The sequence below is a fragment of the Perca flavescens genome, chromosome 15 (genome assembly GCF_004354835.1).
Source record: "Perca flavescens isolate YP-PL-M2 chromosome 15, PFLA_1.0, whole genome shotgun sequence".
Lineage (NCBI taxonomy): Eukaryota > Metazoa > Chordata > Actinopteri > Perciformes > Percidae > Perca > Perca flavescens.
In genome coordinates, this window is record NC_041345.1 from 21378169 (window position 1) to 21450257 (window position 72089).

Here is a 72089-nt window from a genome sequence, read left to right on the forward strand (position 1 = left end):
AATACAAATTTTCATCAAACATTTAGAGCACAGAAGAAGCCACCTAAAGAAACTCATTTACACAACAACTAATGAGAGGACATCAAAGTACCGCCGATAATGTTTGAGTGACAGCTGATCTCTGTGCAGTGAAGCTCAGCAGGCTAATGTGACAGCGGCCAGTGCTGCCTCGCCACCCGGCCTGTCCTCCTTCACAGACCCCGGCTCGCCGTGAGCTAGATGGATCTCCGTCACGGCTGGCAAAAGTGTTAGCTAAGCTTTGTAAGACCTTAGGGTAGATGTAATATAAGTGGCGTGAGGAAATTCAAAGTGTAAATATATTATAGTTATGACGAAAGTGTAGCTAGCTAGCTAGCTAGCTAGCCGCGATCTTTATCCATAGGATTGAAGGGACACTAGCAGCTAACGAAACCCCTCACATTCACAAAAATGCATTAAATTGAAATCAGACATAAGTGTTAGCTTTGTAAGACCTTAGGGTAGCTGTAATATAAGTGTCGTGATGAAATTCAAACTGTAAATATACTATAGTTATGCCGGCAGCCGGCCAGCTCCGCAGAGCCCCGAGCCCCGGTAGTCCAGTAACCCAGAAATGGTGACTTTCTCCTGGGTATGGAGTGCAGCGGGGCTGCCGCTGTCTCGTCAGACTGTGTGGACCTCCTAAAGTCCGACACATCTTACCAAATTTGCAATTTGCCATCAATGTTCGTAAAACAGAACCATATTTGAGCTTTATATAGTTGATTTCTCGCATAAAAAAGTCTTAGAAATGAATTTAGTAACGAAATATGAGACCTGCTGTCTCGTCTCCAATGTATGTGTACGTGGTTCACTCAACCAATCAGCGCGCAGCTCATCTAAATATTCATGAGCATACCATATTTGGAAGAAAAGCTCTCGTTCCAAATAAGGCCAAAACACAGGGATGCACAATAAAATAGCAACCAGGCCATTTTCAGCCCAATCAATGTTTACATACCCCTTGTAACTGTGTTGGAGAACAGGAAGAGGAGGGAGGGGTTAGGCTATGATTCATTCCAGGAGGAGGAGCAGTTTGACATCTTTAAAACTTGTTTACAGTACAACTTATTTCTCATTTACAGTATTTCCGAATTGCTAAAACACTAAAATCCATTTGCAAAACCAAAGTTGCAAGTGTACAAACCACTTTATTGATTGAATCACACAGATTGCAGAACTTTAAACACTTCTCATGTGGTTAGACACAACTAGCAAATCGGAATCACTCTTTGTGCAAAACTGTAAACATATTGTCATTCACAAAACACATGTAGCATTGGGGTGCACTTCAACTCAAAATGGCACGACACAGCCCCCAAAAGTGAAACACAAGCAACACACTGTTGTCATCGGTAACACACAAGCACTCAAAATTGAACACAACTGTTTCAAATCAGTAATGTGTTGCACCTAATCAGTAATCAGGATATAAAGCGATGTCAAATCCAAATGGTGACTCTGTCCACAATTGACCGTGTCCTGAAATGCAACCTGATAAGCCTACAGAGTACCATTTGAAAGAAATTCTGAAAGGGTTAAAGAGCTACGATATCAATATGTACAAGTAAGTAATCATATCCAGAGATTATACAGCACTATTGAATTACTGTACATCTTTACTGTGTTGAATGTAATGTAACACATGTATACAGAGGCATGAAGCCTGGAATGCTATGTCATTTACGTTACTTAAAAAATAAATTTGTGTTCATTTCTATAGAGAATGTTTCAACTGGATTCCATGGAGAGGCCTCATGAGTGCATCTTCTTGGATGAAGCTGGCTTCAATCTCACCAAGAGGAGAAGGAGAGGCCGCAACATTATTGGTCAATGTGCCATTGTACAGGAAAATCTCATTCGGTCAATGGATGCAGCATGTGACAACATTGGAGTGGAAGCGATTCAAAGATGGATTCAGCATGGGGGATTCTTTCCCCATTGTTTAGCAAGGGACAGGATTGCCTGTGATGTTGATGAGGTCCTGTGGCCTGACCATGCCCAGAGGCATGATGCTGAGGCAGAATGATTCCAACACATCGATCTGCTGCATATTTTGTTTGTGACTACATTTATATGTGTGCAAGATTGTGCAAGTACTTCATAATAAATATAATTTTTCACCTGCTCTGCCCTGAGTGCAGTGTTTTGCATTTATCTCTGTAGTGTGTAATGACTGCTGTGTAGTGTTTATGCATTAGCTGGATGGGTGTGTGTTATCTGAAAACAGTGTTTGGTTTTGGGTAAAGATAACATAGTTCTGAAGCAATTGTTTGATATAGCAAGACAAGTCAAAGGTTTTGACAGTGTAGCTTAAAGGTTCCATGGCATGAAAATTTCACTTTATGAGGTTTTTTTAACATTAATATGAGTTCCCCCAGCCTGTGTATGGTCCCCCAGTGGCTAGAAATGGTGATAGGTGTAAACCGAGCCCTGGGTATCCTGCTCTGCCTTTGAGAAAATGAAAGCTCAGATGAGCCGTTTTGGAATCTGCTTGTTATGAGGTCATAACAAGCAAGGTTACCTCCCCTTTCTCTGCTTTGCCCACCCAGAGAATTTGGCCAACCCATTAGAGAGACATCATGGCTTTCAAACGAGAAAAGTGGCAGTTGGTCAAGGCCACACACCCACCCTCCACCTTGCCCCTCCCACTCTCCTCCTCAATAGCTTCAGACACAGAAATGGCACATACCGGTACTAAGGAAAGCTCATTGTGGGACTGGCTCTAGTGGCTGTAGTTCTGTACCAAAGCTGAATTTCGGGAAAGAGACTTCAGATACAGTATTAGGGGACCACTAAGGTCTATATAAAAGCATCCAAAGAGCACCATGTCATGGGACCTTTAAGTTTGGTGATTTGTGTTTAAGGTTTTGAGAAAGCGAGAGAAACATTCAAAAAATGTGTTTTAGCAATTCAGAAATACTGTAAAAGCTCTGCTCACTTGAGCTTTTAGGAAGAACTCTTCTAAGAAGGAAAAAAGTTAATGCAACTCCATTATTGTAGCAAAATAGAATAAAACAATATTATTTGAACTATATGTCTAAAACTATGTGTCACAATGTCTGTCTCGGTTGTTTTTATTTTATTCAATCTGCCCTTTGGCCTCTGTCTCCAGCCACGTTGACACCTCCCCAGGCCCACTGCATTCTCCCTCCATCCAGATGCCCCCCCTGCCTGTAAACTTACCTTAATTTTATCAACAAATCCCTGAACTCTTTCTGTCAGCCTGGATTATCTGCATTTGGTTGACACTACAGTATAATTGTTTTGCAAGAAAATCTTGAAATAAAATAAAATATGCAATCTAATTAGTCCAGCCCAAAATGTTCTGCAGCAAAAAGGTCAATATTTCCTTTTGAAATATTTAAACACACATAAAAAGTATTTTGTCTTCTGAGCTCTTTGTTATGTTCTACATCTGACAGTTGATGGTGAAATACATCTTTCACAAATGTTTTAACCTCTTATCATAAACATTAAACATAAACATGTAGTACATTATTAATATGATAAGTCGGTGAGCACCTTTTTTTTCTATATATTTCTTTTTGCACATTTTTTCTGCAATTTTCTTTTTCAGTTTACTGTTTTTGGGAGCATATTTTTGTTCAGTCTAATGTAAATATATCTGCTCTGCATATCGTGAGCTTAGAATTATAAGGTTCTATCTCCGTTTAGGGTAGTTCTGAGATATTGAGCATCAAAGTTTTTACATTCCAGCTATTTTGTGAGATGGAACCTTTTTATTTTATTAATAACTAACTAAGAAAATATTTTTTTACAAAAATAACACCACACAGGCATTAATAAACACCTAAGGGATCAGATTATGTCAAAAACTCAATTTCGGCCAAAAGTGGAGATAGAACCTAAGCTCATGATATGTTGCACTGACTTGTGTGGTGAAAAAAAAAAGAAATGTTTTAACAGCATGTGTGTGTGTATTTCTGTGCATGTGAACAATCTGAAGAATTTCTACAATTTGAACTATTTTAGTATTATGGCAAAGCACACTAAAGATGTCATTTGGTGCAAAAGCTTACTTTTGATAATGATATATGTAGTTTTGGTTGTAGTGGTTCATTTTGCAGGATATATGAGGTATTTTGCAGTTTGGGTGTGTGGTTTTGTGAATTGTGTTAAGTATTTTGATAAAACCAGCCTAGTTTGCAAAATTGTGTTTTAGCAATTGGAAAAAACTGTAATGTAATGCAGTGCTGTGCTGCAGCTATGTGACAGTTCAACCTTACTGTCACTAGATGGAGCTCTTGATGCACAAATGCACCTCAGCTAGAGGACCGAAGCCTCAGTGTTTGTCTTTTATAGGATTGTACACAGCTTTATAAGGTTGTTTATACATGAAACAGTATAATATATTAAACAATACTGTGTATCAACATATACACTATATAAAAGCAAAATCATATCGTTTTTTCCCTTTATCTTACATTGTGTGATCCATGTGCCTGCAATTTATATAATTTATGCAGATTAAACACTAAAGAAAATAAAATAAAACCAAATAACTGTAGGAATCCTCCATGCAACATATTCCCATACTTCTGCCAAGGTTTTAAGTTCTTTTAGATTATGATAATATAACATATTACAGTAAGAAATATCTACTCTGCAAAAACCAAAGTGCTTGAAAATCCTATTTGCAAAATTTTTTTTAACTGCAGTGGTCTATGAGAAAATGAGAATCATCCAAAATGTCTACATCACATTATTAAGAGATTAAAAACAATAAAATGAAACGTGTTGCTTGACAAATGACCCACATTTCCACTTTACTAAAATCTGTTAAGCCTTTGAACTAACAACTAGGACCAAAATACACTACCTCCTTGGCCAACTTTCCAACTTTAATTTAGGATTTTTAGTTTTCAAAGGTTGTTCTAAAAGTATTAGGAACACAATGCATTTGTTATAATATATCTAAAACATGTGAAGCCGGTTGGAGCTGTTTAAGGCATGAACATTTTTTTTTCTTTCATTTTTGTGCAGAAATATTGTAGCTTCATGTTTCTGCTGCAAACAAACACACACTTCACACTTCTACCCAACTATACAGCACCTGCAGTCTTATTCTTATTATACCAGCCTACAAATAATGATGGCTTAATGTGTCGTTGGTAATGAAGAACAAGTAACCACAAATAAAAGATTCTCACTGACATTTGCTTTTATATATCCCCATATCCCATCTCCTTTTTTTTCTTATTAGTGAAATTCCAGTATAGAATTTGCTAAATAATCATGTAGAGTAGGACACAGGGAGATATTCAGTGATAGAAGAAGTATTCAGCTATACCACAACACTACTCTGATACAAGGCAAAGTCCTGAATTCAAAATGTTACTTCAGTAAAAGTATTACATTTAAAATATAATTAAAGAATGACTCACATCAGAACTCGAATATATGTTATATTATTGGACTTTTATTATTGTTGCATTAATGTAAGCAGCTGGTAATATACTGTATATAAAGGTGGAGCTCCATTTAATAGCCATGGTCCTCGTGTGTGTGTGATTTGTCCCGCCTCCCTCGCTGAATCACGCTCGTAACGCCGCGGTGACGTCACCTGCAGTAGCTCGTGTCCCCAGCAGCAGGTCTCCTGTCTCTTCATTCAGTCCGGGCCACGCTCCCTGACTGACGGGTAGTTAACGGACCTCACGGTTATTATTATTATTATTATTATGGAACGGGGTTATGTTTCCCGTCACAAACGGACAAACGGTGTGTGGAAATGTCTCAACTTCTTATTCTTCTGCTGAATGATCGTTTCAGTTTGGATTTCATCTTCTAGAAAACTATTTTTTTGGGGGAAGTTTGAACCAACTGGCGCTCTTTTGATTTTTCTTCTAACGTGTGTAGGAATGTAAGCTAACTTTCCCAACTTTTATCTAATGGATACAGAGATATTATTGGAGTATTTACATACGGTTTTTTTGTGTGATTTTTGAGGATTTTTCTTTAGAGGTGGAAGTGGACTAGCTCGGACAAGTTTTCATCACCTAACATTAGCTAGCGGCGAAGAATGTTTTTTTCTGGTCATCTCAACTGTTCCAGTAGCTCCACTAGTTTTGTTGTGTTAACGTGAATTAAAAAAAAAAAAAAAAAAAAAAAAAAAAAAATGATTTCGGAGGAGAGAAGCAGCCACGTAAATAAACAAGCCCTAAACTTCCCCGTGGGTTTACTGATCCGCTCTCCAAAGAAGCGACTGGCTAAACTGGGGAGGAAACCCAGCAATGGATCTGTCCAGTAAGTCTTACCTCGAACACCCCTTCTTTAGCATGTAGAAGCACAATAAAAACATGAACACATGGCCTAAAGTGTAAACTAAGGTTCATTATTCGTCAGCAATTAGCTAGGTATTTAACTTCTCCCATGACGACATTATTAAAATTCCTCCTGTAAGTCAACCCTAAGCATTGGAATGTAACTTAAGTAACGTTACATTTACTCAAGTACAGCACTTAAGTACAATTTTTTGTTACTTTACTTGAGTATTTCCATTTTATGCTATTTTCTACATTTTTGAGGTAAATATTAACTCCATTTTTTTACTCCACTACATTTATCTGGCACCTTTAGTTACTTCACTACAAAATATAAATCAACGAATACATTATGATATATTATTTTAGGTTAGGCTGCCCATAAAGTAATTAAAATGAGCTCCACCTTGACCAGCTGCAACATCAAAGTGATGAACACATGAATGCATCAATAATTATGATCCAATAATATAACACAATTCTGAATTATGAGGTCTTCTACTTAAGTATGTTTTGATGCTAATACCGTTGTATTTTTACTTACAGTAATTAAGGGTTTGAATGCAGGACTTTTATAGTATTAGTATTTTTTTTACATTTTATAGTACATAGTATTTCTACAATGCAGTATTGCTACGTTTATGAGTAACAACATCTGAATACTTCTTCTACTTTGCCAATAAGTAGATGATGATGGTGGTGTGGGGATGATATTGTCATCCATTATCAGTTTATACACCATCATCCACTAATGGGTGACTTACAAAAATGTATTATTTTTTGACCACTTTTAATGTAATTTGAAATTGAAAGTCGCTGGCATGATATGCACCATGAATGCATATAATTAGAATATATAAGAGGAGTATTTAAGCCCATGTTTTGTCTTTATTGTGAGATGCATTACAATGTTTTGTAGAAGAAGATCACACTCGAGGTTACCTTTCTATTTACCCATACATCAGTGTGTACAGCACACACTATGAAAGAGTTTGATTTGTCTGGATATTTAAAAAAGCCACTTATGCAGAATGGCTGATTATTCCATTATGCATATTTAAGGCTTGCCACTTAACAGTGTTTGTTATCTTCTCTGTTCCCTCTCAGGTCCAATAACTCAGACATCACCGTCCGCTCCACAGAGAGTGTCGGTGTCCGGCAGCCGGCCAAAAGCAAAATCCGCCGCCACAACAACAGGCTTTCAACTGTCTTTAACCACAGCCCAAACAGTGGACGCCGCAGCCAGGCGCTGGGCAGCGGGTGCCTGGCTGCTGACCCCCAGGCTGCAGACGACCCGGCAGAGCTGTCCAGTCAAATGTCTGTCCCTGGCATCCTGAAGATTTTTGGCAGCGACATCTGTCAGGGGACCAACTATAAGAGCGTGCTGGCCACCACACAGTCCAATGCAAAGGAGCTGGTGAAGGAGGCCTTGGAGAGGTGAGGGGTTTCATTAAAGTGCTCACATTATGCTCATTTTCAGGTTCATAATTGTATTTAGAGGTTATATCAGAATAGGTTTACATGGTTTAATTTTCCAAAAACCATATCATACCATACCATAACCATATCTTTGTTGAACTGCACATTGCTGCAGCAACTCTTTTCACCCTGTGTGTTGAGCTCTCTGTTTTAGCTACAGAGTGAGGCATCACACTTCTATTCCATCTTTGTTGGGAGTCGCACATGCGCAGTACCTAGGTAAGGACTACTAGCCAGTCAGAAACAGAGTATGAGGGCGTGCCACGCTAGCAGCTAGGCGAGCATTATAACGTGTGTTACAAAGTGACGCACGTTCATCACAGAAGTAAAGGCTGGACTACAATAGAGCTGTTTGGAGCAGTTTGTGAACAGTGTTTTCTGTTGGAGATGGTAAGTCCCTTTGGGCTGGACTTTGAGCTTTTGACTTTTTCACTGTAAACCTATAATATGCACAAAAAAGATATATAACACAATAAAGGTAAGGGAAAAAGCCAAAAAGCATACTAGCTAGCAGCTAGGCGAGCATTATAACGTGTTTTACAAAGTGATGCACGTTTGAGATGTTAGCCACACAATATCTTACAGCCTCAGATGTTTCGCTTCAGGGTCAATATATCTTTTCCCTTCAATATTTGCACTATATTTAATATTTGAAATTTGCACATATCTTACCTTTGTTATATATTTCATTTTTATGTATGTCAAGCACAGCACAGCAGGGGCAACAGAGCATTTCACTGCACAATAAAGAGATATGTTGAGTATATTACAAATACTTGAAACTTGAAAACTTGAGCTTGGAGATTTAAGTCTGGAAAAACTCTATCAGATACTGACTGGATCAATCAGAGAATCACCAGCTGTGAAACATGTAATATGACTCACAACCTCATAAATCTCAATCAATCCAAGCACACAACTTAACTTGTTAACATGGGAAATGTTAAAGCCACAATTTCATTCCAACTTTTCAATTTTATGAACTTGATTAATCAGTCAATCATAAATGATTAATCAGTTAATCAAAAACAAAGCTTAGAGTCTAGAGCCATTCTGAAGCTGTACTTTGAGCTAAATGCTAATGGAAACATGCTCAAATGCTGGTGTTAAGCAGGTACAATGTTTGCCATGTTCAGCATCTTAGTTTAGCCTGTTAGCATGGTAACATTGGCACCAATCACCAAAGTTTTTACAATTCATCCTAAGGGGAACATGAATGTGTACAAACTTTCATATCAATCACTGTAATAGTTGTTGAGATATTTCAGTCTAGACCAAAGTGGTGGACTGAACACTAACCACTAGCATGGTTAGAAAAAATACAGTACGGCCTCCGGGTTGTCAATAGTTAAATTTGGCTGAAAAGGATTTGGTTAATTTAGTTCAAGAGAGTTTAGCATCCACCCCCCCCCTGTGGCCATCTTGTCTAAATGTCTACCTTTGTTGTTCAGGTACTGCCTGGAGAAAGAAGACGCCAACGACTACGTTCTCTGCGATGTGATCGGTAAGACGGGTGCAGACAACCAGTGGAAGAGGGAGTGTTTCCGGGTGGTGGGAGACAACGAGAAGCCCCTCATGCTGCAGTCACTTTGGAAACCCAAAGAAGGCTTCTCCAGGCGTTTTGAAATCCAGCTGAGAGCGAGCGTTGAAGAGCAAAGCTTAAAGGACAGAGACACAGTCACAGCAGGTACACACATCGGCTAATGCCTTCATACCTTCAGCTTATGTCCCTCGTCTTCTCCAGAGATCAAAGATTGTGCCTTCTCTCCTTAAAAAGCACACATCTCACCATTTTCAGTACAACTCAGCGACCCTTACATCCTTATGCCTGGGTAATCAATCACTCAGTCTCTGTTGTGGTGGCATGGGGAGCCTTTATTCTTGTCTCTTATTGCAGGCTAACAGCCTTCATTGTCCAGCTTATCACCAGCTAGAGCACGGGAGATGGCAGGCAGAGAGGTCAGAAGGAAACAAAAGCTGCAGTGAGGGATAGAGGAGGTCAGCGCAGCCCCACTCTTATCTGTGTTGTATTGCAAGTGCCCATTAGGGCCCCGTGAAACATCGAGGATCCGGGCAGCTCTTCCCGCTGGGCCTGTAGCTGCCAGAAAGTGGCCACTCACTGCTGTGTTATTCCTTCTATCATGGGCTCACTTCCTGCTCACTGGGGACTGTAAAGCCCTGTTGACTTTGGCATTTTGTTGTGGTTCTCTCTGCGTTAGACCAAGATACTGGCTTTCTAATCAGTATTATTCTTGGTACGACTGATGTTTTGGCAATTCCTCCTGATTGCAGCTTTGTAAAAATAAGATAAAACCTTAAAATGTTATTTCTGTAGCATGTTTTTCTTTATTAAACGATCAGTAAGTTAGAGTTAACTCTGCATTTAAACTTGGTGTAGAGTGATATACCTGCTGATAACACCCAGTATAAGCACAGTTGATACAGGACTCACTGGCAGATGACTGTTAGTGTTTCATGTTTCTGTTGCAAGTTGTTTTTTGTCTGTTGGTTTGTTGGTTTGTTTGTCTGTCAGCAGTATTACAGAAAACTACTGGCCCGATTTCCATGGAATCTGGTGGAAGGATGTAGCATGGGCCAAGAAGGAACCCATTAAAGTTGGGGGGAGATTCCAATCACGCTGCAGATACACAAATTATTTTTCACTTTTGTTAAAGTGCTCAAATTATGCTCATCTTCAGGTTCATAATTGTATTTAGAGGTTATATCAGAATAGGTTTACATGGTTTCATTTTCCAAAAACACCATATTCTTGTCATACTGCACATTGCTGCAGCTCCTCTTTTCACCACGTGTGTTGAGCTCTCTGTTTTAGCTACAGAGTGAGACATCACACTTCTATTCCATCTTTGCTGGGAGTCGCACATGCCCAGTACCTAAGTAAGGACTACTAGCCAGTCAGAAGCAGAGTATGAGGGCGTGCCACGCTAGCAGCTAGGCGAGCATTATAACGTGTGTTACAAAGTGACGCACGTTCATCACAGAAGTAAAGGCTGGACTACAATAGAGCTGTTTGGAGCAGTTTGTGAACAGTGTTTTCTGTTGGAGATGGTGACTCCCTTTGGGCTGGACTTTGGGCTTTTCACTTTTTCACTGTAAACCTATAATATGCACAAAAAAGATATATAACACAATAAAGGTAAGGGAAAAAGCCAAAAAGCATACTATGAGCACTTTAACATTGCGCGATAGGGCCTTTCTGCTGCATTCATGTGGTGTTGGAATAATAAAAATATAGGTTCCCGACTGGGAGAATTCACACTGCATTAACCTTGTGAGAAAGTGCGTGCCTTGGAGGTGGTCTGCAATCTCCGGGTCCTCTTCTAGTGTGAAATGTTTTGAATTAAAGGAAGAAATGTAGAAGATGAAGGCATTTTGTAGTGTATAAACACCTAATGTATCCCAGTGGTTTTTAAATAGGCGGTATGGCTAAACTAAAACACAAAAATGAATTTTATTAGTCTGGATTTAGATTTTAGAGTTTTAAAGGAACAGTTCAACAATTTGGGAAGCTGTTAATTTAAAAAGAAATGTTGCTGAGTGTGAGATGAAAAGATTGATACCACTGAACACTGGCTCTGTCTAATGTTAACAAAATCCACCTGCCAGCACCTCTAAAGCTCAATGATTAACTTGCTATCTTGTGTATTTAATCCATACCAAAACAGAAGTCTAAAAACAACAATTAACTGTTTTACTGGGAATGTGCAGGACTTTTTCTTGGCTCTGAGCAGTTGCTAGCCATTCAGTGGACACACCAGAATGTGACTATGCCTGGTCAGGAAATAGTCTGTCAGATAACACCCATAGAACGGCAAAATGTCAAAGATATGTGTTATAAGTGAGCTCTAGGGGTGCTGGTAGGTGATATTTGTTACGATATGGATATACCGTGATATTTTTCTCTATGCTATGCTAAGCTAAGCTAACTGACTTCATATTTACTGTACAAATATATAAGCAGTATCAATCATATTGTCTAACTCTCATAATAAAGCCAATATTTCCCAAAATGTCGAATTATTCCTTTAAATGAATTGCATTGGTCTGTGTTTTGGTGAATGAGTTTTAGGGTTGTAATGGTCTTAATTCTGTACGAAAGGGTTTACCACCATCAGAAGAATGAAATTCAAGAGCAAATATTTAGGGCTTATTTTCATAGCCGATTAATCTGTTGATTTTTTTCCCTGATTAATCGATTAGTTGTTTGGTCTCTAAAATGTCAGAAAATGGTGAAAAATGTGGATCAGTGTTTCCCAAAAGCCCAAGATGACGTCCTCAAATGTCTTGTTTTGCCCACAACTCAAAGATATTCAGTTTACTGTCACAGAGGACAGAAGAAACTAGAAAATATTCACATTTAACAAGCTGGAATCAAAGGATTTTTACTTTTGTCTTAAAAAATTACTCAAACCGACTAATCGATTATCTAAATAGTTGGATTAATTAAAAAATTGACAACTAATCGATTAATCGGTTAATCTTTGCAGCTCTACAAATATTGACAACTTGTAGTTTATGTCATAACAATGTGCCTGAAATATCAATATTGGTCAATATCAGTCAAACCCTGGTTCTCTCACTGACCGGGGGAAACTGCCCTTTACCTCTACAGTGTGAGCGTTTTAGACACTGAGCCCGGTCTCTCACACTGGCGCTGAACAATGTGGAAAACACCCACTTCCACAGCTGATAAGAGCTGCCGGGTGTAATGCCGGGGCTTGGTGGACATTCCTCTGTGCTTAATGGCTCCAAATGAGCTGAATAGTGTTTGTGTTACGTCAGGCCGACAGAGCGGCTGTTAGTATCAGATAGAGGTGGTCACATCTCACTTTCGCCGCACATTTCCTTTCTTTCCTTCTGGTTATGTTTTATTTGATTTGGTGCCAGTGCAGTGAAGCGTAATGTTGGAGTCCGTTTGATTGAGCGATTGAGTGATTTTAGGGGAGATTTTGGTCATTGTTAATTGTTTTGGTTAGGCATTTAGCTAAATAGGTTTCACTTTAAATCACCATTGTGTCTAATTGTTGCTCTTTTCTGTTCTTCTGCCTCTGTTTTTGGAAATTGATGTTAGATATTAAGGTTAATATGAATCTGTGTGTCTGTATCTTCCAAACTCCATGTCTGATCTTTTTAGTAACATTGAAATACAAGATACTAATTATGATTAATTAGAAATGTGTTTTGTTATCCATTTTTTCCAACATTTAAGTTATTTCTCGATCAATTATCACAATCTTTATCATAAGTAAAATTAACTCTAGCCGCAAAACTTAAAGTAAAGGGAAAAACAAACATAATCTGGCCAGTAGTTATAATGGAAATCCACAGAAATCTTTTTAAATATATAAGTTGACTACATAACCCTATAAATGGTCTTTCTAATCCTGCTCTTTCCAGACATCAGTTGTGCATTGTATTATCATGAACCTGCGACAGTTTGTTTTTCCAGATTCTAAATTGTATCATGTACAGTTTAGGTTAAACACGCTGTCTTCTTGTCGATCCAGGCATCAATGCTCAGGCTCGTAAGCTTCAGAAGAGCCGCTCCCGAGTGACCTCGCTGTTTGTGGACGGCAGCGGGGAGGATGTGGATGGACTCAGCATCTGGAGGAGTCTGAGTGAGATGGATCTGTCTGCAATGGGGAAGGAGGCCAACCGGGCCCAACAGAGCGCGCTCAGAGAGGATCCAGAGGCCGAGGCTGACAAGGAGGTCCTGCGACTGGGCATGGAGAAGGAGGAGACGGAGAGCAGCGACGACAACACCACCCAGTACTCCATCCACCCACCCTTTGACTTCCCGTACTTCCTGCTTCTGCAGGGCTACAGCCACAGACAGGTGAGTGAGGGAGGGAGTGGTGCAGATTATCTATTAGCTAATGTCATAATGAAACACTTTAAACCTTCAAGTCAAGTCAATTTGATTACTGTAGTATAGGGCTGGGCAATATATCGATATTAAATCGATATCGTGATATGTGACTAGATATCGTTTTAGATTTTGGATATCGTTGTATGGTAAGTGTTGTCTTTTCCTGGTTTTAAAGGTTACATTACAGTAAAGTGATGCAATTCTAAACTTACCAGACTGTTCTAGCTGTTCTATTATTTGCCTTTAACCACTTAGTCATTATATCCACATTATTGATGATTATTTATCAAAAATGGATAAAAATATTTTTTTGAAAGCACCAATTGTCAACCCTAAAACATTGTTGCAATATCGACATCAAGGTATTTGGTCAATAATATCTGATTTTTCTCCATATCGCCCAGCCCTACTGTAATAACAAAGTTTGATTGCATAAAACAGACAGCCCGTTTAATAAACGGTTTCTCTGATCTATCTACTGTACGTATAGATTCAATTGTTGTGGTGTAGAAGGTCATTGAAGGCCTCACAAGATCCTTGAGAGTCTCTTGGCAGTGTGTTGGCAGACTGAGGCCAACACAAGCTTATGAGAGACAACATGGTGTTAACAGGTACAGGCTTGGATTGAACGTCTTACGCTAAGAACCTCAAGGAGAAAATCCCAGAGTCAGAGAGTCAGGTGGCTATGAGAGGCCCGAGAGGAAGGAAACTCTTTGGATTTGGCTCTTGGACTACGGAGATGTGTTGTAGGCTCAGAGGGGGAAACAGAAGTGACCTCCACACAGGACAAGCTTTCTGTCACCACGTCCCAGTGAAAGGACAAAGTGTTCACCATTCAGTTAAAAGGAAACCTGCTGAGGACGTTTAAAAACCAGAAGATGACCCTGATTAAAGACACACTGTGGAGGAGGATAATCTACACAGAAGCTATTCTTAGTGTATATAAACAAACTCAGAGCGAGGCTGTAAACTATATGTGCTGTAATCCACCTACCAGTATACCTGATTTAGGTTTCAAACTATCAATTAAAAAAAAAGAAAAATCAGCTCCAGTGTTGATGTGTGATGGAGTTTGAATCACGGCTCGTTTTCTTCACAGTAAACCTGAGAGTCAGGCTGTGGTCATTTAGCCCGGCCCTATCCCCAGAAACATAACGCTCTTTCTTACGATGCTGTTTCCCCCCCGCTGGGGGAGATCTGCTGACTGTGCAGGAAGAGCTGCAGCAGGACTAACCTTACTCTGCAACAATAGGTCAACCCAAAGCAAAGGAACTTGGTCTGCGGTATATCAGTGGCCTAGATAACAGAAACCGAGAGCCTTTATGTAGCCATTTAGAGCTTTTAAAGTTGGTCATTAAAACTGTCTTCACAACTAACTGAACACAATTAGAGAATACAATACTGAAAACTACACATTCAAATTTCCACAGCTCTAGCAGATACATTGTTTTATTTGACCAACAGTCCAAAACTCAAAGATCATCAGTTTACTATCATACATGACAAAGAAAAGCATGACATCCTCACATATCAGAAGCTAGAACCAGCAAATGTCTGACATTTTTGCTTAAAAAACAACAAAAACAATAAATATTTGCCTCTTAATTTTCTGTCGACCGACTTATCGGTGAATTAATGAATCGTTGCCGCTCTAAACAAAATAACACACGTTTTAGTACTTGTATGCAGAATATTTGACTGTTTTTTCATGTCATGCTAGCTAGCTAACACCAGCAGTAAGAGCACTTTAAAGTCATTATTTTATAAAAAAAATAAATCATGTTTGAATAACTAATAGATAAAATAAGAGAATACAATTCTTGAAGTGTGACAGCTACTGTATAACAAGCATTAGACACACTGACAGTATGTACACTCCGTGGTCACTTTATTAGGTACACCAGTACAATCTGTTGCAATTCAATACAACAGCTCAGCAATAAATTGTACCTTTATGAAGTTTAAGGCATAATGTTCAGTTTTTGTTGACATTGTCAGAAATATGTAAATTTGATTATATGTTTATTATTGAGATCGTAGTTGAAGGTGTTGTTGTACTGGAGAGGTGTTTCTCATTTTTTGTCCTCCCTATTTACATACACAGTTATAACAAAATACTCAACATTATAGGCATTAAAACATTAGATTGTGAAGATGAACCTAATAAAATGGACACCAAGTGTATAAACTAGACTTTTGCTTAAGCAGCAATTAATATCGGTTTTCAAACTATGAAACTTCTCAAACCTTTTGTATGTAGGAGATAACACACGACTCAGACTGTAAGCAGCACAGAAGATACCGTATCATCTCACGACTAACCGTCTTTTTGTGGTGGCCACGAGGTCATGGACATCACCGACGTCTCACTCATAAGCCCTTCTTTTCCTGTCTCCCCTTCCCGCTGCCAGTGCAAGCTGATCACGCTGCTGTTTACACGCACACTGCTGGCTCATTTCCAAAATGTCAAACAAGAAAATCAATTCCGTCCTACAAGTCGATTGGCACTGGGACACAGGTTTCCAATCAAGAATATGAGAATAAACAAAGAGCTGATGCGTGGACCCAAAACAAATCAGCAACTATGTTGATAATCGATCAGTCGTTTGTCAACTTCAAGCAACATTTGATGGTTTTTTCTCCTTCAATGTGAGAATCTGTTGCTTTTTTCTTGTCTTATATTAGACTAAAATACATGTTGCAGGCTTTTGGAAGGTTGGACAAAACAAGCTATTTGACGATGTTACTTTGACATTTAGTTAAATATATTTTCCAATATTTTATAGACCAAATCGTTCATTCTTAAGCCATTTTTTAAGCACAAGTGCCAAAGATGACCTGCAGTAGTTCCAACTTTTCCGCTGTAAGGATTTGCTGTGTTACTTTGTCTCATGTGATCGTAAACTGAATATCTTTGGGTTTTTGGACTGTTGATCGGACAAAAAAATAGGATATGTGACGTGCACCAATTTCTCACGTTATAAAACCAGACAATTAATGGATTATAAATGGCAGATTAATTGATAGTAAAAAGCGTTGTTATATGTCGCACTAAATAAAAACATTTTTTGCAGGATTTTGTCATCTACCTGATGAGTGGGACCACCACCATCTTTGGCTGCTGCAGGGAGCACTGTAACGGAGAAGACGAGGAGAGGTTAAAGGTGGACATCCTTCTCTTTGCTCCGGATGTGTTGCCTCAACACTGCTGTGTCAGACGCCTGGACTCCTCCACAGGGGAGCACAGAAAGACCTTGACAATGCTGAAGCCCCTTCACGGTGCTCCTGTGACCAGAAATGGTTTCCTTCTTAAAGAGGAGGTGGAACTGAACCCAGGGGACTTGGTGGGCTTGGGAAAACACTACCTGTTCATGTTTAAGGATCCTACCAGCGCATCAGGATCCCTCCAGACCCCTCCGTGGATGACCACACTCTGCCCGAACTCGGATACAAAGACATCATCCTCTTGTATATCATGTGGCTCCTCTGTTACCATCAAAAAGCTCAAGAGGAAGCCTTTACCACCTCTTTGGAGGGACCTGGAGGGCACAGAGGCCTTGGTAATATATGAGCTGGAGCAGGAGGAGAGGGTCCTGCAGGAGGTTTTGGATATGTTGGACCCCAGTGGAAGTGAACCAAAGCTGACGCCTGCTTTCCTGCTGAGCCTCTGCATTCAGCACTCAGCCGCCACGTTCGAGCTGACACACTTCAGACAGCTGCTGCTCCGGATAGCCAGCCGGATCCAGCTCGTTATGTGGGTAAGGATGAAACTCCCACTTCAGATAATTTACCTTTTGTGCCAGAGAATCTCGAATGTGTAAAAAAAAAGTGTCTATTCAGAACTTTATTCCCCTGAGTGTGAAGAAGAATGTAAAGTAATCAAATGTGCCATCAGGGTCATATTTTATGTACATAAGATGGTTGAGGTTTGCTGGTAAGACGTGCATGAAATGGATATGTTCTTTATGTGTTCCCCCTCTTAGGAGAAGACAAAAGAACTTGCAGCCATCCAAACAGAAATGTGAGTATACAAAGTGTTTTCAGAATGCCCCAGAAATGCATGACAATGAGCTGCCACAGAGAGAGGAGCAGCAGCTGCTGCCTGTGATGATATACGACACCTCAAGTTTTACTGTCTGAATAAAAGAGGAGTTCAAGTCTGATTTTACAACTATTTGCTCCTCCAGAAAACAATGAGGTTTTTTTTTAAATGCAGGTTGTGCAAAGAGAGAATTTCCCACCGTCTCTTCTCTAAGTAAGTAGAAGCAGCTGAGATTTTTCTCATGAGCACAGAGTCTACTTCCTTACCTAGCCACCGGATTACACTTTGTCTGTCTCAGCGGGTGAGCAGAGTTATCAAAGTATAAAAAACTTAATAGACCTTTAATAGAAGTGAATGGGAGACAGAGTGACTATTCAAGGGACAGAACTGTAATGTGACTGTACCTTTAGAAGGAAGTGTAAGATGTCTCACAATTGCAACTGATACTATTTTAACTATCAAATAACCTATAAATTATTATTAACGATCTATTATTTTTTCATTAAAATGTATGTGACTGTTATTGCCACTGTTCATCACACCCCCAACCGGCACCGTCAGACACCGCCTACCAAGAGCCTGGGTCTGTCCGAGGTTTCTGTCTAAAAGGAAGTTTTTCTTCGCCACTGTCGCACTAAATGCTTGCTCTTGGGGGAATTACTGGAATTGTTGGGTCTTTGTAAATTATTATATAGTGTGGTCTAGACCTACTCTATCTGTAAAGTATCTTGAGATAACTCTTGTTATGATTTGATACTATACATAAAATTGAATTGAATTGAATAAATAAATGCCCATCCAAAACTTTGCACAACACGGTATTCAATTTACAATTATATAGAAGAAAAAGAAGCAGGAAATCCTCCCATATAGAAGCTGGAAAGGTTTACATTGTTGCTTGATAAATGTGACTGAAACAATTGACAGATCATCAAAAGTGTTGTTGATTAACTTTTAGTTGATTAAGTAATTGATTAATCACCTAATCAATCCAGCTAACAGAAGAGTAGTCCTTTTTCACCGCAGACTTTTTGACTTGTTATTGTAGTAAAGGCATTAACATTAACAATGGCTTGATACAGTAAGGAGGAATGGAAAGTTGCTGTAACTCTGATTAACTGCATATAAACTTTTTGCTGATTTGCAGAAATTTTAAAGAAAGTTCAAACCAGATTAACTCGAGGATAAACAGAGTCCACTTTTGTAGGTGTTTTTCCAATTCTGAAGTCAGACTTACTGAATCGGATCAAATCGGTGTAACAAGTGTAAAAAAGTTTTTCTGTATGTTTGCAGTACACTGTCAAGCTCTGACTTTTTTATACCTGGTGCTTTATACCCTGTTTACACGGACATGGTTATTTTGAAAAACTGAGACATTTCCCTTTGTTTGTGCCCTTTGTTTACACGCAAACAGAGAATTCGCCTCTGAAAACTATTCTTTCTAAAACCTCCGGCCAGAGTGGGGATTTTGGAAAACTGCGTTTGCACGTTTGCATGTAAACTGAGACAAACGCAGGTTTAGGCAGCCGAGAGAGAGAAAGAGGAAGTGATTTGTTGCTATTGTTGCCATTTTCGGATTCTGATTGGCTAACGTGGGCTTGAGCTTCTCGTTACACTGCTACCTACAGGTTTGGGATGCTATTGAAGGCATATATGGGTACATGTAAACAAACACTTTTCTGAAAACTGCGGGCTGTGCACGATGTTATTTTTGAAAACGGAGAGGTTGAAATGTCCGTTTTTGAAAATAGCCGGCCACGTGTAAACGTAGCATTAGACTAATCTCTGTGTTTTTATCTCAGGAGCTCCAGTGACGGGCAGCCCGAGCATGTTCAGTTGCTCAGCATGGAGGAGCTGATCCCAGGTCTGCAGCCTCTGGTGCTGTGGATGGCCAACTCCATCGAACTGCTGCACTTCATCCAGCATGAAGTCCCTCAGCTGCTGCCCTGGAGGCAGGGCCAGGAGGATGAAGGTGCACACTGCGTGGCCTTGATTTAAACAATTATTTGTTTGTTATTGCTTGTTGATCATTTTTATTATTTCTTTTTAGCTTTAACAGTGTGTTGTACAGTATGTGTTTAAAAAATGTATGCGTGTGTTGTCAGGTCTGTTGGACTCTGAGATGTCCGCCACTCGCACAGCCTGTGAGGAAGCCATGACAGTCCTGGAGGAAGTCATCATGTTCACCTTCCAGCAGTCTGTCTACTATCTAACAAAGGTTGGCTGCCACCCATTGATATACTACGCCTTTAACACACAGCACATACACACACACACACACACACACACACACACACACACACACACACACACACACACACACACACACACACACACACACACACACACACACACACACACAAACTCATAGTGACATCAGCATGTTTCACATCCTTATGACCTGTAAAATCTTGATGACCGGTCACATGTGAAGCAGGAAATTGGACTGTGTAAACACCATATTCTGTTTTCATTGAGTATATTCCAGAAAGAAAACACAATAACAGAATGGAAACACCAACGTTGTCTGGCACTCTCAGTCAGGAAAAGCCTGTGAGATAGTGAGCAGAGTGTCTTTTCCACTGACTGGAATATAAACAAAAGACAATCTTGTCTCCCAAGGTTACACTGGTTACACTGGTTTGTTGAAGAACAAAACCAGAGGCCTGTACTATGAATCAAGCTCAACATGCCCTGGATTTCTTTCAGTTACCCAGCTTCAATAACCCTAACAACCGCGGTCCCACATAAGCTGTGTCACGACGGTGGTTAACAACTAGTTCAGTCAACCCAGGGTTTCCCAATCCAGTGACGCGCGCGTTCACATAAAAGAGGCGGTGTTTGCACAGCACGACCAATCGCAAACATCTACCAGATATTTTATATAAGAAGAGCAAATTATAATTCTACATAAATATGAAGAACACAGACACGGTTTTGCAGGCAAAATGCAATACAGTCGCTGCTTCCTAAAACTGGAGGAAAGCTGGCAACAAAATAGCCGACGCTGTAGATGCTTAAATCACAACGCTTATCAATATCTTCCCCATCAGTCAGGCACTAGATCTGACCATAATTACACTTGTGCTATCCATAAACTGCTGTTGGTTTAGCCTATTATTTCAGTTGCAACCCTGGCAGTGGGAAGCCATCGTGAGAGCAAATAAAATATATAAAAACATAATTCAAACTGACGTGTGCATTGGCAACACACGGCTCAAGAAGCCGATAGCCTATATGTAATTCCCTCCCATTACAATCTATTTCATAAAAAATACCCATCAAGGAATGTTAACGGGGTTGTCGGTCTCTAAATGTTTTAACTTTTATGAGCGCACCTCTCTCTCTCTCTCTCTCTCTCTCTCTCTCTCTCTCTCTCTCTCCAAGCTCAGAATTGAATTTAAACATAAATAAATAGGTAATTGTAGCAGACAAAATTAAAACTATTTTTTGTCAGTCTGGCATGAGCATTTTAAGTTGCCTATATTAGCCCTCATGTTGTCCTTGGGTCAAATTTGACCAGTTTTCAAAGTTTTTTAATATTAGAAAATATGGGATGTCAAAATAGTTAGTTAGTTAGTTATATTTTATATCTGTGTCATGCCAAACATCTTGGCCCATCCCGCATGGGATTACAAGACACCACAAATTCACTTATTCAACAAACATCTTCCCGTTGCATATACAAATCCTTCGAACAAATACATGAATACAAATATATAGACATACACATACATACATGTATATACACGTACACACATACCACACACAAACAACTAGTTCTCATCTACACTCGATAAAGAGCTTTTTTCCTCTTCTCCCAGGCTTTATCTAAATAATTAGCCAATTGTCGAAATAACCATCAAAACTATAAAAAAAGAAAGAAAAAAACAGGACAAAAAGTTGGAGAAAAACAACAAAAACAATGAAAAAAAACGTCTAAAACACTGGGAAAAAAACCCATTTGCGCCCAAAACATTGAAAAAGTGGTTGGCAGGAAGACAACACAAGGGTTAGTCTGCTTTTTTTTCCACTCACACTGAACTCACACAGCTAATACTCAGTCTCAGTGATGAAGAGGATTTTCTGTTTTGGGTTTTCTGTTGTTTTTTTTGTCTCGTGTTTGCCTTTCCTGCCCATGCCTATCTACACACCTGCAAAGAATTAGCCTCGTTAGTCGTTCTCTGTTCCCAGAGTTTTCTCCAGCCAATCAGCTCCTGGTTGTCTGCCTAATCACATCATTGCCATCATCTGAGCTTCTCTGCCCAGCTCTCCAGCTGCACTAAATCCCCTAGCCAGATTAGTTTGTATTTTTTCAGTTCAGTTTTTGTTGGATTTAAAAGTGGTAATGGAGGGGGGGGGAGATCTGACAGAGAAGATACACTGGGAGCAACAACAAAAAAAGAGAGCTCAAACACCTTTGGATATGTACTGGGCTCTTGGAGTAGTGAAGAGTAAATTATCTGAGTAATCTGGATGTAGAAATTGGACTGAGATTGGAGATGTAGGCTTGTGCCAAACCATGCAGAACTTTAAAAACAAAAGAATCAATTCTTTATTTTACTGGTAATCAATGAAGGGAGGCCAGCACCAGGGCGATGTTGTCTATCTTCTTGGTACCAGTCTCGCTGCTGCATTTTGAACCAGCTGTAGGCCAGTTAGGGAATAAAAGCATTTAAGTCTTCAGGTTTCCAAAAAACAAAAATATCTTATTTACACTATTTCCCTAAAGTTGAAAAAGCCAAAAGACAGAAATTATATCCAGGGTGCGAACTATGAGGGAGCTAGGGGGTGCTCCCCTGAAAACGTGATTTGTGAAAAATATTAACAGTGTGTCGTTTTGACGTGCAATTTCAGTTTTGTGTAATGTGATCATCGTGGATTATTATGTGTAAAATTGCAAAAATATCATTCATTCATGAGCATCAAGGCGTGGCGGCGCAAATTCAACTCATGTTTAGTACATGTTAACTCAAAGATTCATAGAAACAATAAAAACGTTGGAGACCATTAATCGCCGCAAAGCTCAAACGGAACATGTTAGAGACCGTTTCCCCTGCAGGGAGATCACGAACTGAAAGCTAAGTGTTGCGCCTCCAAAAATCCTCAGGCAATAGGCCTACAGTCTGGACACACTGTGGACACACAGCACTTTGTTCAAATGCTAACAAGCTGCTGGCAGAACGGTTAAGGATGGAAGCTTTGGGTGCGTCTCTTAGGCCTAATTGAACGGAGCAATTATGGTATTCTTCGGTAGCCTGAGTAACTTTAACCGTTGTTCATGTGAAATCTCAAAGACAGCCTGATGCTTTTTTATAGACTATTTGTGGGTGGCTGTTTGACTTATCAATTCCTGGCGATAAAGTATAATAGGGTAAATCCTGTATAGTGCATACACTTGTAGCTGTTATGTATCTTTGTAAGTCATTGCCACAATCGCACGAAAAATGGGCTCCCCCAAAGGCCACGGTATAATTCGAACATTGATTATATCCTATATTTCTGGCATTTGTACAAATATTTTAAGACAGAAATATGATATGATAAGGATGATGGGGACCTTTTTCTTATCCTCATTCATTGGAGCAAATTGTTTGCCATTTAGCATTTGACAGATAGGGCCTAAGATGGAGCCTTGGAGTAAACCACAGGAGACACAAATAGTTTATACCAATGTAATGCTTTAAAAACTTAAATTCGGACACACACTTGACACGGTGTATCTTAGTGTGTGTCTGGATTTGCTTTGTCAGCAGTCAACTCTCCTGTTTTACAGCCCCACAGGACACTCCCAGACTAGATTTGTGACTTTCCCATGTTAAAGATGCTTATTAGAGGCTGTCTGTTTTATACAGAATCCAGTTGACATCATTGAGACACATTCTGAGACATATTTCAACAGCCTGTACTGAAAAAAGAGACCTTTTACTGTACAGTTTATGTTCTTCAGTTTAAAAGAAACTTTGCTGAGGAGTTTCTTTTATGTGGCTTTTTCAGAGGCAGCTTTTCAGTTTACCATTGCGTTTAATTGTCAAATTTTGAGGCTTGTTAATCAAGCAGCTCCGGCTTTGTTTACCGCAGTAACATGCATTCTAATGTCTGTCTTAATTAGACGATGTATTCTTTATGTATGTGTTGTCTGGTAACTATTTTTCTGGTGAAGAGAAAAAGAGGATCTGTTTCCTGCAGAGGAAGACAAACTGTCATCAGAGAAACACCCAACTGGGGAAAGGAGGGAAGGGAGGCGCTGAAAACTGTTTTTCTGTTGATTTCCTGTGAAATATGACTCAACGGCCATCATTTACAGACATCACTTCTTCTTTTTCTTCTGGCTAAGTCTTTTTAGAAATAGAATATGAATTCAACTTTTTCCAAAGGGCATTCAGGCAGCTGTTAAATACATCACAACAGAGTGCCCATCCAGACGTTTCAAACACTTAACAGTGTAATTTTCCTTAACCATCTTCTGTCTCCTTGCTGTCAGTTTCCATGCTAACCAATAAGCACCTGCAGATTTGCTGGTGACCCGTTGTCTCAGGCATGCAGGGTCATCGTCGTCTTAATGGCCTCTTTTAGTTTTTCTGAGGTCATTGTGTGTGTGTGTGTGTGTGTGTGCGTCATGCCAATGGCAGAACTGTGTCAGAAGAAGTAATTCATTACATTTATATAGCGCTTTATCATAGACACTCAAAGCGCTTGGGGGGACTACTTTCTAACACCACCAATGTGTAGCACCCACATGGGTGATGCATGGCAGCCTTACGACACCAGACGCTCACTACACATCAGCTTGGTAGAGAGGGAGGGGAACATATTTTCAGTCGTGGGGAAAACACACATTTTAAAGGTACCAGGATGTTATATCATCATACTCTTGAGTTCTTTTCTACGCCTCTTCGCCGGCAACAGCCATGGCCGGAGGCAGAACTCCTATGCTAACTATGCCAATATTTAACACAAATGTCTAATACAATAAAATGATGACATTTTATAGCCAAAGTTCAAAGGTCAAAGGTTAACTTTTCTGTGACATCTGCCATCACTGTTCTGGCCATTATTGAACGACCTAACTCAGGAACAGAAAGGGAGACATTTGGCTGGTGGTGATAGAATAAATCTTCTGTGCTGCCGGGTTGAACATGTGTGTGAAGCATCCAAGTTTTGCCAAAAAATACCCTTAATACCTTTTTTATTACATTGCTTCAAAGTCTTCACTACATATATTATATGAGTCTGGACTAACAAGGATATAAACTACATCTTGACTAGTTGGCACCATCCTCATTTTAGTTTGGCAGTTTTGGTATCTAAAATGACTCAAGTTGTAGTGCAACTGTTGGATAGTGTTTTATATTTCCTTCAGCTGGCCTTTTGTGTTGCGAAACAAGCTTTCCTGCAGAGTTTCCTGAACACTCTGTGAATGCCTTTCTTTCTGTGAATCATTATGTTCTGTACTAAACAAGAAAAGACAGAAAACGATTATTTTCCTGCTAACGTTATTGCACTGTACATCATATAATCAGCAGTCATGTGGAGAATAAGGACATTTGTGTGCATGTTGTACTTTATTGTTCCATGGTGCATTAGCAGTGGTTATCCAGCACTTTGTACAGTGTGCAGTGCAACATCCGGCTGGTCTTAACAGCAGAGATGTTAACTCCTTCTCCACAGAGTATGTATTCAGTCTTGCCTGGTCTACTGGATGGGAACCCGTTCTCAGAGGGCGGTCAGCTGCGAGTGCCTGATGGACTCGACGGCATCCTGGAGGTGCTGAAGGAAGCGCTGAAGCTTCTCACAGCCTTCCAGGTCCATCCAGACATCTCGTTACAACTCTGTGCCTACCTGTTCTTCTTCATCAACGCATCGCTGTTCAACGCCCTCATGGAGAGAGGTGAGACTTCATCTAACTTTCCGGCATTAAGAAACCTGTTTGATCGGTTTCAACTTTTGTTTTAGCAACTGCTTCTGTTCAGACTGAATTAGCTCCACAGCTATTGGATGGATTGTCATGTCATTTTGTACGGACATTCCTATATGATGCCTCATACTAACTTTGATGATCCTCTGACTTTTTTCTCTAGCACCACTTAGAGGTTCACATTTGTAGTTTTAAGTGAATTGTTTTGACAAGTATTGGATTGATTGCCATGGCGTTTGGTTCAGAAAATCATGTTCCTCTCATGAGGAACTGTAATAACTTTGGTGATAAAGGACAACATTTCTATTTGTCTGATGTTGGCTTATGATCATATACCTGCAAAACTTCTGTTTAGTGCTAATTTGCAAATGCTAGCATGATAACATACTAAACTAAAATGGTGAACATGGAAAACATACCTGCTAAAGATCAGCATTGTCATTATGATTGTGAGCATGTTTGAATGCTAATCTTATCAATTAGCGTGAGTACAACCTTGCAATGCTGCTAGCATGTCAGTGGACTAATTATTAATATAGAAAAAACTGGAAGTAGATTTGAAAGAAAGAAAAAAGTGACGCAACCTTGTTGAAAATCAACAATCAATTTTTGATTTTGAAGAAGGCCTGGGGGCCGAAACATCATCAAAATAAATAGAGAAATGCATATGCATGAGCCTGAAATATAATAACTGAATTTCTTGCCTATATTCTTACACAATTTAATTACAAAAATAAATAAATTAATTAATTAATTGTTTCACCCATAGTTTGTTTTAAATCACTATGAACATTTAGATTGAAAGCATTCAAAATTAAGATCATTTAAGCATTTCTGTAACCAGGCTAATAGCATTAATACTTATTCTGCTATTCTAACTTATTTTATGACATGCCTGTACTGCTACTGAATGTAAAAACTATCTAATTTTTGACTGATTTGTTTCAGGATCTGTTGCTGGGTTTTACCAGTGGTCCCGAGGTGTTCAGATCCGGGCCAACCTGGACCTGCTGATGGACTGGATCCAGAGCATCGGTCTGGGCGATCTGGCCAGCGAGTTCTTCCAGAAGCTTTCTGCTGCTGTCAATCTGCTGGCCACACCCAAAGAAACCCTCCTGCAGGTCAGAGGACATCTGTTTCTCCTTTCCTGTTTGTCTCTCCGTGGGCGGGTGTAGCCTTGAGAGTCGAGTCATGTAAGCGTCAGCATGAATGTTTTTGTTGTCTTAAAAGTGTCAGTACAACATTGGTTATGTATGTTTATGTATGAGGTGCAAGACGTTTCACTTAACCCTTCCCACTGCAGAAATGCAACTCCTACTCTTTTCTACAGCGTCTTATTGTTGCCAAACATTGTGACTAATTATGCCATAAAGTCTGTGGAAGCATGTTTTTGGTTTACAGTTATAGTAGCGCTGATGCACTTGAACTCCCATTCACATTGAACAGATATGAGGAAATGGCCTGCAGGAACAAAGTAAATACACTAAAATTATCAACTCATGACATCATGGTGTAAAGAAAGGCTTGGCCATAACTTACGTCACTTAAAGTCCTATGGACCTGAGTATATCCTGTTAGCCAGAGCATTTATGTAATACATTATCAGTTTAAAGCCTACTTATTTTGACGTAAAGCAAGTGGAAACATTTGGCCAAGAGCACAAATGACATTTTAATGTTCAAAGACACAGATACACATTAGAGTAAAGGCATTTTAAAGTTTCAGTTTATGCTCAGGCATAAGGTATTGTATCCCTCAAAGAATGCTGTACATCACTAGAACAACAACTTTATATCTGCTTTCACTTGTGTTTAGTCTTTGCTGTGCAGTTGTAGCTTGCCAACTTAACATTCAATCCCTCCTTAAGCACACCATTCTCTAGTTACCCATTCAAATATTGTTTACACTTTGTACCGCAGAAGGAAGCTGAGCTCTTACTTGGCTGGTTAATAAACACATAAAGAGAAACTGGCACGTACAATTAGCCAGGTATGACATATAAGGAACAATAGGTCGCACAAAAGTACAAACCTTTTACTCATTCACAGGTCTGTTGCACTTGAAAAGATGTTTATGTGGTGAAGCGGCCATGTGCTGCTATTGATTGTGTACTTTAAATAGAAAAGGCATCTTATATGTGATGTATAAAAGCCCAATCTATCAAATTAATTGCCTCTAATTCTTTGTGAGATCATTACTTCTTGGGTTAAATTAATGTGCGACATAACTTAGTTAAACTACTTAGTTATTTATGATAGGTACATGACAGATTTGAAAACCAATCGCTGTTGAATATGCAAAAGCCGAAAAAAAAACTGCAAAAAAAACTCCAGGGCAGAGGGAACAGTCAGTATAGAGAGCGGAAACACACTGTCATTGTAGCTATCAGCCACTGCCAGTTACAAGCTAACGAACAACATAAACAAATAAAAGACACTACACTTCTAATTCTAATACATCTGCTAGTCGCCAATTTTGGTGCACAACAGACTCCTCATCTCAGTCTGCGTCTGAATAGTCTGGCCCACCGGATGTACAGTGCTGAGATAAAGCCTGAGATGCGCTGGATGGCCCTCCCCTTTCGCTATCTCCGCTATCTGTTTTGCAAGGGCAACGCCACTGAATCCGGGGCTTAGCGCTGCCCAGAACGGTTGTGATTGGTTTAGTCAACCTTGTTTGAAGAAATACAAACAAGGCAGAGCAGTGGTGGTGGGCGGCGCCGAGGACAGGTTTCTCAATGAGGGAGAAAGATGTATTTTACTTCAAAATGTGTCTGGAGCTGGGTTGATGGATAAGACTGTATAAGTGAAGCTTATACAGTCTAGATCTTCCCCTAGTGGCTGTCTGCAGTATAGGTCATAAATCCTGCTGTTTTATGTATTAAACGGAACTAACACTTCGCTGCAACACAAACAAATATATTTATTCACCTATATTCACACATGAGGCATATTTTCATTTTGTTTTGATTGAACTGTATTTTTGAGGAACTGTAGGTCTACAAAATTAATTTTACAAGAAATTCTTCATAGGGAAACCAAAACCCAAAGTAGGCTATAGTATGAAACCATTCATATTGAAACTAATTGCATATTTGCCTCAGTGGCAAAGTTTGCAGCCTTGCTGTGTGCATTTGATTTTTCTTGGCTTTTGCAAAAATAACTCCAAGGCTGGGCTATAGGGGAATTCAGAAAGAGGTGGCTCATTAATGCTGAGTAGCATACATGCTGCTAGATGGTCCCCCTGTGGCCTGTTCTTTAACACTAGAATGGCCAGGACGGTTTTGAAATTTATATGTGTAATAACTTTGCTAAATAAAAAAATACAATCCTGCTGGTACCTGACTTTTCCTAAAAGAGTCTGTATTTTTATTTAAAATTGTTTTTATATAGCCTACATTACACAAAAGGCAAAGAAAATACAATCACTTTTACCTATTTTGGCCATTTTTTCGCGGTTTTGTTTTTAATCTTTTGCGTGGTTGCAGATGCATCTTGGTTGCTTAGTAATAATCATAGTCTCTGTCAGAGAAACGTAGCGGTCTCGAGTAACAAGTGTGGGCATCAGCGATGGGCCGAAGGCAAAGCCGGAGTCGGTAACGTAGGCTACGGCGTGGATGGCCTCTGTTCTGAATCAGAAGGAAAGCACCGGGCGCTCACTCTGTGAAAGGCGCGGTACACGTAGATGGCCGGTAGCTGTCTACGTGTTCATATAACTTTATACATGCTACAACTGGCTGGAATCATTGAACCCATCCTCTCCAAGGAGTGCACCAGCTGTAAAATGTCCCGGAGGAAGTTCATGCAGCAACTGGCAAAGTAGCTGAGAGCGGAGTTTATGGAGGAAAAAAGGGAAACGGCGCACGGTCTGAACAGCGCTGCGCAGTGCGCACCACAGCAGACACCAAAATGGAGGCAGTGCCAGGTTAGGTTATAAATGTTCAAATAACATACTTTTAATTGTTATTTGGCTGTGAATTATGTTGAATGAATTTCCCCCAATATGTTTCGGGACATGAATGTATGAAATAATCACGGTTTAGCCTATGCCATGATATGATATCAAGGGCGTTGTATTGAATCAACAGCCATGTGCAATTTAGCTAGCAGGTGAAGGTGAAACTAAAAATGTGCAAGAACTATAGACTAATAATACAGGCTTAAATCAACTGACAACATAAGTTATACGACTTACAGTTCTCAAGGATGCACACATGCCATCTCAACCGGGTCCTCTGGACAGCCTGTCTCTTTTTTTCTTTCTCCCTTTTCTCCGAGTGGCACGTGTGCCCACTCGTCCGCGCTATTCTTGGACGTGCTTTCTAACGATAGACGGCTTTTTGTACATTTCTGATACCGTGGCGGGAGAAATGGCAATCAACATAGAGCAAACACTGCAATTGTCTTGGGCGACGCTAAGCCCCGGACACAGTGACGGTGCCTCTGCAAAATAGCCTCTGGAAGGAACTTGTTTTGGTGGAACATGTGTACGTTTAGTCGTGCAACAGAAAACTCAGATTGGACAGATAGTCTAGCTAGCTGTCTGGATTTACCCTGCAGAGATCTGAGGAGCAGTTAACCATAGTCCTCAGAAATCCATCAGAGTTTAGAATGCCAACACAAAGAAAGCGGAAAATGACGGACATCCGGCCTAAAAAGAGGGACATCCAGTGGAATTTCCTGTGGCAGCCGAACAATCCCGGAAGTGGAACGTCGTCGATATAGACTAGCGGATGGGACATGGGCCAAACTAAAAAAATCAAGAAGCACATCATACATTTTCCCCATAGATGGTTTCCGTCCTTTTAGGTTGTTCTGATCACGCTGATGCTTGTTGAAGTGCTCATTTTTCTGATCAGGTTGGTCACTACAGGGCTATTTTGGGATCATTTTTGTACAGTGGGAGAAAGTGAAGACGCGTCGTCCATCTTTATGTACAGTCTGTGGTCTGGAGGGGGGACTTTAAGATGTTCGAGCTGACCACAGAACTCATTTGAAATTGATATGACCCTGCTCTGTATTAGTGGGAGTAACTGTGTTAAATATGAGGCCCAGTTTTACACAGCTGTTTTCACTGTATGACTCACAGTCGTGATACCAGCCTGAAAGATCTCCAGGGCACAGCACCAACCCCCCCTCAGGACACAGCTGTTGAAAGCTGTGTCTCGTCGGTTCGTGGGATTGGACTGTTGCTAGGAAGCTTGTGGTTTTATGGATCCTTGCCTTGGCATGAGGTCACTTTGTGGCTGCTGCAACAGAGCACACACCCTCAACAGATTTTTCCATCTGGAGTTCTGGGCTTTTAGGAAACTGAATTGGCTCACTGGCACAAATTGTAAGTTACTCCAGAGGGATGTGGTCCTGCTTGTTTCTCCAGTATGGGGAACGCAACATCTGAGGAGTTATTTTAGGAGAAAATAGCTTCCAAAAATTAAATCTCAGACATAACAGACAGACATTTTTAAATGTCTGCAGTTTATATGCAGCATTTAAACTTCACCTTCTGTTGAGCTTAGTGTGGTGTCTGTGTTATAAGAGAAGGGCAGGGACACGACATTTAAGTTATGGTTTCTATGGTGGCCCCGGCATGTCTGAGCAAAAACCTGCTTCCACCAATTCAACTGTAAACAGACTGAATGAACTATGTAATGTTTGTAGTAATCACATGCCCGTCATGGCAAGTGACTCACCTTTCCTTATCCTCAAGCTACTTTCTGTAGTTATCAGAAGATCAAATATTATCTTTCTCAAGGGTGTCATATTTCATGATAAGAAACCTTAGACACTGAGTGGAGAGATAATGAAAAGTTTACACTTCTTGCGCTGCACAGAGTAGAATGACATGTTAATTATTACTCATCTTTTAATCCAGTGCCGAGTAAACACAGGTATGGAGCTTTGAAGAAAAGCTGCATTGATTTAAAACAACTTAAAGTGCTCCTAATCTGTTTTCACCAGGGAGAAATATTTTCCCAAGAGGATTTTTTTACCACAGGAACAAACTATTTACTAGATCATATAATTGGTTTAAAGTACTCGGCATGCAAATGAGAGAGTAGCATGATGGGAAAGTACTTGTTTCTCCATCTCAGTCATTCTCGCAATGACTACAAAGAGCTTTTGTGGCTCGTTCTTTAAGATGAAACCATCACTTTTACAATTCTGCATTTTTATTGTTAAGGGGTTTAGAATAAGTTGTTTGCCTCATGTGTCTCAGTGTTTTTTCTTTGTTGTTTTATGTCCGTCCAGGCGTCCTGGGCTTCTCTCAGGACTGAATTTGCTGCCCTGAACGCTGCTCAGCTTCACCACATGCTGAGGGAGTACAGCTCTGGTAAAGCCTGTCCCACCGGATGGACCCCGTCCCCTAATGATGCAGAGGACACTATTAGGACGGGTGAGACGCGTACACCATCCTTAAAGTTATGGTTCGGAGTAATTTCACCCTAGGCTGCTTTGCACCTTGACCTCGAGCCAAACAACCCCCCATAAGCTTTTTTCCCTTGTTATAAAGTTGGTCGAGTTAGCGTTATCAGCTGGTTAGCTTAGTGCAGGCGCTAATGGATCCACGTTTGTATCTCGTAAATTAATCCACTAATAATGCCCGGAATGATACCAAACTTCTACAGTAGTACAAATAGTTTCTGTACTTATAAAACGAGAGATTAGAAAGTTTGTAACTACACCAGAAGTATATTTAAATAACACTTGCCTGATGGATACTCTTCGCGGCTGCTACCGCGCAAGATCTCGCATAGAGCACAACATCTATTGCTTTTAAACCGCAGCCGGGATATATACAACTGTGTGGCATCTTGTCCTATCACCTCACACTGCAGTAGCTGCTTCTGCTGTTCACTCACTTCATGATTCTTCTTTACCAGTAGTCTCTTCTGGCAATAGATGTTGTGCTAGTGGAGTATCCATTAGCGCCTGCACTAAGCTAACCAGCTGATAACACTAACTCGACCTGCGTTATAACAAGGGAAAAAAGCTTATGGGGGGTTGTTTGGCTCGAGGTCAAGGTGCAAAGCAGCTTAGGGTGAAATTACTCCGAATCATCACTAAAATAAATGTTTAATCCACAATTTCATTGACAAAAACACATAATTTGCAAATAATTTCATAGTTAAAGTTTTAGTCATGTTTGTCATATATCATATATTTTGGTATTTTGGTTGGACAAAACAAGCCATTTCAAGACGTCACTGTGGTTTCTGGTAAACTAGGATTGGGTTTTGTTTTTAACTTTTTTTTTTACATTTCATGGCGATTAATTCATTAAGTGAGATGAACCATAATAAAAATAATTGTTAATTGCAGCTTGAGACCTTTTCTCTCTCTCTTTCTTTCTGGGTAAAATCTTGAATTTGAATAATAATACATACTCTATAGTAAATAAATGATTATTCATCATCAGTTAAGAATAAAGGTAACATAAAGGTCTTACAAGTTCATGTGCAGGGTGTTTTAGTTTTCATAGATAGAGGTTTGAGGATTTACTCGCATGTATTTTAAATATTAAAAATTCAGATGAAAATCTGTTTTTAAAACATTAAGAATGCCAAATGACGACCCTGTTGACTGTAAACAGCAGTAACCAGACTCTATTCAGCAAGAATCTATTGCATGTCCAAACTTGACAGCAGACATGCTTCACTGTGCAAGACTTCATATATATAATATATAAACAACAATAACTATAATAACTGTTTAGAAACATCTATCATAATCTAATGTGCACCTACTTTCTATCAACTTATTATACTTGACTTCATCAAGTCTTGTGCAGTTAAATGAGCATTCCTTCTTTTATGTTTCTCTGTTAGACACTTTTGGTTGACAGGGACCATAAGATATGTGTTGAAAAAAAGATATTAAATAAATAATCATATGAACTTTTTGAAATGTATAAAGGAACCCTTAAATAGTGAAATAATTGAGGAATTATTATTAAGAGTTTATTTTTATATAGTTTTGGCATCTTCCCCAATAATTTGAAATATGAAATAAATTGTCATAGGGAAAAAAATGCCATTTTGAAATAAACATGTCTATAAAAAATAAATAAAGATCTCTAATATAACACTCTTTTTTTTATAAAGAAAATGTTTTTCTAAAAAGAAAATCTTAAATTATTTCACAATTCATTGATTTATTTTTATATTGAAGACAATTTGTTTATGTTTATTTATTTCACACTGGCCTATTTATTTATTTAATATTGCTCACTTTGGGACCCCATAGCGGATGAAAATTAGCCTCGTGAGACCGTCCTGATCTCGCGAGCTCCAGTTTTCCACTCGCAGATCAGTCTGGCATCTTGAGGCAGAGAAAATTTGGAGCCGTTAGCCAAACGACCGGGCCAATCAGCGTTGGTTTTGAGGTGGGTTAGGTGGTGATAGACCAATGGTTTATCCAATCAGCTAACCAGTATTATCAGCCAGCGGTAGCCCTAATTCTGTTAGCCGCTCGCTAATGCTTTTTTTCTCTTGGATCCTTCTTTTGGAATATGGTCCGGGAACCTGAAATGGTGCCTTTTATTCCTAAATTCTCGTTACACAAACGGCAAATATCCTTTACCGACATGTTGCTTGCATGCTGAGCTTACGAGCTATGCTTTGCCTGCAGCAGCAGGGGCGGGCTTGTGGTTGTATTTTCATACGCTTCGTGGATCTGATTGGTTGATTTGGCCCGTCTATCACCAACATAGGTGATAGACAGATGGTTCATCCAATCAAATAACCAGTATTTCGCCCCTTCCCAAAAGTTTTCCAACGGAAAGTTCCCAGATGGATATGCCAAGCAAATGCAAAGCAATCCATCTGGCGGAGTCAGGTTAGATGAAAATCCCTTTATATTCACAATTTACTCCTTTTAAAAGTAATCAGAGCTTTTTTTGACCAAAAGTCTGGGGAAGAAAAAATCCATGTGATTAATCTTATGTTGTAATTATAACAAAAGTACACCTCCACACTGACACTCACATGCATTTATAAGCGGTAGCCTTCGTCTTAATCTATGTGAATAATCCTGTCCGGTCAGTCTGTCTCCACCAATCAGCTTCAGTCCACAGTTTCCTCTCAAATCCACTTCTTCTCAGTAGGACACCCACCACCTCGCTCTCACCTGTTCTCACCTCTTACTTCACTCAGATCGACTCCATCCTGCTGCGTAAAAAAATCAAACATTGACTGATCCTGCAACAGTTGCATCAGTCCTGTACTGTATATACAGCTTTTAGTTTGGGTTTAACTCAATTACAGCAGCTTTACTGAAAAGTTCCAGGATTGAATTTCATTAGAAAGCTGTAATGAAGCTTGGGTCATTTGTGATGGATGACCTCTCTCTTCTCCTGCAGCCGACATCCTGGAGAGCTTTGACAACCACCCACCGCTCATCCTGCCCAGCAGCACCTTTCACCTGGAGCTGGATAAACCCGTCGTGGAGCCCGCCCTGTTCCAGCAGCTCGGTCATCTGCAGGAGTTCATACGCCGACTCCCCCGCAGTGAAACCCAAGCCGAGCCCGATGCGGAGGAACAGGTAACAAGCTCTCTGACCCAGGAGCAGGAAATGAGACACCTTGAGGTTTATACATCTGGTATTGATTGACTTTATGTTCCTCAGACTCTTAATGGGATGCCCACAGACAGGCAGTCTCTGACCTCACCCTCCGTCAATGTCTTCCAGGACCCTGCCCATCAGGGGGTCTCTGACCCGGTTACCTGCCCCTCCCCTGAGGCAGACCGGGACCGTAGCCACCCTGCAGAGCCGCCTCAGGCCAGAGGATCTCATGGTGACCTGAGCAGCTGTGAGGCAGTCCTGACCCAGAAGCTGAAGAGCCTGGAGCTGCAGAACACCCTCCCAGGTCAGGCCGACATGACTTACCACAAGAGCCTGGCACTGGACCCGTCCTGCCTGCTGACGCCGCCCAACACCCCGCAGGGTATGGAGTTGGCTGAGCTGGAGGCGGATTTGCAGGAGGGCGCCCGCCAGCAAAAGAAAGGTAACTGAAGATGCAGGGGACTTTACTGTTGCTCCCAGTAAATGTAATTTAACAGAGAAAAGTTTCAATCCATCAGGGATCTTTGTCAGGCATTGTCAAGCGAACACCATAGAACTGAATAAAAAATGCATACAAATGTAAACATATTCCTCATTCAGGTGGTTGTGATCTGCATGTCAATGTACTCTCAGATTGGACCAGTCAGAGCACAGCTGGATAACACTGCCTGATGCTCCCATACAAGGGACAAAGTGTGCCTCTAAGAAACATATATATATATATATATATATATATATATATATATATATTATTATAAGAACATATTAATTCTAATAAACCAGATAAAAGATAATTATCAGAAGAGAATATAGAGAAATATAGAAAAAATAATAAATAGAAAAAATAGAAAATAAAATAAAACATTACTTGGCCCAAAAAGGTTTAAATTACAAAAGCAAACTATCAATGGCCCGATATTTGTTGATAGTTACAGGAGAAAAAAAAAGAAAAGGGATCTATTACCATGTTTTAGAAAAATAAAAATATATTCATATTCATATAAATCTGTTAAAGAAGATCTGTGAATCATACATACATACAAACCAGTTTGTTCCAACTATAAATGATTAAATAAAAAAATAAAAAAAGGCAAAAGATCACCAAAGTCATTAAAATGAATTATCTAGAGAACATACATATCTGGAGCAAATTGAATGGTAATCCATCCAATAGTAGTAAAGGAAAAGTCAGATGACCACTGAAGTCAGGAGGATTCATTATCTGGGGAACTATAACATACTTAGAAAACGCATATTAAACCATATATATATATATATATATATATATATATTTTAACAAACATGGCTTCACAGATGCTTCCAAGTGTTCCTTTAAAGCCACTAATAGCTGGGAAACATTAACTGAAACCTGGCAACAAAAGATAATAATTGAGTGAGTGTGTACATGTACAAAGAAAGCCCTGAAACAAAGAGTCAACCACATGTGATGAGAAAGCTGACAGCATTTTAAAAGGCCCATTCATGGCTTCACTTACACACAGCAGGTTTTGATCCAAATGACTCACAGCTCTGTCACTAAGAATACAGCCACTTCGCTTCAAACCTTGTCCTCTGTTACTAACGTCTGGAATGAGGTCTACTTTAAAAGCTTGTTCACTTCCTCTGACTGAATCTATTAAGAAAAGTATTTAGTGACTTGACCTTCGAGGACCCGCTGCATATTTGTTCCAGGTCCACATAAAGGTAACCCTGACATAAAAGAGGTGGAGCGCCTTCCCAGTCCTCCCTTCATCTTTTCACTGACTCTTGGAAGTTGAGGAATTTCAAGTGGGAGGCTGTGCAGGGTGGGCTCGCTCTGCAAAGGAAAGAGAGTTTCCTCTCCCACCCCTATTGTGTTTGGACACCTCCGTCATGAGGTCATCTGTAGGAGGGAGAGGGAGTCAGAGTGAGAGTCGACTACTTCACTTTATGTCCAAGGAAATGATACGGCAGCATTTCTGACATAGTGTGGACCCGATATCTAAGCCTAAGAGCTGGTGTTACAACATATTTTCATCACATCATCGTAAAATGTGATTTTTTTTTTTTATTGAGTCTTAAAAGAAGATGAGAGCCAGTAAATGCAAAGTACTTAGTAATCACTGGAAGACATATTTTTCTTTTAATTTCCAGGTACCGGTTGATAATCAGATCACATCAGAAAATGGGGACATTAAACAAAAATATACAGGATTTAGATATTGTCAGGTACTTTTCTTTCACCTGATTTAAAGACTGAAAAGCATGAAATAGCAACAACCGCTTGTACAAAGGAGCATCCATGCAACAGCGTGGACACATTGGGTCTCAATCTGGAACCGTCGTGCTGTTAAGATTGTATCTCACTCAGAAAGTGGAGGCTAGTCAGCCACTAGACTGATTCCCACTAGATGAACTTAATTCAGAGAATTAACAATTAACATTAACATGACATAAACCAGGTGTCATTCAAAGAAGAAACTGTCTCAATTTATGGTTTAATTCATCCGAATAAGTGACATGAGTAAATTACAGAATTGACATCTGTGAAGAAAAATAAGTCAAACTTAAATTTATTAACATTAACAACAACAACAACATTAACAATTTTGACCAAATAAATACAAGAGTCAAAACAGACGTTAAGGATATATATGCTGATTTCTTAATAGATTAATCTTAATTGTTGTGTGGTGTTCTCAGGAGAGGGAAGGCTTTTATCTAACGTGGCCTGTTCGTCCAGAATCTCTCCTCAGATCTGAACCAGACCTTCAGAAACCCTTTTCGTCACATGTGATTGTGTGTATTTAAAAGGTTCAACCTGTGTTAATGCGCACAGACCTCCCACTGTTGCTGGGTGCTGCTACAGAAAGGGTTTAAAGCCAGAGGATTGTGTTGATCCTAATCAGATGTCTTTACTCTCATTGGTTACTTCTTGTATTGTGTTTTCTCTGTTAGTGCTTTTTATTAAAGTCATTCGTTTAAAGGGTTTGAGGATTACATCAAAACAAAGCCATCTGGCAACATCTCTTTATGTACATGCTGTCCTAATTGGCAGTCGTTATTTCATACAATCTGCAAGTGGTACTATCATGTCTTCTACTATTTTGATCATCTATTAATCATTCTTCAATCTATAAGTCATTTTAAAGAATAAATGTCAAACATTTCATTCAACAGTCACCGCCTCTCAGATGTGGGAAATTGACTCTTTTTTGTCATTTTATTTAATATTTGCTTTTAATATATTCTTTTTTTTTTGGACTGTTTCTTGGGAAATAGAAGACATTTGATGATGCCACCAGACACATTGGGATGGACATTTTCCACTAAATGTTTTATAGGCTAAAAGATTAATACATGAATCAGATGAAAATTATCAGCACATAATCGATAATGAAACCTTTTTTATATATATATATATATATAAAGGGATGTCCAAATGCATTAAATTGACATTTTTAAGGTGGGTTTGGCCAAGTTGTGGTTGTGGAAACCATGGAATTGGTTAATTTTGTTTACACCCTGATGGGAACCCTGTGTATATCATCCCACCATGTGGAGCCAAACCTTGGCCTCCAGTGTATCTACCTCTGTGGTTTTGGCTAAACGACTAATGTTATTTTGAAAGTTTGGTAATCCTTTAATCTGGCCCCAAGAATTACAGAGAGGTGGTGATGTCAGGAGAGAAAAGAGCAGTGGCCGATCCGTCATGGGAATTTACAGTTGGGTTGGTGCGTGGAATCTTAATCGGTGGAGGCATTGTTCGGGACAGGTCCTGCGTGGGGGGCAGACAGGCAGCATGTTGGGAAAAGGCAGGGGGTGGTGGGGGTGGTGGGGGTGATGGTGGAGCAGGAGCTGCAGGGGTGGGAACAGGTTTTTTTCTGTTGGTTTTTTGGGAATGCTACTGTTGCTGCGTTGTTGTCGTGACAGGACAAAACACATGAGGAAGACAGGGAGTCCCTGTTACAGCAGTGCAGCATGCTAACCTGTCTGCAGCTAACAGGTCTGATTTCAGGCAGCTCGGCAGATCATTTCAAAATGTAAAGACTCCATCTAATGTGCACCAAAGCTGGGTTTACTGTCTGGAGAACAAGATTATGAAAAATGATGTTGAGTGTGCTGTTCTTGAAATTAAGAAAAAAGTATCACACACTCTGGCTTCATGTGCATATCTCTATTTATTCTGAAGACGTTTCAGCCCTCAAACATCGTCAGAATAAATAGAGATATTATGCACATGGAGCCAGAATGTGCAATACTTTTTTCTTACTTTCAAGTCTACCTCCAGTGACACCTCATCATAACCCTTTGTTTGCGTTACTTTTCTAGATTATATAGTTTGCTGTTCTGCCACCACTTTGCATTTTAACACATTTAATCATAGATTCTTTTTCAACATTATTGTTATTTACACATACATATTGTAGCATAATGTACATAGTTGTGCATACTTATTTCTTATTTCTATTTTTCTTATAATTTCTCTATGTTTATATTTTTATTTTATAAAGGGAGCAACTGTAATGCAACTGAATCCCCCCAATTTATAGGACAACTCTTAATTTTTTATTTGTAACATGACATTTTAATCGTCGAAAGGCAGCTAGTCCCTGTATCAATACAGATCTACAGTATTTATTGTGGTTCACACAACAACACTGATCTGGTCTATTTTGGGTATTTGAGTATTTATACCACCACTTTGTTCTGACGTGAGCATGTGTTTCTCTGTTTGTTCAGCCAGTGGATGTGCTGAGAGGAAGACAGAGAATGTAGAAGAAAAAGAAGAAGACAGGGAGGAAGTGTTTACGGTGGAGCTTCACAGAGGACCTCACGGTCTCGGCCTGGCGCTCGTGGACGGGACGGTACGACATCTTCTTCCTTCTTTATCCAGCATTCATCCTCTTCTTCTTTTCTCTTTTATAACATTGATTCAATTATAACTATTTCCAGTTACAGTAGTGTCAAATTAAATTGAAAAGGCCAACTTTTATCTGGATTGTTTAAGATCAGCAGCCATGTGGGTTTGTATGTTTTCACGCAGTTTAATCCGGACAGAAAAACCTGCCTCAGATCTGATGAAGACTAATGAGATTATATAAGACTGTAAACTCTAGGGATTTCAACTCAACAGACTGGAACTACAAATCTAATCTGACTAAATGTTCTTACTGACTAAAGGGGATGTCGTTGTGCATTTCCTCTTTCTGCTTAGTGTTCTTGAACTTTAAATAAAAAACCACTAAATAGATTCGTAGGAACCAAACACTGTGACACAGACAACTGAAGCTCTATTTCTATTTCTCTGTGGGCTCTGTGAGGCTGTACTATGAGCCAAATGCTAACGTAAGCATGCTAACATGCTCATAATTAGAATGCTAACATGCTGATGTTTAGCAGGTTTACTAATTGTTTTCCAATATTTCAGTCTGGACCAAATGGGTCGACCCACAGTAACGCTGGCAGCATGACTAAAAAGGAATATTTCAGTACACACTCTGGCTGCTGTTCATCTCACTAAATGCGTCCATAACTGTCAATAATCTGTGACTTTATCTGTTTTATATTATATAGAAAACGCCGCTGAGAATAAGCGGCATTTATGTGAAGTCCGTGGTTCCCGACTCACCTGCCGCTCAGTGTCAGAAACTGAGAACTGGCGATCGCATCCTGGCTGTTAACGGCGTCAGTGTAGTCGGTATGGAGTATAACATGTAAGTCTTAAAGTGCATTTTAAAGTACACACAGGTCTGCAGATATTAGTCTGATCCCTTCTTCCTGTAACTGCTTGTTTACATCTTGTTGTGTGTCTCTATGTTTTCCTCTTAGTGGTAGAGAACTGATCCGATCATCAGGAGACTCTCTCAGACTGCTGGTGGCCAAAATCGACTCAAAGACGGGCAACAGGAGCTCGGCTACGACTAAATGCTGAAGGAAGAGCTGTGTGTGGACGATCAAGTGCAATTGGGAATACTGTGGGACGTTTGGTTCTTCTTACCTGCTGCATCCAAAGTCAGTATATCTCACAGGATTAAGGAGAAACACAACCTGCTTCTGTTTTCAGTGCGTCGAGACAATCAACCCAAAGCAGCAGGACTGACTCGAGACTGAGGGCATGGTCAAGTTTTTAAAAGCTCATTTTGCTGTCACAGCTCCTTTCTGCGTCGGGCTCGACTCCACACTCATAAACCATGAGGCTTTGGCGGTGAGGAAAGTAGCAGTTGTGAAACATCTATTTGAATGTCTGAGTATACAGTATTCTGTCTGAAGAGCTTCATCGAGCTGCTCCAGGATCAAGATTCATGTCTGGCAACAACTGGAATTATTCATTTTTAAATTATTATTATTTTGTTATTTTATAACAGTGAAACCGTTTATTTTACAATGAAAGAACCTCCATTTTACCCCCTTTTGTTAGAAAGTCTTTACTCACTTCAATTTCTTTACACAAGTAAAATATCTGTCATTGGGCATCATATGTGGACAATATATATTTGTTAATATTCTGTCTTTTGAATATATTTCTAGAAATTTCAAAACAAGGAAAACCATATCGAGATCAAGAGGAATTATCTCAACTTACTGGGAGATTTTTGTTGTTGTTTTTTAGGAAAAAACAAGTCGGAAAATATGATTTTCTCTCTTGCATTTCAGCAGTTGTTCATTTTCATTGTGGCCTTCAGAGCTTCGCAGACATCTTTCCACTGTGAAAGCTCAACTTTTATATGGCATGAAAGTATTGATCTGTTACAGCAGCAGGCAAAGTGATGGGTAACACTAAATGTCCAGGATTAAACAACAAGAATCATTAGACAGTCAGGTAAAAACCTTTAACCTGCAATATTTTATGTATTTAAACAAACTGGAGGGTTACAAGTTCCTTTTTAAAGCTGCTGTAATCAATTTCTTTTTTTTTATCAGTGAAACATGATAAAACATAATTTATTTTAACATTGAATCACATGACTCATGCTGCATTCACACTGACTGCATTTTTGGCGGCGCGATTATATACAAAGTCAATACAAAGACACAAATAGATGGTGCGATGCGGATGACACGAACCGCCTAAAATGCATCCTTCGCTTAGTCACGTCCTTCGCGTGTTCGCAGGAGATGAAGTATTAGAACTCGAGCGAGACAGTTGCGGGACGCTGTGTTGGCAAAAGCCTATCGGTTTTTAGACGTTGAATCAGAAATGGAAGAACAAATTACTGTAGCTGTGTGTGGGCATCCGGAGCTCTATAGTACCCTATTGTTTACAGAGACTAGAAAAAGGAGCTTTCTCTGGGAAAAGTAAGTGGGGAAGTTGGACTGCCTGGTTCCAAAATGATGTGTATGTTGTTGTGTTGATGCAGCAATGTTAGCGAAGCCCTGATTGATCCAAACTTTATTTAGAAAACAAGCATTTTAAATGTTTGCTTGTCGTCTTGCGGACAGACCTGACAAAGTATGAATCCAGACTTTTTACAAATCGGCATCATTGTTGTTACAGTATTTTGGCATACTTTTGAACCGTTTATTGCAATTTACCAAACGGCAAAATCCATATCTCAAGTAGCCTAGCGTTGAAAACGGCTGTCATGCACATGTAACGTTTAATTCCTGTAGAAGGCAGAGAGATTCACAAGTAATGCAATTAAACACAAATTAATCTAATATGATCCTGCCATCAAACTTAAAGCGACACGAATATACAGAGAAATAGCTGTAAAAAGCCACTGTACACGAACCTGCTTAGCAGCAAACATCAGACAGACACAGTTAGATACTAGCTGGTGAACAGAGTGGAGCATTTAGCAGCTAAAGAGACATTATAAAGAGATATTTCCCTCAGGAGTTGGTAGAGACCAAAATCTGAGCTAAAAAAAGAGAGAAATTTGGACTTCCATCCATCAGGTGGACAGAGGTGTTTCCAGGCTTTATGCTTAGCTTCATACTTACCCTAAAGACATGAAAGTGGTATCAATCTTCTCATCTAACTGTCAATGTTATTCCTTTAAAGCCTTACTGTTGGAGGTTTGGGCCCAAATCATAAAACATCTCAGTTACTCATCTGAGATCAGCTTATATGAAAAAAAAAATACATCAGCAGATATGTTGTAATATGTTTAACACTGTAAAACAACAAACTGCTGCAGCCCTCATCTGAAGTCTGTCCGTAAGAAGTAAAGTTCAAGTATATTGATAAACAGTATTATTCACAGTATTTTGTAATATTTATATTGCGCAGTATTTTTGAAACTATGTAATAAATATTATTTTGACTTTGAAAACCTTGAATGCTTTCTGGTTATTATTCTGTCTTTGTGTTTAAACCTTAAAACACTCCTATAATGCATGTTTGTTAGTGTTTTGGAGTAAACTAGGTCTGCAGCAGGAATCTAAAAGTATGGCCGGGTGGAGCAGCAGGGAAGCTGCTGGGTGTGTCGGCACGCTTTAGTGGCAGCCACCAGCCGCTGTTTATAGCTACTCTGTGGTTTCCACTAGCCAAGCACTTTCCACTGACTCCAGCAAAGCACAGCTCAGCCTCTGTGGCCCCCCGAGGCCTCGATTAACACTGCTTAATATCAGTATAAAAGTTTTAACATGTTGCACACTTGTTATTTAAATGTGAACACATCTGAGAGTTTAAAGTGCAAACAAGGTGCTGAGTGTGAGGCTTTCTGACATACTGTAAGAGTTCAGCTTCATGTTTACACTGCAGGCTTTTAATGCTCAGGTCTGAACTGCTGCTCACATTATATCAGTATACTCATATTTATGTATCCATACAGAAGACATTTCTCTTCATCGCCACCAGTTAGCTTCTTCATCTTCTGTGTTCACCAAGTGCTTTTTAACCAGTTGAACGCCACACGGCCCACATGCGGCTTGTTATAAAAAAGGCTAAACGTTGTTCACTGCAGAAGTACATTTACTCTTGTACAAATGTGAGGTAAACTTGTACTTTACTTGAGTCTTTTCTGTTAATGCAACTTTATACTTCTACTCCATTACATCTCAGAGGTAAATATTGTACTTTTAACTCCACTATATTTGTCTGACAGCTTTAGTTAGACAGTTTTTTATCCCCTTCCTGTCCAGTGAAAACCAGAGATCTCCAGGAGTGATGTCAAATGTTTGTGATAAACTGAAGGATGTTCCTTTATGTTTTGAGGAAATTTGCCTACTTCCTTAGAGAAAAAAATCCTATTTCAATTCAATTCAATTTTATTTATAGTATCAAATCATAACAGAGTTATCTCGAGACACTTTACAAATAAAGTAGGTCTAGACCACAGTCTATCAATTCCAAAGCCCCAACAATTACAATATTTCCCTCAAGAGCAAGCATTAGTAGTGGCTGTTGCAACAGTGGCAAGGAAAAACTCCCTTTTAGGAAGGCAGTGCAGAGCATGGGTGGACGCAGCAGGATGCAGCAGGACGCGGCCGGGCATTGCAGAAGAAAAAACATAAGGACTCCAGGGAGTAAACTCCCCAGAGCTAGGTTAGTAACAAGCATTTCTGGGACAGGATGCATACAAAAGGAAACAAGTGTAAACAGAGATGAGAGAGCAGCTCAGTGTGTCATAGGAAGGAAGGAACTTGCCCGGCAGTCTAGAATTATAATAGCATAGCTAAGAGAGGCAGGTTAGCTTAGATTATTATTAGATATTTAGATTGAACGCTACAGATGACAGATCTTTTTCGCTCTTTTTTTAGAGCCAATGAGAATTTGCATAAAAGCCAATAATTATTAATTGCTTTTCAAACAAAATATAAAAAGAAATGTATATTGGAAATAGTTACCATATTTAACCCTGCCTTTAACGTAGCAGTCGTTTTAATCCAGAAACATCATATATAATAGTAAAACACTAACAGGGAACATCTAACTGCACAATGAGTACTTCTACTTTTCATACTTTTAGTACATTTTGCTGAATGCAGTTTGAATGCATGTCTTTTACTTGTAGTGGAGTCATTTTTACAGTTAGTACTTTTACTGAGTGAAGGATCTGATTACTTCTTCCACCACTTTCCAAAATATCTCCTCCCATCATCACACCTAGACATGCAGTTAGTCAAGTTAAGTGGAAACACCTGTGTGGGTGAGCAGAGCCTCTAACCCTGAGTGCAGATCATGTTTCAAGTTTCCAAAAATGTGAAATATTTCATTTTGAATTACAGAGATGCTGGACAAACATTATCTACTTAATGTAATAGTGCAGCTATACATTTGTAACATAATAAAGATATGTTGTTAATTGACATGTACCTACAGCATTATACTTCATTTTATGGATATGTTTAGGTTACGGTTAGGTAAAGATCAGGGTCTTGGCTTAATACAAGAAAAGTCCACAGTGACCACCAGAATCTTTCACTAACCTCAACCTAAGTCCTCCTGTTGCCTAAACCAAATTAGTATCATATCAGTGTGATTTCTGGAGACAGGGTTTTGATCCTAATTGCACAAAAGCTAAAACTAAATACATGTAGGAATGGCAAACCTAACCAAGCATCCTCACTTTCCCAGAACTAAACAATCAGTCACACCTGCTTACACTTTGTCATCTGTGAAGAGAGAAAAGACACAGGAAAGAGGTTTTAGAGGCCCTATAAAGTACATTTAATTGTATTCACCTTCATCAGTTCATCTTCCCAATAAAACTATTATGTATTTTTTTTAATCTAAGTTCTTTAAAGGTATAAATATGTTTTAAAAGTGGTAATTTACCCATTTTATTCAAGATTAACTTGTTTTTTAATCACTTACAAAATAATTGCATTCAGATACAAAAGCAACCCCAGATCTTGTGGAAAATGGAATATGACATAATTGACTGGAAACAACTATCAATCTATTTTCTACAGCCATGCAGGTCTGTGAGGCTGTACTTTGAGCTAATGTTAGCACACCAACATGCTCAACATTGCAATGCTAAACATGAAAAAAGAAAGCAACAGGTTTTCCTTGGCCCAGGCCCAGTAGTTTTTCTGTAACCCTGCTAACAAACAAACAGACAAACAAAGCCAAAAACATGACCTCCTAGGCAGAGGTAATTAGCACTAAACTCCATGACAGCTGAGGCTGATGAGAATGTTGTTAGTTTTGCAGGTATTTGGTCGTAAACCAAAGTATTACACATTCAAACTTTGACCTGATGATGTCCCTAAAGCAAAAGTTAAGGTATCGACAAAATTGTTACAATCCATCCTGAGGGGAACATTAATGTCTGCACCAAATTTCATGGCAATCCAAACAGTAGTTGTGGAGACATTTTTACTCAAAAACCAGAAACATTGACCTCATGGTGGTACTAGAGGAAAAGTCAGTAGAATTCATCCAAAGTCAGTAGGATTCATCCTCTGGGGAACATAAATTTGTTTACTAAATTTCAAGCAACTTCATCAAATAGTTGAGATATTTCATTTGGGACCAACGTGGCATCAGCGACTACCAGCGTCTCTAAATATAGCATTGCTAAAAACACTAACTTATGGACAGAGGCCACTCTTAACAGCAGCAGCGTCTGGCATTGATCTGAAGTAGTGGTCACAGTTGAGGATGGGGCAGTCTGTGAACAGCAGGCTGTAGTCGTAGTACACAGTGTCCTCTGGAGGAGTTCCCTCTGGCCCTCCTCTGAAGCCACACTCCTCCAGGAGGCTCTCCGGGAGCAGGCGGGCCTCTTCTGTGGGCACTCTGCTCCGGAAAACCTCCAGCCTGGTGGTCTGGATCCCTACCTGGTCCTGGATCATCCTGATCAGACTGAAGACTCTGCTGCTGCTCAACAAAACCACTTCAAAGTTTCCTGGATGAGCTGCAGCGCCGTCGAAGGGGATCAGTCTGACACTCAGACGGATAAACCTGTTGGTTAAAATCTGACTTTTAGATCGGAATTCAGCTGATGTGGTTGTTTTTAGGGTTTTTATAGGTTAGATTCACAGTTTTGCTTTGAAATAAAAGACTCACATGAAGCTCTTTAAGAATATGGCTGAAATTATAGGGGATACAAATCAACGTGAGCTGACATGTTTCACGTCTGTTTTACAATTCACTTCACATTGTGCATGTTCAAAGCAAAAAGAGAAAACAAAAATGTAAATACTTGTGTAAATGTACTTGCACCACTGGTGACAAAGTTTCTACCCAACAGGACTGATGATACTTTGTTTATATATAATATCTATATAGTTAGTGATTGAATGAGTACAATTTACAATGTTTCTCTCGGAAATGTGGTGGAGAAAATGTAGTAGTAGTAGTAGTAGTTATCGTATCCAAAACAAATGCCTACATTTACTTAGCGACTTCTCACTTCTTAAATATTAGTTCTAGTAATAACAATGACATGGTGGTAAACTATGAGTGTGTACTACACTGACAATATTAAAGTAAAGTGCAAGTACCTTGGTTTATATTTTGTATTAATAATCTAAATCTGGAAAGTAACTTAACTTGTCAAATAAATGTAGTAAATTAAAAAGTAAAATCCCTCTGAAGTGAAGTAAAGTAAAAGTATAATGAAGAATAAAATGGAAATACAAGTAGCTTAAAATGTACAGCATTTGAGTAAATGTACTTAGTTACTTTCCACACGCACAAACACACACACACAATTATGGCACTTGTGTAAAGGTTGTGTTGAGGTCTTCTTTGTTTACGTAGCTGTTGAGGCGACATGTTGTCCTACAGTTAAAGGAGGTGATCAGTGTGATTTACTGCTGAAAGCTGAAGCTCAGAAATAACTGAATGCTTTACCTCACACATGGACGTTTGGTCTGAATCAGCCTGAAGTCATGAGAAAAGAAGAGACTGGTCTGGGATGTAGTTTATGACTTTTGCTCGAGATGGAGCTAGTTATACATCAGACTGGCAATACCTCACCGGAAAAGGCTCTTATAACCACGCACTATACTATATATACAGTATATTTACCCCCAGAGGGTTAAGTAGTTAAGTAAATGTACTCAGTTATCTTCACACGTTTGTTACTGTAATGCTCATAAGATACCTCCTGCCGTTTTCAGGGCTTAACAGTTGATGTTGATCACATCTTGATTTCTGAGAGTCGTTCTCTGTGTCATCACACAGTCTGTGAAGACAAAAAAAGACAGAAAAACACAGTCAATAAGAATAAAAAAAAGATACTTAAACAAAAAGAAGTAGTTTATTTTACCTCAGTCTTTGCACTTGTCTGCTCAAGTCTCGATAACTGATCATGTCGTTGGTGGTCTTCAGCTGCTGAGTCAGCATGTGGAGCTGAAACTGCTGACAAGCGACGTCCAAGTTCATCAGACCTGCAGCCACATGGATAAGTAATAATGGAGTTAATGTCACTGTCATTAGTTTAAACAAATCTGTTCATAAAATGTTGCAACAGTCAACCTAAATTATACTTGTGACTTAAAGCTCATGAACTCACCAAAGTAGGAAGCTTGATTTCCTCAGGAAATAGGATCCAAGAGAACGTGAATGCAGCATTTGAACAACGGTAATTGCTACTACAAGAAGTGAGCAGATATGCTCTCAAGTCTCTGAGCTAGAGTCCAAGTCAAGTCTCAAGTCTTTGAGCTACAGTCCACATATTTTGCTCTCAGATCTTCTTTTGTTTGGGCCCTGTTGTATGAAGTTTTTAAAGCCAAAGCTTCTGATGAGTGGCGCAGCAGCTGACGGTGCGGCCGACATGTTTGTTGTCCTCTCTCATGTGTGGCCGTTCGCAGCAGATACATTACGTATCACGTGTTACGTAGGTAGGTTATAGGTTACCCTGGGAGGGAAATTACCTTCAGCTCATCAAACTTTTCCTAAAAATAAGATTGTTTACGAGTCCCGTATCTTGATTCCAAGTCAAGTATGAAGTATTTTGAGGAGTCAAGAAGTCACTGTTTGTGCGACTTAAAGGAACGACTTATTGGGAATTTAGCTTATTCACCGTAACCCCCAGAGTTAGATAAGTCGATACATACCCTTCTCATCTCCGTGCGTGCTGTAATGCTGTCTGACGGCTCCAGCGGCATCAGGCCAGCACAGAACATGCAGGTGAATGGTTCCAGTAATCCTACTACTCAGAATAAGTGACAAAATAACGCCAACATGTTCCTATTTACATGTTGTGATTTGTAGAGTCACAGCGTGTACAAAAAACAACGTAACATGAGACACAGCCACCTTCTATCCCTAAACAAACCAGGAACTATATTCTTAGGCGGAAGAATATAGTACTTTGGCGGAGTGATATGCTCGCAGCAAGCCTGTCTGAGAATATAGTTCCCAGTTTGTTTACTGTTAGAAGATGGCTGTGTCTCATGTTACGTTGTTTTTTGTACACGCTGTGACTCTACAAATCACAACATGTAAATAGGAACATGTTGGCGTTATTTTTTCACTTTTGTCACAATTTGGAGCAGTAGGATTACTGGAACCAGTCACCTGCAGGATCTGTGCTGGGCTAAGCTAATGCTGGAGCCGTCAGACAGCGTTACAGCACGCACGGAGATGAGAAGGGTATGTATGGACTTGTCTTACTCTGGGGGTTACGGTCAATAAGCTAAAGTCCCAATAAGTCGGCGTGTTCCTTTAAGTGTGACTTGAGTCCAAGTCTCAAACTCAAGTCCCCATCTCTAGAAATAAGCCATATATTCTGTATGTATGCAGGTCTTTGTGTGTTTTCAGAGTTGAAAGCTGTGGCTGCCTTGTGTGTTTTCTGTTTGTAGGGATATTTATTGATGCTTTTCTGTTAAGATTTGATTCCCAATGAATCACATTCTGCCCCTCAAAGGTGTTATCCTGCAAGTCTTGGAGCTCCTCAAACAACCTCTAGTACAAGAGTAGGCTATAGTTTACCCAGACAAAAAGAACATTGTTCTGGTTTTGTTACCCAGAGCTGCTCTTATCTGCGAGGCGGATAAAAGGAAATGACTCACAGTACCCTCCATTAATACTTCAGTACAACCGCACTGTGGCATTTGAGTAATACTGACCCACATATATCTTTCTAATCTCTTTTTTTCTTCAGGATTATCTTTATCTGACATTCAAATGAACTGGGACAGACAATGAAGTCTGTTGAGAAAATGTGGAGAGCATTTTCAATGTGAGCGCACAGATGTTGGCGTTTGAAACCGTAAATCACAGAAAATATTGTAATTGTTTCCAGAAGAGATAACTTGTTGAGACTTTTGGGATTGAAGCTGCAGAGACAAGACGTATTACCCAGGCAGAAATCCTTCAGGTTGACTGATCCACTTCCATCTGCGTCACTGTGTCTGAACAGCTCGTCCACCTGCAGCTGATGGTCTGAAAACCACAGAGTCATCTCAGACAGGAAGCTCTCAAACTCCGGCCGATTGGACCTGAAGGACCGGGACGTTTTGTCCATGGAAACCTTTAAAACATGTTTCACACACATCACTTGTGATGATGAGTTTGATACTGTTTACTAAACAAGTCAAATTTCCCATCAAGTCTTCAACAATTATATCAAGTAGCTTGTTAGTAATGTAACAAGATTTCTAGATTCTGTGCACAGTGGTTGAGCTAAATGTTAACATGAAGATAATGATGAAGATAAAAATAAATATCATAAACTTATAAACTAGCACTTAACATAAAGTACAGCCCATGTTAACATCAGGATGCTAATAAGCTCGCAATGACAATGCTAGCATGCTGATGTTTAGCAGGTAGCCTATACGGTAATGTTAAATGTGATTACAATCTTAGTTTAGCGTGTTAGCATGATGATATTTGCTAATTAGTACTAAACGTAAAGCTCAGGCTCATGGTAATGTAGTTTTGCAGTTATTTAGTCATAAATCAAAGTGTTGGACAAACTGAAATGCTGACCTGGATTACTAAAGTTATAATAATTCATCCTATTCATCAATAGTTGTTGTAGTTAAAATGACAACAAAATAGTTCAATATTTTGGAGAAAGCGCTTACATTTGCTTTCTTGCTAAGAGTTAGATGAGAAGAAGATTGATACCACTCTTATAAGCATGAAGCATCACACGGCAAACAAGTAGATTAGCTCAGCACAAAGACTGGCAACAGTTGGGGGAAAATAAAGATTTTTTGCTATATACTTTACATTTTTACGCTGTTTTTTGGTGAGTTTTCGGGCCCGCTGCTTTTTCTTCTTCATGTTGTCCTGCATGTGTGTATCTAATCCAAGAAAATCCTATGGGAAAATCCAGGTTCCTGAGATCCAGCCCCTCCCTCAGACACAGACAGGAAATCCCGTCTGGAGACGAAGGTATACGAGAAAAGACTGACTTGGAGAAGAGCCAGTCAGGATGCCTCTGAGTCTGACAGAGTCTGATTTACTGACAGCAGTGAAGGATGTACTCATATCCTTAAGTGAAAGTAGTGATACCTCAATGGAAAAATCCTGTTCCAAATTTAAAATTTCCATTGCTTTGCATTGCAGTTACTGTAATTACAAATATGTTGGTCCCTTACACTTAAACTGAGACTTCAACTGCTTCAATTTAAACTCCAATTCAACATTGCACTTGGAAACTTTTATTTAAGTCATTGTTACTGTTTTACAATGTTTGCAGCTTAAATATTAGTTAGGTTTGTAGCTTTCACCCTTAGCGTTTACATCTCATTGGGTAGAATAATCTATAACAAAACAAAGCACCATCATTTGTATGTAAAATGTTAATCTGTAAAGTAACTATAGCTGTCAAATTAGTAGACGTAGTGGAGTAAAAGTAGAAAGTAACTCTAGTAAATACTCCGTTAAGGTACTAGCACTACAAATATGCTACGATATGTACAATATCTGCATGGCTGAATGAGAAAAATGTACAACATATATCTCTCAGAAAAGTGCTGGATAAAAGGTGGTATTAGTTGTTGTAGCATACCAAAATGAACATTTTCAAATAAAGCACATTCAGTTTGCTACTTGCCCCTTCGGAAGAATAAAAATTTGTAGCAATAATTCTGAGATGGTGGTACAGTTTGTACTTTTACACTGATAATATTGCTTGCACTGATAGGCCTACATATAAGTCGTTGTTGTTCTCAGTCTCTATAATATGCTGAAATCCTGCTGAGGATCAAAAAACTTCTGAAACAGCTGAATGAACTCAGTCAACTGTGAATAAAAAGAGCTTGAAAGAAAAAAAAATATATATATATATATATATATATATATATATATATATATGATTCTGACAGAAAACACAACACGCTTCCTTTGATGACTGATGTCTTTCATCTTTGCTCTTATACAATTCTTCCTCTCATGCATATTTTATGCATCTAGAACAGAGAGATCACTTCAAAGTGGATTTCAGGTTCTACCAACCAAACGGAGAACCACAGGTGTGCTCTTGGTATGTGGAGAACAAATCTTTTTTTTACCCTGGGTGCCAAAGTGTGCACTCATGCAACATGAAATTTAAGAACAGTTTCTGACGGTCACTCATGCAGGACTTGATGCTCTTAACAAACTTAACAAAGCTGCAGCAAGGCGTGGTGGAAGAAGTATTCAGATCCTTTACTTAAGCAGCAAAAAAAACCCACTGTAAACATACTCCAATAAAAGAAAATCAAGGAAATCCTGCATTGAAAATCTAAATGTATTAAGTTTTGTTAGCAAAATGTACTTTAAGTAGCAAAAGTAAAACTGCTGCTCTAACATTGATGCATCCGTATTAGCAATCTAAAAATGTCATATAATAATATATCAGCCACTGCAGAACGAGTACTTTTGCTTTTGATACCGTAAGTATCAAGTACGTTTTTTACATTGTTGTATGGGTATACTTGGTAAACATTTGAGTACTCCTCCCCCCACTGTAGTATGTGACATTAAAAGGAAACAAGAGTATTTTACACTGTTACATTAGAACATTTATTTAAATAAAGAATGTGAATAGTTCCTCCACCATAGCATGAGTACATGTTTCAGTATCTCACGTTGAGACAGTATCTCCACAGATGAGCGCTGCAGTGGAGAACATAATGTTTGGTTATATCGCCCTCTGCTGAGTGAAAACAGAACTTAAAGAGGGTGAGAGAATGGCTCAGTTCCTTCCTAAATTAAATACTGGACATAAAATATATTGCTGTAATACATTTTTGCTACAGATGTAAAGTTGCAAATTAAGAAGGTAAAATTTCAGGATAAAAGAAAAACATTTAAACACATTGGTTTCATTAAATCAATAATTACTCCATAGTTATGCTCCTTAATATAGTATTTGTGGCTGGCATTTAGACCATCATCGGGGTTGCTAAACTCTTCACTGAAACACTAAATAATAATAATAATAATAATAATAATAATAATAATAATAATAATAATAATAATAATAATAATAATAATAATAATAGTAACAATAACAATAATGATAATAATCATTTAAACATGCTCACGACCTGTGTGTTTCTATACCTAATACTTCTACTCCACTACATATTAGAGGGAAATATTGAAAATTTTACTCCACTACATGTATAAAAGTTAAGCTACCAGTTATTTTTCAGCTTTAGATCATGTTTACAAAATAGATGAATTAATAAATTATGCATTATTATAGTTTAAGCTACCCAGCTGTATATCATATTTAAAGTTAACTACCAGCTGCAACATTAAAGTAATGAACACATTGATGCGTCAATAATTATAATACAGTAATATAGGCTAGTATATAGATTCTAAAAATGTGCTATTCTGCAAAATGTTTGACTTTTTACTGAATGCCGAACTTTGTCTTGGAACAGAGGGTTTCTACACTGTGGTATTGCTACTTTACTGAAGTTATCTAAATATCTAAATAAATAATTCTTTGACCACTGCTAATAATCAATCAGTAGCATCACATCATGTTTGATATCTGTGAGTAGGCTAAATACATCGGTATAGAATATGACTCACTAGTATTCAAACAGTGCTGGTCCTCTCCTCAGTCAGGAACTCCTTTCTTCCTTTTTTTCTTCTTTAAATCTTTTGAGAAGTTTTTGTTGTCCTTACTATTGACTCACTGTTGACCAGTTGCTATGGGAACGGGATCTTCACACACACGCACGTACGCACACACACACACACACACATGCTTTGATTTATAGTAAGGCCCGCTAATAAAATGAAATTAAAAGAAAGTATTTTATAAGATGTAATGCTGATGCTTGTTCAACAGTTGAGGATCTGCAGTGAAAATAAATAAACTTGTTACCTCTTCTGTCCACTAGGTGTCTGTATTGCCAGGCTGATTTGGGATCTGTTCCTGCCTGCAGGCAGCCAAATCACCTGTTATAGTAACATCTTATGGTATATTAAAGTACCCACACAACAATAAACAACTTCAGCAAAAGTTTTTTATACTTTTTAAAACATTTTTAAAAGTATACTTGTTCTGCAGTAAAATGTCTCCTGTGACTGCTCTATTGTTATATATGACATTATGAGATGCATACTGATGTGTCAGTGTGAGAGCAGCATGGTACCGTTGTAGCTGCTCGAGGTAGAGCTAGATTTAACTACTTTATATACTGTTTAGTTTTAGTTTAGTCCAGTGGTTCCCAAGGGTCAGACCAGATTAATCTGAGGGGTCGTGATGATGATTATTGGAAGAGGAAAGAAGAAACAACTAAGTTCTGATAAACCAAATTGGATTTATTTTTGGGATTTTCTTTGTGAAATATTGGATAAGTTTACCTTTTAAGGACCTCTAACACTTGTTTAAATGAAACCATGTGAACATGTATTGGTGAAATGTCTCTTTGGTGGAACTAATAACAACTCTGTCATCTGAAACAACTAAAAACTGATTTTTGTACGGGAGTCACAAGCCAAATAAACCTTAAACCCCAAAATACCCCAAAAACATTGTAGATAAGTACAGAACTTACAATGCTACTACTACTAATCTACTAATTCTTCTGATTTCTAGAGTAGGAACATCACAATGCTGTGCTTTTAGGAAATATATAGGTATATATTTTGTTTTTTGGGGAATTTAGAACGAGCTAGATGTATTGCACAACAGATGATAATATGGCTAATACTGTTACCATATGCATGTCCTTCTGCACACTGTTAATGCTGTATTTACATATCAGTGTGTTATGTGAGAACCAAAATCTCCACACATTTCTCTCACCCTACATGCAGCGTTCATGTATATGTATTATTTTATTTCTATGTCGTGTTTTTCCATATTCTGGTTTAATTACAGATCATATTATGCAGCAATTTCTTCTTTGCACAGCCTAATGACGCTGTAATCCATTACCCTAATTTTTCTTTACATAACTCCTATGAATACATTAGATTCACCATATGCTGAAATTGTTTACTTTGATATTTTCTTTGGTATTAATTAAGAGGATTTCCATGCTGCAATGAAACACTTTCCTCTTCTCTTTGATGGATAACATAAATTATGCAAGTTGTCTGCATGTGAAATGGAAACCAGTAGCATCCTGAAAAGTGGTCAGACAAAATGAAATACAGCACATGATTCGTGGACCAATCTTGCAATCGTACTAACTGACAGGGCCTTTTAAGATGGACATTGTTTGTGTTCGGTTTTTCACTCCTGTTGTTTCCTGCGGCAGCTTTAGTAAACTGTTGTTGTCCGGGCTGGTCTGGCCTCGGTGGTGTTCTTGTCCCTGTGTGGCTGGACAGGTGAGCAGGCCGGTCAGGGCCTTTGTCATTCCCCAGCCGCCCAGTGCAAACAACCAACTGGGACCAGGATCCTTACCGCCAGTCAGACGACAACACAATCCCTTACCACTCTGAGGTCCAAGTGTCAGCAAAAACATTTTTAAATGTTTTTTTTATTTATTGGGAGCCCGACACAACATCATATAGTAATGAATCACGATTTATTTTGTCTATAAAAGCAACTACTGTTTTATTGTCAAAGTGTTTTAGACTCAACAGCTGACGACGATTAACAAGACTATATGCTGGTTCAGACTACACAATATATGTCTGTTCCGATGGTCACTGTGTCAGATTAGGTAATTATAGTCATATCATCTATCTATCTTGTCTATATCCTTGACGTTCCACTTCCGGGATTGCTCCTGTGCCACAGGAAATTCCGGCGGATGCATGTATTTTTGCCGTTTTACATTTCCTTCCGCTTTCTCTGTGTTGGAATTTTAAATTTGGTGGCTTTATGAGGATATGGTTGACTGCTTCTCAGATCTCTGCAGGGTAAATTGAGACAGCTAGCTAGACTATCTGTCCAATCTGAGTTTTCTCTCGCACGACCATTTTGCAGCGGCTCTGTGCGGAGTTTAGCACCGCCCATGACGATTGTGATTGGTTTGAAAAAATGCCATTAAACCAGAGCACGTTTTCCTCCCATCCCCGAATGTGGAGTAGCCAGACCCTATTTTTGTTCTCTGCACCTATTGTCTGTCGAGTTTGGCTATGATCGGGCTGATTTATTTTTGGGGATTTTCAGTTTGAGATGATGCATGCTGAATCAATCAATCAATTCTCTGTTTGCTATCCAGAATAATGTACTATAAAACAAAATTGAAATTAAAGCCGTCTGTCAGAATATCTTTGGTCCTTTTTGCCAGTGATGTAAATTGATGTAAATTTGCTCCCTGTGATGTTTAGGTGCTCAGAGAGCATCCGGTGTATCTCATGAGGCCATTATGTTTCTGCATAAATTACAGCCTGCAGCTGTAGAGCAGCAGCCCCGAGACAAAACGTTGAATTATTTCTGACACTGAGACTAATGACAGTATTTTTCTTCCCTTATAAATCCAATATAACTAAATTCACTTTCTGTGATGGATTAGCTGTTTGTTTACTGAGGCTTGAACTGTAGCATCCTGCCGAGTGGGGATCAAATAGAAAAACTCCTACATTTCTGAACTTTACTGGAAGGAAATGTCAAAGCCTTGGCTTAAGAAAGCACGTTGGCACCCTTAAATATCAGAGAGAGGTCATTGTGTGGAAAGTTTCATGTTAAATAACAAGAAATCCTTCAATTTGGTACCAACAAACTTCCCTTGGCACGCTTGTTTTGGCCAACACCAAAATGAAATTTGTGAAAACAGGGTGAATGTGCAGGTAATGATGGGATGGGAAAGCATTTAATGCCTGCTACATTAAAAGCTAAAGGTTATGCATCCCATTTTCTTATGACACCTTTCCCCAATGACGCTGAAGTATGTTGTGTATGTACAAATGTGGGAATTGACCGTTAGATAAACCCTGCTCTAAGTGGTGTGCATGGGAATGTAGTAGAGATACTCAGTAATGACTTTGGGTGGTGGTTTCCTCTTTTTCTACCCTTCCCAAAACCAAAAATACAAGAGTGAAAGTGTAAGGAATACATTAAACGTAAACTGTTTTCGAAAAGGTTACCTATCATGTAAATAGTGCACAATATAGTTATAGTCCACTATGAAATACCTTCAATGCACAGCTAATTTGAGCGCACCTACGATGTACCGTACATTTTTACTCCCGTATACCACAATGCAACGCGGTCGTGTTTGCCTGGAGGAGAAGAAGAAGCAGAAGGACTTGTTTGGTGATTCCCTATATAGTTTACTATTTAATAAACACGATATAGGGAATAGTGAGTGAGTGAATGAGGGAAGGGTTTCGAGCACAGCTATTAAGTGTGTTTGTCTGCCCTAAAGTTAGCTTCTAACTAGCTAACAAAGACTCAGCGGTATACATAGCAACGGTCTATTATACTTAGCAACGGTCCGTTATACAGAAAAAAAACAGACCGTAGAATGGCGTGATTGAACAAGGTTGCGTAATAATTTGCAATAATGACCAGCTCGTTTTACATTATCCCGTATACCTCCTGAATAGCTCTTCTATCAATAAGGGGTAATGCTACAGTAATCATCTTCAAAAGTAGCCTACATTTAACAAAAAACTAATAATTATTTTACAGATGATTGTTTGACATTTGAAATGTGTGCTTCATATGATGGCAGAAGCTGAAATGGGAAATGTTTATTGCAGTGTGGTGATAGTGTGTGTTTCTCTCTCTTTCTCTTTCTAGGTCGGTGCATCTGTAGTCTGCTGATAATCAGACAGAGAGTTAAAATTCAGAGCAGTGAGCTGTCAGGTCAGGACGAGCTGACATCGCTGCTGTGAACTTCCTGAATGCTCTGCACACATGACCAAACCTCACACAGATTTGTGTGTTTTAAGAGGAAAATCACATTCAGTGCGCTCATGCACACGCATTCATTAATTACAACCTCTCCAACACAAAGACGGCATATTGGACACGGTGAATTATACTAATCTGTAACATGAGGTACAGTAGCTATCAGCCATGTGCATCACAGTCTCAAACTGAACAACTTCTGCTGCTATTAAGACAGATAAATGTGATATTTTATGCTGTTTGTTTTTTTGCTTTAGTTTTTACAGCACAATTTAGATATTATTTCATCTCCCAACAAAGCTATGTAACGTTTGTTAATATTACGTTGTTAAATGTACCAAAACAATAATAACCATCTGTTATTGCTTAAAGAAAAGCTAACAAATCTCAGCCCTCAACAGCCTGAGATGACCAAAACAAGTTAAATTAGAGTGTGCAATGGGAAACTACTTATACAGATTTTCAGGGTTAGGTGAAGCTAACTGCCCACACCTGAATGCCTCACCTGCAGGAAAAACTGTCAAATGGTCCCAAATAAGCTCATGAGACATCTTTACACAAAACAACCTCTTGAGCCAGTAAAGTCATTGAATGCTTCAAGCAACTAAGAGAGTAAACGTAAATTCATTTTACTTTTGAACTGAATGAAAGAAATGAATTCAAACAACTATTCATATGACAACCCTAACAAGCATTCTTCATTTTCTAATTCTAAATCCAATATTTATCTGCATTTATATTTATTTTTGTGCATGACAAAAGAGTACAGCCATGCTAGAGGCTGTACTACTACTAAATGCTAAGCTCAGCGTGTTAACATGCTCATAATGAGAATGCTAACATGTAGATGTGGAGTGCTGCAGGAATGAGTCCTAAAACCTGGATTTTTGCACTTCTGCCTCCCTCGTCGCGAAGTCAATGTTTTTATTTTTTTATTTTTACATTTTGTCATATGTCACAATTTCAATCACGAGAGACCTTATTTTGGGTAAACAATTATTGATTGAAGTGTGCAAAATAATGATAAATGATAGTCTTTGGCGATTAGACCCGTGGATCGTGACATCATCAAATTCCCATGGTGACGTCATCATATTTAAAGGGAGAGAGAGGCAGAGAAGCCGTGAGCATGTAGGATACACCCCCCGTGGGAGTCTAGACCCTGGTGGTGATGGTGATGACTGAAGAAGATGCTGAGATCTGGATGAATGAGAAGAAGATCAAGCTCTGGTGAGCTGTAATTAGTGAACTGGAGGTGAACAGGTGGAGGAGGTTTGCAACGATTCATGCTGAAATGTGAGCTGACAGCAACATAGAGAACAACATTTAAATGTTGACAGCAAGAATGTGATTGGCCGATAGAGACTGTGGCTAAAGCTGGTTGGGAGTAAACGCCCCCTAATCAGCTGGTAATGTGAAGCAGGAGGAGGTAGAGTGAGGTGAATGAGAATGAGTGAGTAACATAAGATAGACTTCCTGCTTGAACTTATGCTAAGCTCCATAAGTCGGTAAATACCCCACGAGTGAATTTTGAAGCTTTTACATGTCTTAAAAAAGGCGGTTGCTAACAAGTAGCTAAATGAGACTACAGGCGTTGTCAAACGTCATCATGCTGAAACATGTGACATCAATTTGGAAGCTAGTGGTGGTGATGTTGTAGTCATGCGAACATGGTGTAGGTTGTTTACGTTAGCTTTTTACTTTGGGCAATTGCATTTATGCTTCAAAAATCCTAAAAGTGGTGTTCATTTCTGAAGATTATCTTGCTGAACAAAATGCATATACTAAATATCATCAGTCTTGCATGTATTTGGTTTTTGCAGTTTTTTCCAACTGCTTACACACATTTTCAAAACTATGTCTCCTTTTTTCAAAAATCTACACACAATTCCCAAAACTGCACACACAAAGTTCAAAATGCCTCACATCTCCTTCAAAATGAAACACTGCATTCAAAATACCATAAACACATCTCAAAATGAAGCATTTGCATCAAATGGCAAACACTTTTTTCATAATAGTACATTTTTGGATATACCATGTACACACTGTTGTTCTAAATCTAAAGCTCTTTTGTCTTTCATAGGTTTATATCTACATATACAATGTTCTAGAGAGAAAGTAATAAAAAAACAATGTAATGTTACAGTAAAACAGAAAATATTGATTTGGCAAAACATTAAGTTTGTAAGAATAGCACAGTGTTGTTTACAGTAGCATGAAAAAAGAAAACTAAAGAACAAATATGTAAACCAAAGGTGTCATTTTTACAATAAAGAATGTGTCTGTGTGTGTGTGTGTGTTTGTGTTTGTGTGTCGGGGCGGGGGGAGGGGGGATTGTATGCACTTTGTGCATAACAAAGTCTGATTGATTTGTAATGCTCAAATAGTCATTAGATAGTTGCATGAAGTATGGATGCCACTGTAAAGCTACTCAAGATGGGCTTCTCTCATGGTCAATTCATGGTTGATCACATGATGAATAAGTGTGGCCCTGATCTCATCAGAGATGGCTCTCCTTCTTTATCTTATTCCCTCCTCCTCCTCCTCCTCCTCCTCCTGCTCGTTGTTGTCCCCTGTCTCTCCCTCCTACTCCCCTTGCTCTCTGTCTATTGTTGGCATCCATTGTTCAAAACAGGTAATCTGACCTTTGACCTATGTATAGGCCTATACTAAAGCAATGATTGGTTAGTGTTAAGTTATGACTTAATGTGTTTGCAAATGTGAGGAGTGTGTGTGTGTGTCTGTGCCCTGGTAAATAAGTGTAGCATTTTGATTGGTTGTGTTTAGAAAAGGAAAGCAAGTCACTTCCTGATAGATTTTTGTGTCTTAGGTAGAGAATTGTGTTTTATGCAATTCAAAACTGAGTCAAAGGCTGAGAAATAGCTTATGGTTTTGGAGATTTGCTGTGTAGTTTCAAGGTATCAAAAATCGTGTGACATGAAAAGATTTTGTGTGTAAGCAGTTGGAAAAAACTGTAATATTACATTCTGACCTGATGTTGGCACTAGATGAAAAAAGTGGAGGATCACCAAAGTTATTACAATTCATCCTGACGGGAACATGAATGTCTGAACCAAATATTCTGGCAGTCCATCCAATAAATTATGGAGATATATCACTCAAAACCACAAATGTTAAACTCATGCTGGTGCTAGATGAAAAGTCACACGATCACCAAAGTCCTGTAAGATTATCCTCTGGGGTTCATCAATGTTTTTACAAAATGTCATGGCAAGCCATCCAATAGTTGTTGAGATATTTCATTCTGGACCAAAGTAGACCGACCGACTAGACAGCATGGCTAAAAATCACCATAGAGTGGTGCCATGGATGAAATGTTTTACAAACTTGTATTTTCAAAAGCTCATATTTCTTGGATACAAAGCATTTGATGCAGATTTACTTCAATCAATCAATCACTTCCTTCTACAGCTGCAAGCTGCTCTAATTTACCGTTTACAGCCAGAGGATGATGGATAACCAGCTGTCTGTTGTCCTTGTGATTTAAAATTGCAGCCAAGACTTTAATCATTTGAACCGTTGTGATCCAGAAATTGTAACACAGGAACAAGATAGAAAATTTACGCTGTTGTACTTTTGGAATTTAATGATTATTATAAACCACTCGCATCAATTACAGTATGAAGACCAACAGAGGAAAGCCTTGGCGGATGTAAATAAATATTCTCTGTATAATGCTGTTGTCAAGGAACTGTTCAGGAGAAAAAAACAATCTGAACCAAGCAAGCAAGATCAATTTGTGCACGTGTACACGCGGTGTCGTCTGCTACACGTGGAGCTCTCATTTGTTGGAGTTGAAGTGCTAAGGTGGGGCTGGACGCTTTTTCTCTGCTGTCAAAAAAAGCACACATGCCACACGGCAGATGTTCACTATGGCCGATCCAAAGACCCTTTCATCTGATTTGTTTTTGTCCTCTGTACACGTGCAAGAACAGCAGGGGGGACTACAGGAGGATTTGCAGAGTGGATGATTTGACCCAGGATACTGAGAGAGAGACTGAGGAAAGACCAGTGTGGAGAGTTCTCATCAGCTTTGGATTAACCAACACTACTAACATACAGCAGGAGAGGACAGGGTTGTTTTAGAGAAAACAGAAGTTCATTGTTTGACAGATATGAAAACATTGTTGGGGATGTTATAATGGATCAAAGCTTTGGCCTTAAAGGAACACGCCAACTTATTGGGAATTTAGCTTATTCACTGTAACCCCCAGAGTTAGATAAGTCCATACATACCCTTCTCATCTCCGTGCGTGCTGTAACGCTGTCTGATGGCTCCAGCGGCATCAGGCCAGCACAGAACATGCAGGTGAATGGTTCCAGCAATCCTCTTGCTCCGAATAAGTGACAAAATAATGCCAATATGTTCCTATTTACATGTTGTGATTTATAGAGTCACAGTGTGTACAAAAAACAACGTAATATGAGACACAGCCGTCTTCTAACTGTAAACAAACCGGGAACTATATTATCAGGTGGAAGAATATAGCAAGCCTGTCTGAGAATATAGTTCCCAGTTTGTTTACTGTTAGAAGATGGCTGTGTCTCATGTTACGTTGTTTTTTGTACACGCTGTGACTATACAAATCACAACATGTAAATAGGAACATGTTGGCGTTATTTTGTCACTTTTGTCACAATTTGGAGCAGTAGGATTACTGGAACCAGTCACCTGCAGGATCTGTGCTGGGCTAAACTAATGCTGGAACCATCGGGCAGCGTTACAGCACGCACGGAGATGAGAAGGGTATGTATCGACTTGTCTTACTCTGGGGGTTACGGTCAATAAGCTAAAGTCCCAATAAGTCAGCGTGTTCCTTTAAAGCTAGAGTTCGACATTTTGGGATATGTACTTATTTGCTTTCTTGCCAAGAGTTAGGATGAGAAGATCAACACCACTCTCACATGTTAATAATAAAAAAAAAATATATATATATAAAAATATGAACCGCAGCCAGCAGCTGGTTAGCTTAGCTAAAGAGAAACAGGAAACAGAGGGGAAACAGCTAGCCTGGTTTCAGGTTCAAAGGTGACATAATACACCTACCCGCAGTTCTAAAGCTCACTGATTTACATGCTATTTTGTTTGTTTAATTCGTACAAAACACAATTCAGCGTCTTTTGCCTGCTGCCAGGCAACCAGCATAGTTTCTGGCCAAGAAATTCATATACAAGTATAGTCAGATAGCCTTAAAAAGAGTCTACAGTTATGCTAGCAGCACTTTGTACCTCTGCCATCTCCCTACTGAACTCTAAAAGGAAAATAGTTTGTCAGTTTAACTTACTGTATTGGTTTTTAAATATTTTTAATTAATTAAGTATTTTAACTGTGTGTTTGTTTTTATTTTTTGTGCCATGTGTTTTATGTGTGCTAAATGTATACATCCCACTGCGGCATAACCAATTGTCCCACAGGGGACAAGTAATGTTATTTATGAATTGATTGATGGAGCTCTGTGAGGCTGTACTTAGGCACAGCGGTATTTTGAGCTAAATGCTAAGCTTAATTTTCAGGACGAATCATTGCTGCAGCTCGAAGCCGCTGTGTTGTTCCTCTTGCTGTGCAAACGTAAATAACACCAGCAATCTTTCACCTGATCTTTCACTCTGCTTCGGCCTGACAGAGATTGCCATCAGGCTGGGAAATTGAGTCTGGTTATCTGAAAGAGAAGCTCTAACAGACGGGGCAATAACTGGCTCCCGTGCGTCTGACGGCTGGCAAGATTAAAAACACTGGATGTCAGCCCAGAGGGAGGATTCATGGTGCGGCATGGCATTCTGGGAGATTGCTGCCATAACCTTGATTGAAGGAGTCCCAGCTGTCTGGTGGTAAACAAAGTGAGAGTGAGGACAAATGTGAGGCACTTAATGCTGCACTGTTACATTGAAAAACATAATCCAGTTCTCGCAGGTTTGTGTGTGTGTGTGTGTGTGTGTGTGTGTGTCTGTGTTTGTATGTATGTGCAGGTACAGTATCTTCCTCCCAGTGTTTTCTTTGAACCCTGGGATCTCATTATTCCTGCCCAAGGAGAATTGATCAAACTATGTAGTCAAACACGCCGTTGTAATAATGAGCCAACAGCCGACTAATTATCTGCTCTTAGACCTCCTACAGGAAAACCATCTTCTCTGGCCTTCAGCACAGTTTGTGTTTCACTGTCAGCCATCGTCTTGTTCCACTGTCCAAAAAGAGAAGGACGGACTCTGATCACCAACCTTTAGGCTGAGGAGGACAAACTGTTTGTTGCTGATAATTCCCTGTTGGTTCATCACCACAGGTGACCCCTTTCACATTAATGTACTGTAGCCAAAAAATCCCTTGTTAATTACAGTAAAAGTATTTATTATCGCTGCTTTAATAACCTCAGTCAGTCAGATGTCCATTTTTAGATGTCACACAAACAACTAGATGAACTTTCCATTTTACAGGGGTGTTGTCTATGTCTTGACTGGGAACCATTGCTCCCACAACCCCCCTTAAAACAGGGAATTGTGGTTTCTACACTACAAAAATGTGAGGAGATGGGAGGAAAGGAGATGTACTGTGTTCTCGTAGTTTGTTAATTTGTTACATGAACAAAAACTGAAGTGAGATTGGGTTAAAGGCCAGAGTTTCAGCTTCCTGTCCAGCGTGAAGGAAATGATAATTACTGAGTTAATGAGCAGGTGTCAGAGAGACACAGACCTCTCCATGTGAGCAGAATTTAGAGCCCCAACATTGATTTGCATTAATTTGATTAATCGATTTGCATTGATTTAATTATTCAGCGAGAAAAAAAACAACACAAAATCAAAGCTTAAGTAGGCTTCGCTACGTATGTGAGTTAACTTACATAGGTTATGTACTAAGTACGTAAATAAATCAATTTTGACTTTTGGCTTTACATGGGACACGAACAGTTGTCTCCTGGGTAAAAGTCCTTTGTTTGTTTGACTAATCTGTCCACCCTGACCTCCTCCCTACACTGACTTTGTAACTCTTTAAACTTCGTCATCTCACAGCCCGGCGGTTGAGCAGTTGAAAGCCCAGGGCATCTTAAAAGCCCTGTACCCCAAAATGTCAAACTATTCCTTTAATGTTTAGGCTGTATGTCCATGTTCTCTCTTTCTATCCTCAAACATACAGTCTGCCTCAATTACAAAGTGAGGACACACCTGTCCCTGGAGAAATACAAAAATGCCCGAGTCACCTCTTCTTCTCCTTTTGGGATTTGCGTCCTCCAGTCTGATTCAAAGTTTTGTCAGCTAGTCAATTTTTAAAGGAGCACTCATCTCAGGCAGCGAGAGGACACCACTTCGTCTGCTTCGAACATTTAAAATGCGAGCTGTAATTTCAAGACAATCTTAGACAGATACATAGAGTTTAATGGTGAAAACTACTACTACTCAACTCTGAATGAATTCAGCTGGGATTTCATAGTAACATGAAAAAAGAAAGAAATCAATGTCTTTTCTCTCCTCACTGCTGCTTGTTTCCCTTCGTCTCCCCTGAGACTTAATTCCTTCGCTGGCAGAATAACAATCAGCACCGGTGACGCAGCAGATGACTCAGGACGCCATGAATTAAAATAATTCTCTGACATCATGTTTATGCTATTGTGAAGTGGGGACACTCGCTGAATAATTAAATCAATGCAAATCAATGTTGGGGCTCTAAATTCTGCTCACGTGGAGAGGTCTGTGTCTCTCTGACACCTGCTCATTAACTCAGTAATTATCATTTCCTTCACGCTGGACAGGAAACTAAAACTCTGGCCTTTAACCCAATCCCACTTCAGTTTTTGTTCATGTACCTTATTTATGGGGGAATAAACTTGACTTTAGAGGACTCATCTTTTCAACTTGTTATTTGACTCTTCTTTTAAATCCTATTTTAATGTTCCTATTTCTTGCATCTGTCTTTTTCCTTGCATTAAAGCTTTGTGTCCCCTTGCAGCACTTTCTAATTTCCCTCTGATTCATAAGGCTGAGCTTTGACAGCAGCACACAGTGTGGATGAATAATATCATATTTTTACAGCAGCTGGCCTGAGTGGGTGCACCCTCAGCAAGACTTGCAGCTGATGTTGAGATATTTAGTGGAGGCGACAGTAGTTAACCCAGTTCTGTACAGTGTGTTATGAGTGGCTGTATTCTGTTGTTGGGTTGTTCACGTCCACAGCTCCAGTTAAAGCTTGAACCATTGAGTTATAAAGTGGGTTGAGCTGTTTCGGGTGCCCCATTCATTTTCTCCATAGACAAAGTTATCACAGTTAGAGCTTTTCTAATGGCTTAAATCGACACAAAACTCAAATCATCAGTACAAAAGATTTAGTCTCAAACCATATGCTGAGGTGGTCTGGGACGCTAACGCTTCCCGCGACAAGGACGTAACAGGAACATACATACGTCATCAATGTAGGATGTGGTGGTTGTTTTGGTGACACCAGCTTGTGGCAAGAAGGGATACAGCTACTGCCAGAAATTACACAAAATCTCGCAAAATCTTATTTTATCTAATCTAATCTAATCTAAATCTGTAATTTTAAGACTTTCACCCAGGAAATGCATGTTCTCTCCTCATGGAGTTTAATCCAAACCATGATCCTTTTCCTAAACTTATCATAAAAAGTTCTATGTTACATTATCCAGGAGAGTTTGTCTTGCATGTGTATCTATGTAAGTAACATATAGAATATAATTTAAAAAACTGAAATGGGAACACAGAATCACTATGATCTGCTAAAAGTCTGTTCTGTACCTCAGCAGCCAAACCAGTACGAGATGCTTCGTGGATACACCGGTTATCTCATTATTATTAGATGTTATTAGTAGCTTTCTCATAATAATGACTTCCACATCTCATAATTAGGAGATACTGTCTCTTTTTAATGTTGGTGCAATATGCTTCCATTCCATAAATTAACTTACAACTATAATACACTACTAAAAATGTAAAATGTAAAAACATCTTAAAAAGCAAGCAGAAAATATTGTCCTTATAAATGTTCATTATTTGGTGTTTTTATTTATCTGAAATGTTGCTGGAATAATCAGTTACATTTCATTTTTGTTGTACCTTGTATTGTGGCAAAATATGTCAATCTGCATCTTTTAATACATTTCAATTGTGAACTTAGACACAGTTAAAATCAATACAGTTGGGATACAGCAACAACATGTGGTCATTTTTGTGTCATTTTTACGTATACGTTCCTTTAAATCTGTGTTTCTGAATTTTATGACAGGTAAAAATTTCAATATGAACATTTTCCTTCACAGATTGTTTGATTTAAAGGACTTTTTACAAGCGCAACGAGGTCTATGATCTATGATGATTTAATATTTCACAGAAAATACAAAAATGATACAATAGTAAAAAAGAAATTTAATTTCAAACAATAATCACAAAAAAGTCATGATTTATCCTCCTTATTGTGCCGCAGCTCACACTCAGAGTCCAAACACTGCAAACTAACATCATAGCCTGAAGCCTTCCACCAGATAAACTACAATATAATCCCTATGATCATTAGGCTTCCCATCGCAGACATAAATCAATACACCAAACCGCAGAGTCATGGAGTCATCGCTCTTTAAAAACAGCACAGCACTGATGTCACTCACACCTTTTCATTTCCTCCTGCTGCAGCTGTAGACAGACGTACAATGTGAAGCACGGATTTAAATGTGACTCCACAGCTTCAAATATCATCCAGAACATGTTGTGCTTGGCTTTTCCTCATGCTGCATTCATCGCCGTGGTAATTATGGGGAATTTTGCAAGCCAAATCCATAAACCATGGTTATGTAAAATCATTGATAGAGATAGAGATACTTTATTTATCCCAAAGGAAATTGCATTTAACATTGATTTTAAATAAAACCTACTTATCTACATGTCCTCAGAGACATAAAGTAACAACCTAAATAGTTTTACTTGCTATATCTGATCCATCCATCTATTATCTGTACCCGCTTTCACTGTATGCAGGGTCACATGTCAAAATGATATCCCCATTAGCCTACTGTACTATGCACTGGCTAACACAACAGACTAAGAATGATAACTAAATCACACCCTCTTCACTACAAAAGGCACTTTATTTACTGTCCTTTATTTTATTGAGTGTGTAAATTTATACACCATATAGTGCTTCAAAAATACAACGAAACAAAAGATAAGGCATTCATTTTGCAGCTTTAAATTAATTATATCAGTTCCTTATCTTCCTTAACCCACATCATACCTTTAAATAACCCCAATTATGGAGAATTTTCTCTTTTTCTCTGGATTACTGTCACTCCATGGTATACAATCATTAACTCTCTGATTTCCGGAACATAATGGGACATTAAGTACAATCATTAAGCATTTTCAATTAACCATATATACTTCAGATTCCATACCTGTATGTCATTATGCAACTCACAAAGAAGCAACTTCAGATGTCAGCAACTTTCCCTCCTTGTTTATATTTTTGCCATTGTGTATATTTTGGATTTGTTTATTGATATTTTATATTTGCACTCTATCCTACTTTGTTATGCTGCACAACAATTTCCCTTACGATACATAAAGTTAGGCCTATCCTATCTTAACCTAAACCCATAGACTTAGACAACTAAAGGTTTAATCTGGGTTTAAGGTTAAAACATGAACATGCCCATTTCAATCTCATGACTAAAACCAACCTACAAGTCCGAAGAGACACTCACAACACCAAAGTAGTCGCCGGTTGTAGTTGATAATGTAAATTCCTACATCTTTCGAATGCAGCATCGTCGCAGAGGAGCGCACAGCCGCTCTGCGCTCTGATTGGATGTTAGCGGCGTTGGGCGGGACCTGCCTGCAGGAGTGCGGAGACAATAGAGAGGGAGAGAGAGCGGCTCCAGGGTGAACCAGCAGCGGGGAGACTGACGGACAGCGGCGGTGCAGAACAGCGGAGGGTCCTGCTTCATTCGAACACCGTGAAGAAGAAAAAACAAACAATTCAAGGATCTGTTTCCTCTTTTAGTTGAACAGTCAAGTGTCTGGATGGATTGACAGATATTGCATGCAGCACATCTTGAAAGGTAAGATTAGATCCGAATATTTCCTGACCGGTTTAAAGCAAATAACTGCTGATTAGATGCTCGGTTTTGTCTATAAATGTGTGTTTTATATTATTACCAGTTCCGATCCTGCTTTGTTTGATTGCATGTCTCTGTGTGTCTTTGTGCTGCTCTGTTGTTAAAGCCATTACACTGGATTAATGTGTTTACACGCCGGCTTTGTTAATTATCCTCTTTTAAACTGCTTCTTTTTTTTTTTTTTATGATTTAATGATTTTAAATTATTTTGTAATACAAAAGTTAGACACCATGCGACCAGACACTGACTAAGCAGAACAATAGAGGTGCTGTCAATCTTTTGTGTCCCAGCTACACATCTGTAGGATACATCACTAAATTTGTTCTTTGTACATTTATTGATCACACATTCTACATTTCTATACATGATTTGTTCACGTGCACACAGCCGTGCACTATCTGAGTTCACGTGTGCTACACACTGTATTGCTATTGATTATAATGCATGCTTTGTGTCTGCAGAGCTGGTTCACACTTCATGTCTTTGTGCTGCAGTTTGTGGCATGTTTTGATGACTCTAAGCAATGATACTGACACTTGTGAGTCTTGTGAAGGATGATCCACTGGATGCACCTCGAAACCTCAATGTTTTGTTATTAATGGGAACTCTCTTTATTTTGGGCGGAAATGGCATCAAAAAGCAATTTGGACTCTCAAATTGGGCTGCAGAGAGTACACTGTCGATTAATTAATTTGTTGATTGGCATAAAAATGATCTGCAACTATTCTACTATTATAGAGTACGCAAATATTGCCTAAAACTATCTGGTTCCAGCTTCTCAAATAGGATGATTACAGATTTTTCATTGTCATAATTCACTGACTATCTGAACAAGACGGCACTTTGGGCTCTGGGAAGTTGTGTTTTATTGCATTTCATCACTATTTTTGACATGTCATATACTATATGATAAATCAATAATGAAAATGTGTTGCAGCTGTATTTACCTGCAGCCCCCCAGCAATGCAGTTTCGAAAATGTTATAGATCCAAGATGAAACTAATGGGGCGGGACTCAGACATAAAGTCTCAATTACAAATCAGTCTGCTTCAGCACCACGGACAGCACCACGGATTTCTAGCTACTGATATTTCAGAGCCATGTTCGGGGCCATAGATTCTATCTTGCACATACCATAGTCCGATAAAGAATCAATAAGTCAGGCTGACTCGGGGGGGTTAACAAGGGTAATGGATTTTAGTCATTTTGCTCACAAGGGGGATGGCATCCCTGCTTATCCCACCTCAATCGCCTACTGTGTATGCAGCCATGAGTCAGCCTGAGACGGCGCTTCATTAGCTAGCTACAGCTAATAAATGTGACAGTGACGGTTGTCATTTCTGATGGTTCCAGACTTTAAATTAAAAGCTGCTTTTGTGTACTTTGGTGTGAAATCAGGGACCTCTTGCTTCAAATATTACTAAGTATTTCGAAAGAAATTTACCACGTTATCATATGAAGAGGTCACCTCAGCCGTTTGTGATATTGTGTACACTTAATCAATTAATCAGAAAAAACAATCTATAGATGAATCGATGATGATAAAAAATTGTTAGTGGCAGCCCTACAGCTGACACTGAGAGTGTGTCTGGTTTTCTTTGCACATTGATGCATGTGTACACATAGCCACTCAGCAGACAGGGGGATCACACATTAACAGTGCAGCGGGAAAAAAAGTCAGAGAAGAAGAAAGAGAGGCAGAGATTAAAGCAGACAAAGAGGGTAATGTTACCTACTGTAGCGTGGGGTTCACAGCAGCAGAAATGGGTTGGCATTAAAGGAGAGCGCCCAGTGATGTGCCGCCGAGCGTGCAGGCACAAAGCCCTAGTGTTGGCAAATGCTGGAGGCCGAGCCGGTTTAAGCCTCGCTGCTTTGATGTGCTCCACAGCTCCATGAGCGCTGTGGAGCCGAGCCCCATCGGAGGGCTGCGCTGCAGGCTGGCCACCACACAGGGAGAGGGAGACGGATGGAAGGCCAAAGCTGTGGCTGTGACGGTTTTAGCTCTACAAATATTTCTGGAGGAAAGAGCTGCTCGTGGTGCAGAAATAATCTCCCTGGTTTTGTTATCTCAGCGGACAGATTAATGTTAGTTCACTGGCACTGACTCGAATAGTTAAGAAATGGATGAAGAGACCCACAGAAACTGGTGCAGAATAGGCCCTCTGTAAAATGTCAAGACTTTCCATTTCGATTGTGCACACTATTAAAAGGCTCAAATGTTTCAGTTCAACCGTCTCAATGTGCATTTTCTATTTCCTCTTTGAGCAGAAAAAACCCTGAGAACATCAAAATATTGCAGAGAGTTCTTACGCCTGTATCATCATGTTTTCTATCATCTGAGCTTTTGACTGGAGGTCTTTGTAATGTCCTCATCTTTTTTCTTCTACAAGAGTTTACTGGCACCAACTGTTCATCTTGATGAACCAACTCCTAATATTCACACAACAGTAGTGAATGGAAACATTAATTTGTGTTTTGTTATGCAAATTGTCTGGAAATGTATTTAAAGTTTGTGCTAGGTTTGGATGGAAACTTGGCTAGTGTTTTCTGATCTTCTGTAAATGAGCATCTACTGCTAGTAAAATAAGAGGAATAGTTTGACTTTTTGGGAAATAAGGTTATTCGCCTTCTTGACCAGAGTTGGAGGAGAGGATTGAAACCACTTT

At 39.2% G+C, this 72089-nt stretch overlaps 3 protein-coding genes across 4 annotated transcripts in view; 2 read left to right on the plus strand and 1 right to left on the minus strand.

Annotated features, from left to right (window-relative positions):
- The first annotated feature begins 6139 nt into the window (after window positions 1–6139).
- On the plus strand, window positions 6140–43449 carry radil2a (Ras association and DIL domains 2a). Of its 2 annotated transcripts, none has more exons than XM_028599776.1 (16): window positions 6140–6285; window positions 7410–7739; window positions 9233–9468; window positions 13310–13638; window positions 16746–17429; window positions 17655–17692; window positions 19516–19685; window positions 19819–19931; window positions 25385–25604; window positions 26580–26752; window positions 31880–32024; window positions 34989–35170; window positions 35255–35633; window positions 39914–40038; window positions 40748–40887; window positions 41003–43449. In XM_028599776.1, the coding sequence occupies exons 1-16, from the start codon at window positions 6158–6160 to the stop codon at window positions 41103–41105; spliced, it is 3495 nt and encodes a 1164-aa protein (XP_028455577.1). In that variant the 5' UTR covers window positions 6140–6157; the 3' UTR covers window positions 41106–43449. The 2 variants fall into 2 exon arrangements, with proteins under 2 accessions (XP_028455577.1, XP_028455578.1); XM_028599777.1 differs by having other exon boundaries at window positions 35318–35633.
- Window positions 43450–44771: 1322 nt separating this feature from the next.
- On the minus strand, window positions 44772–51462 carry LOC114569901 (uncharacterized). The gene is made up of 5 exons (XM_028600037.1): window positions 51255–51462; window positions 50376–50547; window positions 48340–48460; window positions 48175–48255; window positions 44772–47027 (listed from the first exon to the last, which is right to left on the minus strand). Exons 1-5 carry the CDS (start codon window positions 51318–51320, stop codon window positions 46658–46660), a joined length of 810 nt encoding a protein of 269 aa, XP_028455838.1. The 5' UTR covers window positions 51321–51462; the 3' UTR covers window positions 44772–46657.
- A 17736-nt stretch (window positions 51463–69198) lies between these two features.
- The window catches only part of unm_sa1261 (un-named sa1261), a 16157-nt gene continuing 13266 nt past the window's right edge, over window positions 69199–72089 (plus strand). Inside the window, exon 1 of the mRNA XM_028599972.1 lies at window positions 69199–69365. The gene's annotated coding sequence lies outside the window, so the exon portion shown is untranslated. The remainder of the gene's footprint in view (window positions 69366–72089) is intronic.

Bases quoted from the DNA above. Each gene is read 5' to 3' on its own strand.
- radil2a (XM_028599776.1), top strand. From the start codon at position 6,158: ATGATTTCGGAGGAGAGAAGCAGCCACGTAAATAAACAAGCCCTAAAC. The intron at 7,740-9,232 runs GTGAGGGGTTTC...TTTGTTGTTCAG, and splicing joins GTGAAGGAGGCCTTGGAGAG to GTACTGCCTGGAGAAAGAAG. The intron at 32,025-34,988 runs GTGAGACGCGTA...CTTCTCCTGCAG, and splicing joins AGAGGACACTATTAGGACGG to CCGACATCCTGGAGAGCTTT.
- LOC114569901 (XM_028600037.1), bottom strand. From the start codon at position 51,320: ATGCAGGACAACATGAAGAAGAAAAAGCAGCGGGCCCGAAAACTCACC. The intron at 50,548-51,254 runs GTAAAGTATATA...CATGTTTTAAAG, and splicing joins CCAAAAAACAGCGTAAAAAT to GTTTCCATGGACAAAACGTC. The intron at 48,461-50,375 runs GTAATACGTCTT...ATGTGGCTGCAG, and splicing joins CCTGAAGGATTTCTGCCTGG to GTCTGATGAACTTGGACGTC.